Here is a 56,458-nt window from a genome sequence, read left to right on the forward strand (position 1 = left end):
CTTTTCCAAAGGAAAAATTACAGTGGACAGGAAAGGGCAAAATGGAACTTTAGGTGCAAAGCTAACAATCCGAGGCATAAAAACAGCAGTCATACAGGGATCGGAGAGAAGCAAAATTTCACTAAAGAAACAATCACGTTAGAGCACGGTTGCCTCTGGCGTATCTCATGCTTCCAAGTGTCATCGCTCTAAAAGAACTGGAAAAGTATACAGCTGATTTCTGTGAAAAAAAAAAAAAGGAAAAAACAGAAAGGAAAAAAAAAATCCTCATTCCGCAGCCGGTCCAGCTCCCTGGCCACAAAAACCTTGCTGAAGCATTTTGAATATTCTCAAGGTATTACCCTCAATTGCTACCAGCAATAGGATTGCAAACACTCCAATCCAAGAAGCATGTCCACAAAATTTCACGTGCGATCTTCTATGTTTCTGTCTATAATGTTTTCTCTGGAGCCGGAGAAAAGTTTGCTAGTGCTCTGTGCTATTGTGCCTGCATCAATTGATTGTCAAGATTCAATGGCAAATGTAGAAAGCAGGAGGAGCAAGGGATGTACGGCGACAATCAGGTTCTATCTGTACAAGTATTCCTAATCGTCAGGGTCCATATCCTCGCCCTGTTCCCAGGATGGAATTGCATTACTTTGGTCATTTCCTTCCGACTCCGGCTGCCCCTCTGAATCTACCTCATCTTCTTGTGATTCAAACTCTTCACCATTACCCTCTAGCACAACTGATTTTGCAAGACTTTGCTCCATCCACTTTGGACATTCATCCTGCCCTTCGTAGAGCAGATGGAGGCTGCTATCCTTCCCAGACTGCAGAACCTCTGGTGTCCTGAGAGTCGTACAAGAACATTCTGGGATCGGGTGGGATAGAAACGTCTTTGGCTTTGCTAGATGAAGTTCCTGATTAAGGCCCTCCTCAGCAAGGCTTTTGTTAAGATGGGCTTTGACAGCAAGAGTCCAATTATGTGGCGGATAGTAAAGATGAGCACTAGTACTGTTGAAGAGTTCAGCAAGATATGTCCTGCTCGGGCAAGCACACCATAAAAAACCGAAACAAAGAAATAATGACAAATTTGAATCCAGCTTTTGACATTACAAAATAAAGCATCAGCCTCTATTCACGTCAGTGATAAGCCAATGTTACCGAGCGATAGAAGTTTTTGTTTCAAATCTTAATCCATATAATTAGTAATTCACCTCTCAACCCCAAAGAGGTAATTATGCAGCCAATTGCAAGTGTCATGTACTTTAATAGCTGGACAAGTTCCTTCATGCTAGAAAACTAAACCTCCAGCATTTTTTAAATCCCTAATGAACTCACAAAATGATACTGAAATGGAAACCACACCCAAATTTTAAAAGCAAGGACAATCCAATACCTGATAAAAATACTTTTAACACAAGAATGATCAAAATATCACACTATTTAAGTTGAAGAAAGAACCATATGCAGAGAAAAAAGGCATTATTACGACTTCAAAGAATTTCATGAAATGTCCAAAAATTCATTATCTACTAGGATGATCTGAAGTCTATAGCACGTTTTACCTGTTTGGTCGAAACGTTCTTGAAGAAGCCATCTCATAGAGCCGGTGTCCCATGACCAAGCCAGAGAAATCAGGCCATTGACTACCATCATTGTCAAAGCCAGGAAAAAATGCGTCAGCTTCCACTGAAACAATGTAATCAAGAGCATCCCATAACAATCGATGTGCCTGCTCCCTTAAATCAGAAGGCGAAGGGTTTGGCTCTGTATCATTTTCAGCAACCCAGCCATACCAACCTTCTTTCTCGTGCCGATAAATTGGTCGATCAGGAGGGGGGGGAAGCGGCCTGGGGCGAGGACCAGCCTTTTCCCATTCCTCTTTTTGTTGCCTAACACTTTTTGCAGGTAAAGCTTCAAGTGGATCTGGAGGAAGTGGGGTTTCTGGGCCAATTAAATCATCCAGCTCTTGTTTGCTGCACAAAGAGGTCCGATCCACCAAGTAGGTATACATCGCATGTAAAGGAATCAAAACCCTTTGACCACCAAAGGTTTCAGAACCGGCCAGATAGATCGTAGTTGTTGGAGGATAGCCCATTGCTCGAAGCAGAAGCCCTACCTACAAAGGCTAGAAGAATAAGTTCTGCCACCATTATATACAAGAAAATTAGGAAAAAATGATTGACCGCCAACCCCCCTCCCCAAAACAACAAATAAATTTGGTCTTCATTTATTTTAAGACTTTGTCTCAGTCCTCCCTCATTTTCCTCAAACCTTGATCTATTAATGGACTTTGTCGACAATACAATTTCTACCACTAGTTACTAGTAATAAAAGATGTTACTTGCTTTTCTTTATTTTTCTTCATTTTAAGATTTTCATTTCCAAAGCCCAGTGGTGGAAACAAAAGGGTTTGAAAGAAGCAGAGTCCATAAGACTTGTGTGTTCTAGAACAATGCTTGAAGGTGTTTCAGAGTCCACTCAACAAGTGTCCCATTCATTTCATAACAAATAGAGGAAGAAACATTGAGGGAAACCAGGAGAATAAAAAATATCCTTGAAGGACAAAATGTATTTGTTGCTTGCAAGTAATCTTTAAGAAAGGCAAAAAGGGAGTTTTACGTGTAATCAAAGAAAAGACACATACCAAAGTTTACAGACAGGTGCAAAAAATACAAAAGTCTAATAATATATCCGAAACTTGATTAAATTAGCATCAGACCATGATAACTGAATATATACTTCTTCCTTTTTCCAATCTACATGTCCTGCAGGTCTAAACTGACTTAGTCTACTTCAAGAATAATAAATCATCAGTTCTTTAAACCAATATTTCGATTGGTGTTGAACCACAAATTCAGCCATTGGAAGTATCAATGACCGCAAGGAATTGCGTCATTTGAGATGTAATAGATGCACGTGATACACAAGTCAAAAAAGTGCAGACTATGCAGAGTCCTTTTCCAAGTCTTGTTCGCCTTCTTGCAAATAGAGATTTAGGACTTCCTATTTGTCTTTAAACTGATGCTCTATTCCTCTATTCTGGAGGAACTTTGGTAACAATGGGCAAGCATGGACAATTCCTCTAGCTTTCTTCTCTTTCCTTTGGTTTATGTACTAGTCACCTTGTCATATCTTTCTTCCCTTCCCCCACTACCACCCCCCTCCCCCCCCCCCCAAAAAAAAAAACCCTTTTGGCCACAGGTAATTAAAGCCCAATTACTAGATTCACCCCAAGTCATTCAGTACATTACTCATTGTAAAATTATAGTTAACAGTTCTAACATGAAAATTTTGATTGTTAGAGATAGCTTTGTTTAGATAAGGTAAAACATTCTTGAAAAAAATAAAAAAAACTAATGTCAAATAATGTGAGGAATTTCCTGGGAGAGGAGTGCCAAGTTCAATTTGGACACTTAAAGATGTTCTTAGGACATCAATAGGCAGTCAATTTTAGGGGCAGATAATCAAACGACGTGGTATCAAAAAGTCGTCAATTGGTGCTTCAGCAAATGTATTGGAAAAGAATGCTTGAAATCAGATATATGTTAAGTCATAGAAAGAAAAACAGTGACAAACAAGGACAAAATAAACCATATGAAATAGCTGCCTGTACCTCTTCTGGCATAAGTGGGCATGAGCCATTTGCTTTTTGAGCATATGAATCAACACTTAATTCTTGATTAACAATCCCCTGTTTGATTAACTGCTTCCGCCGATACTGTATCAGCTCAGAATGAATGTCCTATACCACAAATGAACATAAAAAGTTAACTCAAAACATTGAAGGAAAGCATAAAATCTGAACTGCAGCAATATTTGGAAGACACTTCAAGATCTAACTGTCAAGCAGGACAATATATCCATGCTTGATTAATAAACAACAAAAATTCGAGGAACACCCTTGGATTATCCTACACATCACATTAAGCATCTTGATCCATCATCCATCGCTGTCATCAACAGGAGTCAAATTACAGCAATCAGAAACAAGAACATGGAAAACAAAGGAAAGGAGATTTATAAAGGACCTGAAAGAGTTCAGCACATCCATGATATGCTAGGGTATCTCTTATAAGCCCAGGGTGATAAGAAAGGTAAGGATGACCTGGATAGCGTAACCTGCACATAAAGAATTCCTCAAGAGCTTAAGAGCATTGCAAAGCACTAATGTCCAGCCACCTCAAACGAACAATTCTTATATTAGGAAAAATTTTGTACTACATGAACAAGACTTGGACTGACGAAATTCATGTTTATCACAAATAGGATATCTGTGGCTAAAACATTTTGACATGTTAAAAAAATCAAGTTAATGAGAAAAGGTCTGTTAGTGTTGAGGAATGTTTTAGCAATATATAAACAAGATAGTTCCAAATCTCTCTCTAAGGTTTGGAACACATTTAATTTTAAATTTGAAGCCACTAAGACCATGACATGAGTACCTAGTATGATATGTATTCAACTTCAATGATTGGTAATTCAGCGAACTCAACTCAAACCCTCAATTTTGGAGCATGATAAATATTCTATCCCAACAAAGAGCAAGCAAAACAAAAAACAACCACAGTCTACAGCATGGACTAGATATTTGGGTTTACATGTTACTGTTCCCAAAAAAAATATAGAATAATAATGTAACCAAAAAAAAAAAGCTTCAACAATTATTATTGAAATCTCATAATCCTTGGAATACAATCACTGACAATTGCAACCAAACCCAATTTCTCCACAAAACTAGTTAGAAGGGTTTGATACCTTTGTACCATCAGGCGCCCAAGTGCAACAATTTCTGAGCGGAACTGAAGAGCATGAAAAGCAACACGACATCTCAGCCTCTGGTATTCACCCAGGCTATTAGGAAGAATGGACTGCAAGTAGTGACAAAGTAAACACCTTTGGCCAGTTAGGGCAATTAGTGAACTTTGCATATGTAAATTACAGTTAATGTTCAGATGATGCATGAATATATCCTTACATTTGAGATGATGAAAAAGTACACCACATGACAAATACAAGGTTAAGCAAATACATATAAATCAAGGAGGAACCACTTCAGACACTACTTTCACACCTTTTTTATTATGTTCCAGATATAACTAAAAGATCACAGAACTGCAAAATAAATTCTAATGTTAAACTGCAAATTAGGTAATGGTAAATATGACATTTATGTCTTTTCTGCACATTCAAGAAAGTTATAAGAATAAACTATATATTCTCTTCAGGGTTCCTTTCTGATGCTGGAGCATTTTAGATCTTAATTTGTTTTCATTAGTATATTATTTGTTATTATTTGCTGCTAAGCATGCAGTAGCATTATTAACTGTTCTGCACAGCTGGTGCACATCTTCTAGGCAGGTGCCTTATTAAGAGTCTCTCTGTTTTTGTCACTCTTAAGACAACAATATGTTTGGATCCCCATACTCATCTTATTGACTGCAGTCACGCAGTTTTGATATCAGTTCACTACCTAAACTTGTATCAGCTCCCTTGGGCTATTTTGTAGCCTAGAAGCTAATCCCCTTCAAACTCTTATGATTTCTCTTCATCTATCCTAGTAGTCTAGTGCTGTTATTGTAAAGGTCCTTTTAGTTTTCTTGCACAACTATTTCGCATTTGATACGCACATTAGAAGTTCTAGTGTGAACTATTTTCAGAAGGTTCCAAGCCTTTAATACCATCCACAAAGTTCACAAATTTGAGAAGGTGCAACTACGAAAATAATGATCTAACATTCTGCAAAATTCATGTTACTCTACCATGTATGAGCTATACAACACTCTGGTGAGCAAGTATTTCAACTCACTGAACAACCTTAAAGAAAAGCAAAGAAGAAACAAAAGCTGATATTAGTAATCCTACATTCTTCCGTAAAACAAGGGCCACATAAGGACCCAGTTTTCAAAACCAACGTTCAAAAAAATTTAAGAACTTATATCAATTAAGAAGAGTACCAAAGATTAAAATATTCTCATTATGAACTGGCCCGGGCTAGCGTTTTTACAAGAAATATCTAGCCAACATTTTACATAGTCCAGCCTTCCCTTCTGTAGTTTTTAAAACACTCCAGTTAGTTAAATACAATTGACCATGTTGCACTTGATATGAAACTGGTAGGCAAGTTTCCTTAGCTTTAGAAAATTCAAGGCCATGGATATTTCAACCATTATGATATCTCAAGGAAAATCAGTATAATTATACCTCAACATTAACATCTGAAAATCAAATCACACAGCTAAAAAGCATATGAATGTTTTATGGCATTACCTACAGCACAGCAATAACATTTTAACTTGAATTGGACTCTGACTGTCCTGAATTTTAGATAGTTGGACCTAAGCACTGCTGAGATTTTCGTTAGGCCAGTGTAACTACAAATTCCCATGAAAGAAGTTTGGATGATGTCACGTTGAAGATCAGACTTGACATATGAGCCCAAATGGGCTAATCGAGGATCACTCTTCAGAACCAGATTTATAAGCTTAACGAAAGGCACAGAGGAAAAAAAAATGAAAGCTTGCCAGAAGCAAACAGGAAAATGGCTTTCCACTCTCAGTTTTGGTCTAGAAGCAGCAGTCTATTGGATTTATTAGCATAACAGCAAATTAAGGTAATATCTTTAATCCCATAGTTATTTCTTTTCAAAATTTTATTAGACACAACCCAAGTTGCATGCATAATACATTCAGTTAGAAAAAATCTGTTCAATAATTGAGTTCATAAAGGAATAGTTGGAACTCTAATTACACTTGAACACCACCAATTGTCTAATTGGACTAAAGAGAGAGATAGAGATAGAGAGAGAGAGAGAGAGAGAGACCTGTAGGCATCCTCCATCAGTAACTATGAGCCCAACGACCTTAGCTTTCTTTAGTTTGGGTAAAACATTGGTCAGGTAAAAGCTTGGAGGAGCTGAATGTTGGGGTCTGAAAGTTGGAAATTGCTTCTGCTTTCTGGCATCCTTGTGATTTGGGGGAAGATCCTTCACAATGATTACATCAGTTGCTAGAGCTGCAATGAACTGCTCCTCATTGTAGATATATGAAAAGCTTTTGAAGTTGGAACTGCAACTTGCAGATAACAGTTTTAAAATTCACTCAAGCATGCAGATAACTCTAGTTTTTATTCGCTCAAAAACAATAACAACCTGATTCCTTTTGAGCGAATACTTTGTTGAATCTCAGGGATAACAAGGGTAGCATTTAGAAGTCTTGCAACAGCGACCAGGTCACAAATCTAAAATGTTTCTCAACGGTTACAAGCTTTGTGAGGGTAAGAAACGAGGGGAAAAAAGGCACAAGAAAATGCAAACCAATAGAAGAGGAATATTTAAGCATACTGAATTCCTGATCTTCTCAAAGCCCCCAAAGATTTTTGCATAAATGAAGCCATTGTTCTGTGTGATTGGAACTGAGACAATAAAGAAAATGATGTCAAATGGAGGCAACAATAGTACAACTCAAAATAAAGGAAGCAACATCAGGTGATGATACAATACAGGATGTCCAGTATGACATTACCATTAATCAAGGTGAAATGTTAACAGGCATTGCCACATTTTTTGTCACCTTTGACTTTCCTATTGTAAATGCGCAAACACCTACCTTTAGATGTCTGGAAGCAAGCAATAACAGAATATGGACCAAAACTTGAAATTTTCAGGATAAATCCTAAGTTTTGTGGAAAAAGGGTTGATAGTAACACAAAACTTATTCAGAAGAATGAAGACCGAAATGCAAAATATAAACACAAAATCAGAAGTGCCACCATAATATAAGAGAGTAGTTTTCATTGAAGATTATAGCTCGTTCTAAAATACAGCTTTCTTAACCTATCTTTTGCTTGAGAAAAACCTTAGATATTGATCATTTCTAAGCACAGACAAGCGGAATAAACTACCAAAATGAATGTTTGCAAACAAGTTAATGATGCTGAACTAACTAATAACTAGTTATACCCTAACTAATAATTAAAATTAAAATTTCACAAAGTAAAATCTCCGCATTTATGACGCACATTACCAGGATATGCACTTCTTGGTTTCGCATATGGATGCAATCCTTCCAATGCCTTGACCTTTCCCCACAACTTCTTATTCACCGGAACCTATTACCAATTATTCAAAACAACACAACACCATCAAAAATACAGTCATATTCAGATGCTCAAGTAACCTCTTATCCCTAATTTACCTTAACATCTTCAGCAGGAATGAATTGACTCCAACTTTTAGTCATGAATGGAATTCCAGCGTAATGAACAATGTTCGCACTCGACTTTGCAAGAAATAAATGCACTAACAAAGATACAAATGATAACACTAGCCCTCCCAATGCCGCCCATTTTATCTTCGATTTCATCTCCCCCCAAAATTACTCCAAAGAGCCAACAAACAATCTGCCAAAAAAATTAACAAAAATTAATCAGAATAAGCAAAAATAATCAATTTCATAAAACAAAATTAATAACTTGAATTAAGCAAAAACAAAAAAAGGAATCGGTAATATACCAGCAAACTTTGGAGGTAACCAATTTCAAAATTATTGTATTAGGCAATGGCAAGCATGAATAGAAGGAAAAAAGGGCAAATTAGGGTTTAAGAAATTGAAATTCTGAGTTCTGAGCGGAATCGCGAAAACCGAAGCTGGATCGAGATGAGCTAAACGACGCCGAATATACATAACATATATATATCTGTATGTAGGAGAAAGTAGAGTTGGGAATCCGTGTATGTAGAAGGTTTAACTGTGTGAAATCAGAGTGTGTATTTTTGTGTTTGAAGACTCTAAGAGTGTGAAAGAAGCGAAGAAGAAGAAAGAAGAAATGGGGAGCTGCCGAGAGAGTTCAATGCCGGGACTTTAGAATTTAGATTTGGCCCTTTTTTCAAGAATTTAATTTTGGATTTTCTTGCTTTCTTGGATAATTAGATTTGGCCGTCTAATATTTCCTTTTTAGGCAAAATCCTGTTTTTGGGTCCCCCTATTTTGGGTTGGTACGGGGCTTTTTTTTTTTGTTTTTTTTTTTTTGTGTGGATACTGTTTGTTTTCAATTTTCATCATACATGCCACCATAAACTATACTATGCCCTTTATGTATTATAGAATTCTGTCTAAAATGATACTAAAATCTTCTCCATGGTTCCTTTTAAGCCTTAAAAATTTCTTGAGCATATAAGCCTTATTGGATGCAAAAAAGGATGATGTTTGAAGTAGAGACATGGGAAAAAAAGAAAAGAAAAAATTTTGGATTATGATTTTTTACAAAAAAAAATTTATATTTTTTGTGAACACATTTTTCAATCACTCTTTTACCTCACATACATTAAATTACTACGGTACATTTTCCTACAAAAACTTCTAAAAATTGCAATCCAATCAAGCTAAAAAGGACTATGCGTTGTTTTCGGAAGCAAGGGAAGATTACCTACACAAAACACTATTCACGTACAAAAATAAAGAAAAACACTGTATATAATGACTACAAGATTCTATAATTGTTTTAACTATAGTATTTGGTGACTAATATGGAAATATTTTAACGAACATTTTGTGATAAATTTGCATGATTCGATGATTGAAATTTTTTGTAGAAATAGATTTATTCATGGTAAAGGTATAAATGACTTGAATTAAACCAAATACTTTTGTTATACTTTTGACAATTGATTGATTTATTTATTAAATTCAACTAAAACGAATTATTAACAAGTTGAGCTCAAATACCTTGAAGTTTTGACATATAAAATTCCAAATTATGCTAATTCAATCAAGATCAAGTCAAGTTTGAAAATTTAATTAACATGGAATGCTCTTTCGTATTTGGGATTTTATGTTGATCCAACCTAGCTCAAATTTTATACTGATATTCGGTTTTGAGATTTTCAACAATTGTTCATTAACACACCTAAGGGTCCATTTGGGATTGCAATAATTTACTGAAAAGTAGTTTATCCAATAGAACTTTTAATGAAGTACTTATTAAATGTTGAAATGCTTTTAAATATATTTTTTGGATACATAATTAAATAAATACTTATTGCATTGAATAATGTATAATTTGAGAATTTTTAAAAGTATTTATCTTTTTTTAGTTCATAATATATGATAAAACGATTAAATTTAATGTTTAAATTATAAAACACAAAAACTATTTTAAAAGCACCAAATTTTAGCTTTTACTAAGAGAGCTTTTAACACCAAAAGTTCCACACTTAATTTTATGGGATGATATTTACTAAACGTCTCAAAACTTAAAAGTAATTTTAGCACTCAAAAATACTTTTTTATCAGAACCATTGCAACCCTCAAACGGCCCTCTGTTTGGATTGCTATTTTATGGAATTTTTATTTAAAAAATGTAATATAGTGATTTGACGTATATAAGGTAAAAAAAAAAAAGATTGAAAAATGTGTTTACGAAAACGTAAAAATGTGTTCAAGGGCAAATATTGGGTCAGTTGTAGCTTGAGGGGAATTTTGCCAATTTAGTCTCTGAATATTTTGACTAAAACTAATTTCGTTCTTGATAAATTGTTTTAACCAATTTAGTCCTTGAATAAGTTTCTTACATCCAATGTAGGACTTTTCACTACATTTTACTCAATCCACGTGGACCTATTGGGGCATAATCATCACACTAGCCTAATCTTTTGCAATTAATCAGCGAAACAGATTAGTAAGATCATTAAAATAAAGGGGTAAGCATCTAGTTTTTGAAGACATTGGGGCTCCTCACAATTTCTCAATTCTCTTTGTGAAGAAGCTCCAATAAGATGCATCCGCGAAGAAACTACCTCAATGATGCATCAAGTTCGAGCAGCTGCCAATAATCAAATCATGAGAATGAAGAAAGTGGAAAATTATCAGAGGTGAAGAGAGGGAAGGTAGATCACTACAATGGAGATGAGGTTGCGTTTTGTGATTGTAATGAATCGTGTCAAATCGCTACTACATGGACATTGTCAAATCTTGGAAGAAGATTCCATGGTTGCAAGAATTATGGGGTATTTTTTTATTTTGTCAATAAATGTGAGGGGAATTTTTTTGGCAATATAATTGGATATGGGTATTTAGTAGTAATTTCTAATTTAGTTCCATTTGCAATAATAAGCAATCTAATTTCTACATCTAATAGGGGTATTAATATTGATTACAACCGCCGAAGGCTTGCAAGTGCTTTTTGTGGTTTGATCCACCAATGTCGAAGATGACGAAAAATATGACGGCAAAATTCTTGAAGGAACCAAGGAAAGCCAAACAAGAGAACCAATTCATAAAAAATTGAACTTGCAAGGTTGGAAGAAGAGAACAAGATGATGAAGGCTGAAATTCAAAAGCTAAAAGATAAGAGCAAATTGATAGTTTTGTTGTCATTTGTTGTGGTTGTTTGTTAACTACTGTGCTTGTTGGCAACGACAAAAGAGGACATGCTGTCTTGGACTTAGGGCTCCAAATGTTAGTCTAGATGAATTAGGGAAGGCTATGTAGTTAGATTTAGCCTTTTGTCCACGAAACTTGCAAAGTTGCTGTGATTGGCCTTAATTTTTTTGGTTATAGTGTGGTTGTAAGGCATTGTAAACCATTTGATGTAGCAATTGTCTAAGTAATATATGCAATGGTTTGACAAATTGAGAAATCTGGATATATGCAAAGGCTATGGCAACTTGGTGTCTAAAAAATATTTGACAGAATTTCACCTTAAAATTTGATATTCCGTTAACATAACTAAACCAAGTATCACTCGACAAATGTCTAGCCAAAAAAAGACAATAGGAAGTTTTCATATAACCAACATGTTCTAGTCGTCCAAAGAGATCAATGCCAAGCTTTTAGTTCATGTCTAGCCAACAAATACAAGCCAAGGTAACATAGGCAGACTTTTACAAAACAGTGACCCGGTTCATTCTCTATGCTTCCCCTACAAGATCAGTACACTATAATTACAATTGCAAGATCTATATTAAGAAAACTTCATTCCCTAAATTCTTTGCTTTCATGAATATCTTGTAGACCTGTAGTACGGTGATGTGTACACTAAGTTCCAAATGCACCTTCTCCTTAAATTCCTTAACAGTCACTTTCTTATTCAACATTAAAAATTTTGCATACTTTCTAGTTAGAAAATCTGAAGTGGCTCTTTCGTGGTAAAATGTCCGGCCATAAGTGCTCAGGTCCCACAGTTTTATATAACTGTGTATAAACGACTGAATAGTAATAGTAATAGTCTATTTAGTCTATTTAGTCTATTTTATTGTATTCCTAAAACTAATCCTTACCTCCAAATGAATTCTATTAAAATCAATTACAAGTTACATTTAAATTAGACTTAACAAAATTAGTCTATTTCTAATAATGCATATAAAAAATGGAAATTAAAAGATGAACAAGTTATAACTTCAATACACCCTCCATTACAAGAAATAAAAATTAATATGGGACAAGGAGAAATTATAGCCTCACCTTTTAAAAAAGGAAGAGAAGCTGAATCAAGTACAAATAATTCAATAAAATAGACCAAATAATAGAAGAAAATTCTACTGAAGAATCAGAAAATTTATCAGAAGAATCAATAGCTTCAGATCTAGAAGAAAATATACTTTCACCAATAGAAAATCAATTTGAAGAAGAAAATAATCAAATAAATCGAATAAAAAGAAAGAATTATAATAACAATAAAAATTGGAAAATAGTAAGTTCAAAAAATTATTATCCTAGACCAAGCCCTCCAGATATTCAATATGAAGAAAGATCACAATTTAGAACTACTAAATATGATGGAGATTCAATCTATGAATGGAATATAGATGGAAAAGCTGAATATGAAGTATTAAATAATTTGCAAGAAATGGGAATGGCAAGACTAGCTTACAAAATTAAAAACATTCAAGAAAGAAATATTGCAACATTATTAGTCTCAGGATTTACTGGACAATTAAAAAATATTTACAAGAAGATTTTGATGATGAAGAAAATACTGAAAAAAGAATTTGGTTTTTTCAATTAGAATCAGATTATAAAGAAAAATTAATTATAGAATGGAAAAATGAAATAGATAAACAAAAGTTTGATTTTCCTTTCTTTACATGGTTATCATTTTATATGTCAAAATTAGGAATAAATGATATATATAATACACCTCAAATAAATGTTCAAACTAATTTATATAAAAAATGGAAATTAAAAGATGAACAAGTTATAACTTCAATACACCCTCCATTACAAGAAATAAAAATTAATATGGGACAAGGAGAAATTATAGCCTCACCTTTTAAGAAAGAAAGAGAAGCTGAATCAAGTACAAATAATTCAATAAATCTAGAAGATCTTAAAAAAGTTTATCAACAAAATAATTATACAAATCAAATTCTACATACAATATCTCAACATATGGTATCATACAAGCAGTTTTAGAATTCCTTTGTAAAATCCTCTCAATCACTCTTACCTACTCCCAACTACTTTCAATCCCTCTTTTCAAACTCTTGTACACAATTGTCAAATATAAAGTCAAGGTTGAAGACTTATATTCTACAAAGCTTCCGTTAGCAACTCAAAGTTATTTGTAAGTCCTAATCTTTATGCTTATTGCACTTTGATTGCAATAAGCATAAAGATTAGGACTTACAAATAACTTTGAGTTGCTAACGGAAGCTTTGTAGAATATAAGTCTTCAACCTTGACTTTATATTTGACAATTGTGTACAAGAGTTTGAAAAGAGGGATTGAAAGTAGTTGGGAGTAGGTAAGAGTGATTGAGAGGATTTTACAAAGGAATTCTAAAACTGCTTGTATGATTTTTGCATTGAATAATCTATTAAGCAAATCTTTTTTATTAGGAATAGGATATCTAATCCATTGTAATACTTTATTTAAAGGTTTATAATTTATTACTAGTCAGTATGGACTTTGATTGCAATAAGCATAAAGATTAGGACTTACAAATAACTTTGAGTTGCTAACGGAAGCTTTGTAGAATATAAGTCTTCAACCTTGACTTTATATTTGACAATTGTGTACAAGAGTTTGAAAAGAGGGATTGAAAGTAGTTGGGAGTAGGTAAGAGTGATTGAGAGGATTTTACAAAGGAATTCTAAAACTGCTTGTATGATTTTTGCTCGATAGATTATTCTAATAAAAAAGATTTGCTTAATAGATTATTCAATGCAAAAATATTTTCCAAATTTGATATGAAATCAGGATATTGGCAAATAATAATAGACCCAAAAGATAGATACAAAACAGCATTTACAACACCTTTTGGACATTATGAATGGAAAGTTATGCCATTTGGATTAAAAAATGCACCATCAGAATTTCAAAATATAATGAATGATATTTTCAATCCTTACAGTTCATTTAGTATAGTCTATATAGATGATGTATTAATATTTTCAGAATCAATAGAACAACATTTCAAACATTTAAGTATATTTTTAAAAGTAGTTAAGAAAAATGGATTAGTTGTTTCTGCTCCAAAAATGAAGTTATTTCAAACTAAAGTAAGATTTTTAGGACATAATATATATCAATGAACAATAAAACCAATTAATAGAGCTTTAGAATTTGCTACTAAATTTCCAAATGAGATAAAAGATAAAAATCAATTGCAAAGATTTTTAGGATGTTTAAATTATATAGCAGACTTCTTTGTGATAAATTAACATAGTTAAGGGTTTACGCACTTAACCCTTATGAGACTGTGCACTTGCAATAAGGAGAAGTAAGATTAATAAACTTCACATTACGAATTCTAATGAATGCCTTGCATCGAACCTATTTACCATATATTTCTTTTATTTTTTTATTAAACAAAGAGACTTTCAATAATTCAAAGAAGGCAATACTAATAAAAAATACAAAAAAAAAGGAAAAGATGCAATATATCCTATAGCTATATAAAAAGGAATTTGTGCATCATTGTTCACAAGCTTTCATCCACCTCCTACATGGCTAATGAAGTAAACACTTCTACCCAGGCATAGCATGTTCCTTTGTAAAATCCTGAGACTATTGAACAAACTAGTGATTGGAAGTATCACTGGCTTTGTGGTAGATTGGTTAAAAAAGGATAATGCTTCAAGTCAAAGAATGAATCAAGACATAAAGAAAACTTAACGAAATGTTTTAAATTTAGAATCAATCAATTAGATTCTTTCATAAGATAAGAAACTAAATCTGGAGTTGACTCTGAAAAGTACTTTTGATCATACAAGATAAAAATGGTTTTATCTTGATTTGCAAGAAATGGGAATGGCAAGACTAGCTTACAAAATTAAAAACATTCAAGAAAGAAATATTGCAACATTATTAGTCTCAGGATTTACTGGACAATTAAAAAATTGGTGGGATAATGCCTTAACATTACAAGATAAATTATCAATACTAGATCATACTCAAGAAATAGAAGATGATCAAGGAAATATTCAAAAACAATCAGATGCTGTAGAATTTCTAATAGTAACAATAGTCATGTATTTTATAGGAAATCCAAAAGAGGAATTAAATTCAAATAAAACATTCTTAACAAATTTAAGATGTCCAACATTATCAGATTTTAGATGGTATAAAGATATGTTTTTAACAAATGTATTAAGAAGACCAGATTGTAATGCTTCATTCTGGAAAGAAAGATTTATAACTGGATTACCAAGCTTATTTTCACAAAGAATAATGGATAATTTACAAAAAGAAATGGGAACAGATGTCATTTCATTCGAGAATATAACTTTTGGACAACTATTTGCTTTTGTGAAAGAAATAACTATACCAAGTGAATTTGAAATTAAAAATCCACAAATAGCTAGAAACATAGAACAAACTACTGCAGAAGTTCCTTTGTCATACAAGCAGTTTTAGAATTCCTTTGTAAAATCCTCTCAATCACTCTTACCTACTCCCAACTACTTTCAATCCCTCTTTTCAAACTCTTGTGTCAATTGTCAAATATAAAGTCAAGGTTGAAGACTTATATTCTACAAAGCTTCCGTTAGCAACTCAAAGTTATTTGTAAGTCCTAATCTTTATGCTTATTGCAATCAAAGTCCATACTGACTTCATGCTTGTTATGATTGCAATAAGCATAAAGATTAGGACTTACAAATAACTTTGAGTTGCTAACGGAAGCTTTGAGAGATACTAGACTAAAAAGATATAAAACTTCTTTACTATCTATGATTCAAACAAATGTATGTAATGGACCAATATATTTTAACTGTGCTCCAAATTCTTTTTTTTTTTCTGGAAACGATAAAAATATTTATTTTTACTAATAGAGAATATTACAATATATGAGCAAGGGGTCAAACTAGATGTGCATTACAAAAATGTACTAAAACACAGGATCAAAGAATTCCTCATCAAATTTGCTTTTGTGAAAAAAGAAGGATTAATATTATGTTCAGAATTAAGATTACAAATAAAATATGGATCTAAAACCAAAGAAGTAGGATCATTTTGTGATGACTTTGGAATCAAAAGAATTAAATCACCATCAGCTTATAAAAAGAAAATTAAAAAATATTCTAAGAAAACAAGATATAAAACTCCCAAGGAAAATGAACCAACTAAAAGGTTATAACTTCAATACAAGACTTATACACAATTGTCAAATATAAAGTCAAGGTTGAAGACTTATATTCCATTCATAGATTGAATCTCCATCATATTTAGTAGTTCTAAATTGTGATCTTTCTTCATATTGAATATCTGGAAGGCTTGGTCTAGGATAATAATTTTTTGAACTTACTAGATTCCAATTATTATCAGATTTTCCAGCATTGACTTATAGTCAAGCTGCTACTCCAATTGCTTCTCAAATTAGACCCAAAACAACTAATCCATTTTTCTTAACTACTTTTAAAAATATACTTAAATGTTTGAAATGTTGTTCTATTGATTCTGAAAATATTAATACATCATCTATATAGACTATACTAAATGAACTGTAAGGATTGAAAATATCATTCATTATATTTTGAAATTCTGATGGTGCATTTTTAATCCAAATGGCATAACTTTCCATTCATAATGTCCAAAAGGTGTTGTAAATGTTGTACTTTAGTAATGGTATTTATTGCTTTATATATTGAAGATGTTTGTAAGGTTTGTAGTTCTTTCTGTCTTATTGGAGTTAAGAATTTGAAGGTAATAATTTTTTCCATTATATTTACTGAAATTCCTTCATGACTTACTACAAATGGATATATTTGAATTAGAAAGGGTGTACCTAATATTACATTTACCTCATTTGAAATACTAAATTGATATGTTAGTCATTTTACCCAATTCCAGACAAAAAGAATCCAAATATTATTAGTCATTCCAATTGTATCATAAAGAAAGTTTGTTCTCCTAATGAATGGACTTCTCTTTATTCCAAAAAATCCTTTTCAGTAAATTTTATTCCAGATGGATTTACATATCAAGATTACAAAATGGCATGGTATCGTGCTATCCTTTTTAGACCATTCAATCATTCCTGGTTCTTTACATTCAAAGAAAGTTGCAGTAAAGAAATTCCAATTTGGTTCAATCATTGGTGGAAATGGTTTGGACCTCAACCCGAAATTCTACCTCCAAATGTTCTCATGGGATTTCAAACCTATCTAAAAAGAGCAAAGGGGGAAGAGTACACAAGACCAATTTTATTTCATATAGAATTCAAAGTACCATGGATATTCTGTTGGAGTTTCAAAATTCATCAAGAACTAGAAAAGCCTCTTCCAATGTCTTTGGTAAGAGAATTCAAAATAAAATGGTGGACCGGATTCAATCAAGAGTTCGGTGATCAGACAAATGTGATAAGATTCCTGACTACTGGAGATAAATTAAAGTGGACAGCTACTACCACTACTCAAAAGGAGTCCTTTTCATAAGGTAATTCTATCATATGTAGTAACTATTACAGTAGAAGATTTCAAAGAAACATTTGTAGCTCTTATAGATAGTGGAGCTGATACAAGTTGTATTAAGGAAGGAATAATTCCCACTAAATATTGTGAAAGAACAAAAGAAAAACTAATGGCAGCAAATGGACAAGATTTAGAAGCAAAATATAAATTTACAAAAGGTTCAATATGTAATAATGAATATTGTATTAAACATAATTTCATAATTGTAAACAATATAAATCATGATGTAATATTAGGTACACCCTTTCTAATTCAAATATATCCATTTGTAGTAAGTCATGAAGGAATTTCAGTAAATATAATGGGAAAAATTATTACCTTCAAATTCTTAACTCCAATAAGACAGAAAGAACTACAAACCTTTTAGAATCAAAGATATGGATTCTTTTTGTAAAAATAATCAAATTCTACATACAATATCTCAACATATGGAAGTATTAAATACAAAAATTGATACTCTAAAGAAACCAGATTTAAAATTCCCAAATGATATATCAGCACCTCATTTTCAACCTAGAAGTTTGACAAGAGAAAAAGAGCAAGATTTAATACAAAATATTAATAGTCAAAAAATAAATACTACAAATAATTTACTAAATAAAATATCTAATGCATTACAAAATCTAACTACAGATTCTAAACCTTCAACTCCAAAAATAAACACATTGAATTCGAAAAACATACAAAGAATTTTGCAATAATATATAGAATATATTACAGACCTTTATCATCTCATTTAAATCCAAAATTTATAATGACTCCAACTCTGAAAGATGAAACAACTTTATTACAAGTAGATGCAGATAAACCTACAACATACACACTGTAGACACCAAATTTTGGTGTAATTTCATTTGCTGTTTATTTTTAATTTTTTCATTTTAGTTTTATTCGATTTTTAGTTTTAGTTTCTAGTTTTATTTTTATTTTTATTTTTATTTTTAAGCTGTTAGCATAGAATCTCTTGGAAAATAAATGAAAATGAGAAAGTGAAAAGAAAAGAGGAGAGAAAAGAAAAAAAAAAAGAAAATTGCCCACAAAATATGTTTTATGTCTTCTAAATTCAATCTTTTGGCATTTTGTTTATTTTTGTTAAGTTATTTTGAAAAAAAAAAAAGAAAAAAAAAAGAGAAAAACGATGAAAATAGGAAATGGAAAAGAAATGGAAATTGCACTTTATTGTTCTAGTTTATTTTTCATCAAATGTTAATTATTTTGTTTTGGTTATTTCTTTTTATTATTATCAATTTTGTTTGTTTCAAAAAAAAAATCAAAAAATCAAAAAATCAAAAAATCACAATTCTATTTCTGCCGAATCCATTTCCATTTTACATTCCAGCACCTTCCATCTCTATGCCGACTTATAACCACTAATGCACTCCACTATATCACACACTAGTATATCAACTACCATCCACCACAATATATTTTTTTTTTCAATGGCTTTTCAGCCGTGAGTGAGCAAGGCTTCCTGGGCCAACTTTAAAACAAAAACATCTCCAATTCTGCCGGATGACATCTGAGTCTCCACTCACACCCCATTTCCCTTCATTCGCGACTTGTTTCCCATTTGAGCAACTCCAACATTCCAGAACACCAGACCATTTCACTTCATCTCCTGCCTTGGTATCATCGAAGAGAGGAAATCAGAGAGAGAGAGTTGCAGGCGGCATTTCTGGATAGCCGAAAGGAAGAAAAGATTGCAGCTGCTAGTCGTGGGTTTTAGGCTTCAAGCTAAGGTAAATTCTGGACTTAGATGAATTGTTTATGGGTTGATGCAGCTGTCTATACGCATGCATGTGGGTTTGTGAGGTTAGATGAGGAATTGAGACTTAAGAAATCTGGTTTGGAAGAATTGGAGCTGCCGAAAGTTTGAGCTGGAATTTGTAACTCTAATTAGCTAATCTGTGATAATCTGAGCCTAGATGCACATTTAATCAACTAAAACCTGGATGATTAAGATTTGCATGAAGTTAGTTAACCTTGATTAAGTCAGAAAATTGAAAAGATACAAAATCAGGTTGCATGCAAGCCAACCGGGAGCAGGATTGTTTGAAATTCTGGTTGAGTAATGTTTTGATGTTGTCCGAATTTGCTTATGGACCAAAATTGATAGATAGTTTCTTATTTGATGTTGCATGTAAGCTACGTGGTCTGAATTTTGGTTGCAAGGCTGGAAATGTTAATGGAAGCTGAAGGATTGCTGAAACAATTTGTCCAGTTTAGCCGTTGAAGTTGTTTTGGAAATTGCATGGGTATTTTAGCATGAAATTTGCTGGAAAGTGGTTGATTTTCACTTGGTTAGGTGTTTGACTAATTAAAATTAGATGATTAAGCTTTGCAGGAAGTTTATTGGTCCGGCTAAGCAAGAAAAAAAAATGAAATAGTGAACGGCTACATGCAAGTTCATCCAAGGATGGCGAACAGAATTTCTGGATTTGTGGATGTTTATAGTTGCTGTCCGAACTTGATCTGAACTAGAAATGATAGTAATTTCATTAAGTAGCCTTGCATGTTAGTTTTGGGTACTTAACACAATGATTCAACCGAGGTAAATTCGGATTTAAGACCAACCAAGTGCTGGAAAATTTATGTGACTTGCCAAGGGAGTGAAACCAGAATTTGCAGTTGTTTCTGGAATTTTTCATTAGCAAATAATGCTTGGAAATGCATGAAAAATGTTGTTTTAAGTCTTGTATGACATTCAGTAGTAAACCATTTGAATTGTGGGCAGATTTGGCCAAAATTGTTGACACATAGCTGCGGCAATGTTGTAATTAGAAAATGCAGAAGTTTGCGACTTGTTTTCCTGATTTGTTTGGGTCAGAGTTTAGTGTGAATGTAGATCATTTCTGATGTATTTTGAAACTGAAAGTTTGTTGGAAACTCATGGTATGAATTGCTGAAGTCACCAAGTTATTTAAAAGTTCCTCCTTTCAAAAACACAGCAAGCAAAAGCTGCTGCATTTTTTCGGTCTTTTCCCTGCCGCATTTCCTTTCCTTTGGTTGCTGGTTAAGTTTTGCCCTTCAGTTTCATGTTTGATCTTGTGTTGGAGGGAATCAATGGAAGGTTGGGTGTTGAGTTTGAGTGTTTAAACATCTAAAATATTTGAGCTGGAAAGTGGATTTCAGATTGCCAAAGTATTCTACATGAATGTCTGTCCAGATTTTCTGTAATGCATTAGCTCCTTCATTGTTCTTGTTTGTTTGGAGTTGAGTTAAGCAGCTTGTTGTTTAGTTAGAGTTAAGATGATGGTTTGAGAAATATCTAATCAAAGCTTTGTATTTGAATTAAAAATCTGGTTTGCATGATGAAAAGAAATGCCGTGGCTGAAAAATTGTAGAATGCTGCAGAGAAAATTTTCCAGATTTGCATGCTCTCTTTCCTTGAATTGTTGTGTTTACACATAAGAGTTTTATGATTAAAAAGTGGAAAGAATGTTTGGTAATCTTGTCCAAACCTTTGTTGCCTAAGTTGTTCCTTGCGTTTGAACTGCATCAGAAACCCTGAAAGTTGCAATAAAAGAAAACGCAGCATAGCTTCAGCCGAGTTGCATGAGTTTTTGGGGGTGTTTTTCTGCCTTTTTTTGTTGCATGTTCAGCTGTGTTGTGTTAATCAAAGTGTTTAGTTGTTAAATGGTGATTGAGTGAGGGTCTTTGGTGGCTTTTGTTTGAAGTTTTCTATGAAACCTGCAGTTGAGAGTTTAAAGTTGCAAAAAGGAAAAATTCTGGATGAATGTTGCAGCAGAAAATTTGCTTCATCATTTTTGCAGGCTCTTTTTGTTTGATTGATTGTTTTGTTGCATTATAAAGTGGGTAGATCAAGTGGTGTTTTGTTATTTTGTGCGAACTGCATTTGTTTTGGTCTAAAAGCCTAAGGAAGTTCACAAATTATGAAGAAGTGCAGCTGGTTTGGCATTGCAGAAATTGTTTGTTGCAGAAATTCTTCTTCTACGTGATTTGCATGCATGGAACTTTCAAAAATTTGCACTTTGGCCCCCAAGTCTCTCCTTGTTCCACTAGAACCCAATCAATTAAATAATTTCATCAATTTGGTCCTTGGCAATTTTAATTTGTGCAACTTCATGGCTTGTTTTGTTTCAATTAACTACCATGTTTTGTCAATTGCACTTAAGTCATGACTTTAGGGGTTTCATGACCGAATGAGCTCGTGTTTGCCTATTTTTTTAATTTCCCTAAAATAAATTGGTTGTTTGACCTTTTCTTGGCTCTTGAGACCTTTGGAGTGCTTAAATGTTTCGATTGAATTCGAATGGTTGACTAAGGTTTGCAATTGGGTCTTTAATTGGTAATTGGGTCCTTGGTGGGTCCTTTTTCTGAAACTTATGCATTATTTGATTTCATTTAAATTGCAATTAGGAGAGATTTGGTGACTTTGTTATACTTTACTATTTGAGGTACCTTGACCTTTTTATTGTTTTGAAGCCATTTTTCTTTCATTTGGACACCATTCAAAGGGGCGGTATAATTTCTTTTATCCCTTTTGTTTCTCTCCTATGTGACCCAACGTGTTAAGTGAATTGCATGCCTACTTTGCTTTCCTAGTTTTTTCTCAATTCCTTTTACTTATGTCATTTACTTTCATTTTCATGAAGTTATTCTTTAATGGGGTATGTGTACACCTCTTGGCTTGTAATAGATAGAGCTTTGGCGAGCAATTTGGTCCATTTTCCCCTTCCCCTTTTGTTTTAATTAGTGAATGTAATAAGTTCATTAGTTTGGTTGCATGCCTATGTGTTACGTGTTACTTGCTTTATTAGGTTTTGCATCTAGTCGAGCATGTTAAGTGTTACGTGCTACGTGTTTATGGGCGTTTGGCATGTCTACTAGCTTTCTGTAGTGTAGATGAATGGAATGGATGAATGTACGTTTCCACTAGTCCAACGCTAGTCGGAATTCATAGAATGGGCTAGTCCAACGTTAGACCCTTAGGGATTTCCCCTCGTTAGTACATGTTTGTATGTTCATTACATGTCATGCATTCTTTTTAGTTTTGTCATTTTTTGCATGCCCCCGATTCCCTTTCCCCTCACTTTAGGACTTGCATCTCATGCTAGTTAGGGTACATTTGCCTGAAGAGTCCCCTTCTGATAAGGGAAACGAGCGAGTGTGGCTACTCGATAGCCTTAGCACGCTAGTTCCGCCTTCTAATCAAAGGGAAAATCGAAGTCGAAAAGTTAGAAGTCAACCCCCGTACCCGACTTGTTGCATTCCCCTAGGGTCATACTTTCATTTTTATCACTTCCATACTCTTTTAATCACATTTTTCTTACATTTCGCAATCCATATTTTTCACTACATCTTTATCATTTATTTACTTTACTTCACAAATGAAATTCAAGTTTCACTTATATATGTACTATTCTATCTTCATTCATTTGCACACACAAACACTTTGATTTTTCATACAAATTCACACATGCACTTTCTTTACACATTCGCACACAAACACTTTGTTTTTACATGAATCTTTTCATACACTTGCACACTTGCACTTGAGTCACCATTTGCATCAATCGACCTCTATGAGGTTTCCCTTTATTGGCCGCCACAATTCATGTGGTTTGGGACCAAAAACCTCACGAGAGACATCATAGAATTTAGGATTGCATTTCTCATTTATTAGTCTTTGTCCAAATTGTAAATACATACTTTGGGTAGGAAAAATTAGGAAAATAAGGGTTAAATCACGCAACTAGCCTTGGCTAGGTCGAAGGGGTGCCTTGGATTTTTATCCTTGCCTTCCCCTTCGTCAAATGTGACTCCCGAACCTTTTTCTTTGTTTGCGTGGACTAGGAGTCGTTCAAAAGGGTTTCTTACTTTTTTCCTTAAAAAATTCACTTTTTGGGTGACTTGGTACACCCTAACTCTATACCAAGTGGCGACTCCATTTTTCATATAAAAAACCCTTTTTGAACTATTTTTCTTGGGTCAAATCGTCGCATTTTCAAAAGTCCCATTTAGACCCATTTTTATTTTTATCAAAAAATTCACTTTTTCCAAACCAATAAAATCACAAAAACAAGTATTTTATTTTTTCCAAAAAAGTGGGGCGTGACACACACCAAAAAGATTAAAATGGAACGAAATAACTATACCAAGTGAATTTGAAATTAAAAATCCACAAATAGCTAGAAACATAGAACAAACTACTGCAGAAGATATTATAGAAAAAGCAGATGGAAGTACACTCATAAGATTCACCTCATTAAGAGAAAGACCAGATATTCTGCTATTCATGGTTACCAGCTTTTCTAGTTATTTGGTCAGATAATTAAATATACAAGGAAATGGTCTATTAGCATTTATCTAATATTACATTTGAGGGTTGCAATACTAACATGATATTGTAATAAAATATTTAGTCTATTTAGTCTATTTAATCTAATAGGAATCTTATGCCACATTCAAATAGTCTATTTTAATTTCTATTTTATTAAAATCCATAGTTTTATGTATATCTAAATTTCAAGATGGTTTATATAATAAGAAATTCTTGATTAGAATAGATTGTAAATCTGCAAAAGAAATTTTACAAAAAGATGTTCAAAATATAGTTTCAAAACAAATATTTGCAAGATGGCAGGCTATTTTATCTGTATTTGATTTCGAGATTGAATTTATCAAAGGAGAAAATAATTCTTTACCAGATTTTCTTACTAGAGAATTTCTACAAGGACATAGATCCAGCAATGATAGCTCAAAGAAATGCTCGTGAATATTCAAATTATTTGAGATCACAACGAGATTCTCCAAAGCTTCAGAACAAAGAAAAAATGATTCAATCCAGAGGATATGTATATTCCATTCAGACCCAGAATGGAAGACAAGTTATTCCAGCCTACCAAATTCCTAAATACGATGAAATTTATGTTCAAAAATAATTCCTTTGTATCGGGCAAAAATCATACAAGCAGTTTTAGAATTCCTTTGTAAAATCCTCTCAATCACTCTTACCTACTCCCAACTACTTTCAATCCCTCTTTTCAAACTCTTGTACACAATTGTCAAATATAAAGTCAAGGTTGAAGACTTATATTCTACAAAGCTTTCGTTAGCAACTCAAAGTTATTTGTAAGTCCTAATCTTTATGCTTATTGCAATCAAAGTCCATACTGACTTCATGCTTGTATATAAATATTATTCAAGTCTAGCAATTATTCAAGTCTAGCAAGTATTCATGCTTGAATACTAAAATATTTCCCATTTAATTATTCAAGAAGATAATTAAGCTTTTTAATCTTTCCAAATATTCTTTTTTAGCTATTGGATCGTCAATTTTTTCTATTATATCTAATAGGAATTCTTTGTCTTCTTTTTTAGTTATAACATTTATATATTTTGGATTACAATTACAATCTCCTTCACTATCTGAACTAGTAATATCATCATAATAGTCTTCTTCTGAACTTTTATCCTTTTCATTTATTAACAAATTTATTAGTTTATTTTTAATTTCTTCTTCGTTTGAACAAATTTCAGTTATTTTTTCTTTTAATCTACATTTGTTGGCTATTTATATTGCAAACCTCATTTGAAATACTTTTTTATCAGAACCATTGCAACCCTCAAACGGCCCTCTGTTTGGATTGCTATTTTATGGAATTTTTATTTAAAAAAATATAATATAGTGATTTGACGTATATAAGGTAAAAAAAAAAAGATTGAAAAATGTGTTTACGAAAACGTAAAAATGTGTTCAAGGGCAAATATTGGGTCAGTTGTAGCTTGAGGGGAATTTTGCCAATCTAGTCTCTGAATATTTTGACTAAAACTAATTTCGTTCTTGATAAATTGTTTTAACCAATTTAGTCCTTGAATAAGTTTCTTACATCCAATGTAGGACTTTTCACTACATTTTACTCAATCCACATGGACCTATTGGGGCATAATCATCACACTAGCCTAATCTTTTGCAATTAATCAGCGAAACAGATTAGTAAGATCATTAAAATAAAGGGGTAAGCATCTAGTTTTTGAAGACATTGGGGCTCCTCACAATTTCTCAATTCTCTTTGTGAAGAAGCTCCAATAAGATGCATCCGCGAAGAAACTACCTCAATGATGCATCAAGTTCGAGCAGCTGCCAATAATCAAATCATGAGAATGAAGAAAGTGGAAAATTATCAGAGGTGAAGAGAGGGAAGGTAGATCACTACAATGGAGATGAGGTTGCGTTTTGTGATTGTAATGAATCGTGTCAAATCGCTACTACATGGACATTGTCGAATCTTGGAAGAAGATTCCATGGTTGCAAGAATTATGGGGTATTTTTTTATTTTGTCAATAAATGTGAGGGGAGTTTTTTTGGCAATATAATTGGATATGGGTATTTAGTAGTAATTTCTAATTTAGTTCCATTTGCAATAATAAGCAATCTAATTTCTACATCTAATAGGGGTATTAATATTGATTACAACCGCCGAAGGCTTGCAAGTGCTTTTTGTGGTTTGATCCACCAATGTCGAAGATGACGAAAAATATGACGGCAAAATTCTTGAAGGAACCAAGGAAAGCCAAACAAGAGAACCAATTCATAAAAAATTGAACTTGCAAGGTTGGAAGAAGAGAACAAGATGATGAAGGCTGAAATTCAAAAGCTAAAAGATAAGAGCAAATTGATAGTTTTGTTGTCATTTGTTGTGGTTGTTTGTTAACTACTGTGCTTGTTGGCAACGACAAAAGAGGACATGCTGTCTTGGACTTAGGGCTCCAAATGTTAGTTTAGATGAATTAGGGAAGGCTATGTAGTTAGATTTAGCCTTTTGTCCACGAAACTTGCAAAGTTGCTGTGATTGGCCTTAATTTTTTTGGTTATAGTGTGGTTGTAAGGCATTGTAAACCATTTGATGTAGCAATTGTCTAAGTAATATATGCAATGGTTTGACAAATTGAGAAATCTGGATATATGCAAAGGCTATGGCAACTTGGTGTCTAAAAAATATTTGACAGAATTTCACCTTAAAATTTGATATTCCGTTAACATAACTAAACCAAGTAACACTCGACAAATGTCTAGCCAAAAAAAGACAATAGGAAGTTTTCATATAACCAACATGTTCTAGTCGTCCAAAGAGATCAATGCCAAGCTTTTAGTTCATGTCTAGCCAACAAATACAAGCCAAGGTAACATAGGCAGACTTTTACAAAACAGTGACCCGGTTCATTCTCTATGCTTCCCCTACAAGATCAGTACACTATAATTACAATTGCAAGATCTATATTAAGAAAACTTCATTCCCTAAATTCTTTGCTTTCATGAATATCTTGTAGACCTGTAGTACGGTGATGTGTACACTAAGTTCCAAATGCACCTTCTCCTTAAATTCCTTAACAGTCACTTTCTTATTCAACATTAAAAATTTTGCATACTTTCTAGTTAGAAAATCTGAAGTGGCTCTTTCGTGGTAAAATGTCCGGCCATAAGTGCTCAGGTCCCACAGTTTTCATCGCAAGGTAGTCATCACTTGATTCAATCTTAAACAGCATCCATTCACAAACTTCTGCCTTGCATTTAACTCTCATCCATGTGGCATCTTATTTTTCCTACTAAATATCTTTGCCCCACTTGACTATGTAGTTGTCCATTGCTAAATTGAACAACTTTTTATCATCAAAGACTTGTCCAACATGGAATTTAGGATCTTCCATGTTAACTTCAGGCCTGAACCTTACTAGACTAGGCTTCTTAGGCTTCCTTTTCTTTCTACTGTCTTCATTTGAGGAAGAGTGGTCACTGTTCAACTCATCTAAGCCAAGTGATTCAAATTCTTCATGGATCGGAATATGATCTCCTTCATCCAAGTGCAGGTCCTTAAAACTAGTAGGTTTGGCCCTAGGTTTTTTCTTCTTAGCTACAGGTGTTGGAATTTTATGGTTTTTACCCTTCTTGCCCCTATTTTTCCCTCTACCACTAGGTTGAATCTTCCAATTCAACCCCCTAACTCTTGCTCAGGAGGAGCAATGCCACTATAGAATATCATATCTTCATCATCATGACTAAAATCGTAATCACTGTGGTGGATGTTTTCACCAAGGGATGAATCCGAATGGGCAGCATCATTGGGCCTGTTTGGAACCTGAGTTTTTTGGGAGTTTGTCTAAAACTTTACTGTAGTGCACTGTAGAAGTTTTTGAAAAAATTTTGTAGAAATTTTTGTAAGGTGAAAAATTTTTGTGTAGAAGTTTTTGAAATGTTACTGTAGACGTTTTTTGGATTATTTTTAGAGGTATTTTTAAAACACATTTTTGAGTATTTTATAATTTATAATTTTTATATTTTTAAACATTTATGCATTTACAATACATTTATAAATATTTATAAATATTTAGAAATAAATATATTTATATATTTATATAAAAATATATAAATGTATTATATTATATATAATACGTAATATACATATATTTATAAATGTATAATTAATATAAATGTATAAATTATAAATGAATATTATATAAATGTATAAATTATAATTTATAAATGTATATGATGATTATGTAAAAATGTATTAATATAATTAATATAAATATATAAATGTATTAATATTATGTATAAATGTATAATTAATATTGTTTATAATTTATAATTTATATTGTTTAAATATTTATATGCATTTATGCATTTATAATACATTTATAAATATTTATAAATAAATATATTTATATAAAAATATATAAATTTATTATATTATATATAATACATAATATACATATATTTATAAATGTATAAATGTATAATTAATATAAATGTATATATTATAAATGAATATTATATAAATGTATAAATTATAATTTATAAATATATATGATGATTATGTATAACTGTAATATAATTAATATAAATGTATTAATGTATTAATATTATGTATAAATGTATAATTAATATTGTTTATAATTTATAATTTTTATTGTTTAAATATTTATATATATTTATGCATTTATAATACATTTATAAATAAATATATTTATATAGTTATATAAAAATATATAAATGTATTATATTATATATAATACATAATACAAATATATTTACAAATGTAATAATTGTGTATTATTATAAATGAATATTATATAAATATATAAATTAATATATTATAAATATATAAATATATATAAATGTATTAATATAATTAATATAAATGTATAAATGTATTAGTATTATGTATAAATGTATAATTAATATTGTGTGTTAATATTATGTATAAATGTATTAATATAAATGTATAAATATATTAGTATTATGTATAAATATATAATTAATATTGTGTGTTAATATTATGTATAAATGTATTATGTTATACATAATACATAATATAATTGTATATAAATATACATAAATATATATACATAAATGTGCAATATATATAATATGTATTATATATATTAAATATATAATATATAATATATATAAATTTATAATTACATATTTATATTAATATTAATTTATATGGTATATAATATTTATATAAATATATTTTAAATAAAATAAAATATTTATAATATGTTTAAATAAATATATAATATATATAATAAATATTTTAGGGTGAAGGACTCAAAAATTCAAAAAAAATTTTTGAGGTTACCGGCGCCGGGAGAGGTGGTGGAGGCGGTGTCTAATGTGGTGGGTTGGGTGAGGGAGGAAGAAAAGTTTTTGAGAAATTTTTTGTGTATAGGGGCTTGTTTGGCACTCTAGTTTTTTACCAAGTTTTTTAGCTACTAGTTTTTTAACAACTTTTGCTACAGGAAGCTCAAAAAACTTTTCAAAGTTTTTTACCTACACACTTCAAAAATTATACACAAAAAATTTCTCAAAAAATTTTCTTCCTCCCTCACCCAACCCACCACACCAGACACCGCCTCCACCACCTCTCCTAGAGCCGATCACCTATTCCGGCGCCGCCGGCAACCTCAAAATTTTTTTTTGAATTTTTGAGTCCCTCACCCTCAAAAATTTATTATATATATTATATATTTATAATATTATATATTTATATATATATTTAAACATATTATAAATATTTTATTTTATTTAAAATATATTTTTATACATTTATATAAATATTATATACCATATAAATTAATATTAATATAAATATGTAATTATACATTTATATAAATATTATATATTATATATTTAATATATATAATACATATTATATATATTACACATTTATGTATATATATTTATGTATATTTATATACAATTATATTATGTATTATGTATAACATAATACATTTATACATAATATTAACACACAATATTAATTATACATTTATACATAATACTAATATATTTATACATTTATATTAATTATATTAATACATTTATACATAATATTATATATTTATACATTTATAACATATTAATTTATATATTTATATAATATTCATTTATAATAATATACAATTATTACATTTGTAAATATATTTATATTATGTATTATATATAATATAATACATTTATATATTTTTATATAACTATATAAATATATTTATTTATAAATGTATTATAAATGCATAAATATATATAAATATTTAAACAATAAAAATTATAACTTATAAACAATATTAATTATACATTTATACATAATATTAATACATTTATACATTTATATTAATTATATTAATACAGTTATACATAATCATCATATACATTTATAAATTATAATTTATACATTTATATAATATTCATTTATAATATATACATTTATATTAATTATACATTTATACATTTATAAATATATGTATATTATGTGTTATATATAATATAATACATTTATATATTTTTATATAAATATATAAATATATTTATTTATAAATATTTATAAATGCATATAAATATTTAAACAATAAAAATTATAAATTATAAACAATATTAATTATACATTTATACATAATATTAATACATTTATACATTTATATTAATTATATTAATACATTTATACATAATCATCATATACATTTATAAATTATAATTTATACATTTATATAATATTCATTTATAATTTATCCATTTATATTAATTATACATTTATACATTTATATTTATTTCTAAATATTTATAAATGCATAAATGTTTAAGAATATAAAAGTATAAAAATTATAAATTATAAAATACTCAAAAATATGTTTTAAAAATACCTCTAAAAATAATCCAAAAAACGTCTACAGTAACATTTCAAAAACTTCTACAAAAAAGTTTTTCACCTTACAAACACTTCTACAAAATTTTTTCAAAAACTTCTACAGTGCACTACAGTAAAGTTTTAGACAAACTCCCAAAAAACTCAGGTTCCAAACAGGCCCTAGATTTTTGAAGTGTGTAGGTAAAAAACTTTGAAAAGTTTTTTGGGGGTTCCTGTAGCAAAAGTTGTTAAAAAACTAGTAGCTAAAAAACTTGGTAAAAAACTAGGGTGCCAAACAGACCCATTATCATTAGAGTTGTTGGTGAGCCGAGTAGCTCGCGAGTAGTTCGATCAACAACTCGACTCGAACTCGGGTTGACCGAGTTCGAGTCGAGTTTCGAGTAACTCGACTCCAAATCAAGTCGAGTATCAAGCTCCATTTTCCGAGCTCGTGGCTCGTCGAGTAGCTCGACGAGCCAGAGTTAATTAAATAAAATATTTATAATTTAAATAATATATATTTATTATAATTATAAAATGACTATTATGGATATAAGTTATATGAAATTTACAATATTACCTTCTTTATAATAAAATCCTATAATGGCAAAAAAGTAATAACATAATTGTAAAAAACACTAAAAAGAAAAAATGTCTAAAAAAAAAAAGGAAGAAAAGACTTTCTTCCTTCTCTGTGCCGACTGTGCGACTTTCTTCTCTGTTCGAAGCCTAGCAAAAAAATTCACTTTACCAATCTACACCCTCACTCCGTTCGTCGCCGACGCCGTTGCTCGCCGCATCTGTGAGACTCCATCGCCATCGCCATCGCCTTAACAAGTCCCAAGTCCCAAATCGAAGCTGCTCTCTGCCTCTCCTGCCTCCGCCAGTCCGCCGCGCTGTACGTCTCCTGTCGGCTGTGTCCTGCCGTGCTGGTTCATCGCTGCCGAGTGTCGAAGACGAAGCACCAAGATCTCACTAGTTCATCGCTGGTTCATCACTGCTCATCTCTGGCTCACTTAGGTAAGTGCTCCTCTGTTTTTGGCTCTGTGTCTCTGGCATTAAAATGGGCCAAGATCGACTAGGAAACTTGTTATCCTGAATTGATAAGGGGACGAAATCTGAGCTTCCAATTGCAAACTCTAACTGTTGTAGTAGTTTAGATTAGGTGTGATATAACATAAGCTTTGTATTTTATACACAAGAAGCTCTCTCCAGTTGTGCAGCCTTTAAAAGTTAAGGCCTTGGTGAAAAATTCCACCTTTTACCCGTTAGAAAGATTGGCCTCATGCTTTTGAATATACATGCCGCATACGTTGATTGAGCTGAATGTCTTGGTTTCTGATCATTTTTGGGCTAGTTATTGCTTTAATTTGAGTGAGAATCCGGCAAAATTTTAATGCCCATTTACTGTTCGACAAAATGCTTGATTGAAAGTTTTAGTTGAAGGGTGATTGGTCTGCATTTTTGCACATGAAAAATACTGGCCAAGTCGGCCAGTTCACTTCCTCGCATCTAAGAATTTTTGGTGTGTTGATGTCTTACATTTTTCTGCTCCTTATGCTTCCGGTCGAGTGAATTCGAATTGATGTTATGAGAGGGAGTGTTGTGAGTCTCATTGTTTGTTGGAATGGTTAGAAATTGAAGCCAGATTTCTGGTTGCTGAATGGTAATTGATATTTGCTCGTTGGAGAAGATGATCACTTGTCCAAAATTGCAATTTCAGTCCCTCCGTTTTCTTTTTGTTTAGTGATTTGGTCCTGTCTTTTCCTGAGCTTCATATTTGCCTCCAACACCATCACAAGTCCCTTAATTAGGTCCCTGCTTTGTTGCATTTTCGTCAAATCGAGTCAAAAAGCTTGATAAGACTCGACTTGATAAGGCTCGATTAAAGATCGAGCCTTATCGAGTCGAGTCTCGAGCCTAAGGAAATTCTTCGAGTCGATCTTCGAGTATCGATTTTCGGGCTCGATCGAGCTCGAGTCGAGCTCGAGTTTCTGTGTGTATGAGTCGAGTCGAGCTCGAGTATAGTGATACTCGAGCTCGACTCGGCTCGATTACATTTATCATCATTTCCTCTGTGTTCAGCAGCCTCTGTTTTTCCATTTTTGGACTTTACATGCTCCATCATTTACTCCACATAAATTGGTATGTTTTTGAGGTCAACTAGTTCAACATCATCAAAGGTTATATCCACATGTAAACCATCTTCTTCTTGTTGAATCTTCTCAGCAATTACTGCGCTTGGACCAGTGTTGCTATTAATATCTCTTATGTGGAATTCATGGACACCATACACATCAGTTTCTGCATATTTTTTACCAATGCAAACAGGATCCTCACCATCTATTAGCCAAAGCTTGAGCACATTAGTTTCACAGGGGATTCTATACATCATCTTTGAATCATTCGAACAGCCCACAAGAGTGCAGAAGTCATGCAAAATTGATGTACTAACTCTCATTGGATTAACTCCTTCAAATGTTTCTATGCAACCCCCTACATATGTCTCTTATGGATCTTTAATATATACACCGCCATAATGCACTGTCAAAGTAAAATAGTCCACATGTTAACTTGCTTTTTTATTTCCAACAAAAAACAAAACACAAAAATTCCTTCATTCTTTAGAAATAAAGAACCTTGGTCCCAACTATGTGTAACTTTTCATGAACATGAAAGTTACGACACACTATAATTTAAAGGCAAAGGGACCGCATCACAGCTCACAAAACAAACAAAAGTTACTTTAAAAACATATTAAAAAATACCAAATTTCGCCGACACAGTCACAAACATACAATTTTATTTAATAATTATCAAAATTTCACCATCACAAATCATAAGCAAACAAAGTAAAATTTCAGAAGTATACCATAACCAAAGTAAATACTTTCTTTTCCATGTGGAAATCTATATGTAATTTAACAAAAAATTTCACCATTTCCGAATCCGTTCATGCCCCACCACAACTATACGATACTGGAAAATTAAACCCCCTCCCTCAAATCCTTCCATTATATATTATTTCACCAATTCAACACACTAGTGGCACTAAAATCGACCAACTAATACATACGGGTAGAGAGAGTTAGATTTGAAATTACGGCTTACTTGATCTTGTTGATGACTTTGATTGATTTTTGCCATCCTTGTCACCATCGCCAATGTCCACTGCAGAACTTGCGATGTTCTCGATTCGATTCTAGCCTCCATTGTGATTTTATCGAAACCCTAGTTCGTCCCCCAATTTCTCCCAATTACATTCTATTTTTTTTAGATTAATCCCATGGGTGAGGTGTTCGTTGATTAATTGCAAAAGATTAGACTAGTGTGATGATTATGCCCCTGTAGGTCCACATCAGTGAAAAATCCTACGTTGGATGTAAGAAACTTCTTCACCAACTAAATTGGTTAAAATAATTTATCAAGGACAAAATTAATTTTAATGAAAATGTTTGGAAACCAAATTGGCGAAATTCCCTAACTTTAGTTATTGCGTCAGCAGCATCCAATCCCGCCCAAAATGAAACATTATCCCCTCTGAGACAGCACACAATTGACACAAATATCCCAAACAAAAATCATTCCCTTTCCCTCTCCCAAAACCACCATGATCACCACGCAACTCCTCCTCGCACCACCGCCACGGCCACTGCTCCCCATTTTCTCTCCTAAACCGTCACTACCCCCAATCACCACCTCAGTTAAGTCCCCCACTATTCACCTGCCAATTACAAAGCCCATAATCTCCAGCAGACGAGACTTTCGGGTCTGGGCCGACGACGGAGACGGGGACAGCGGCAGCCCCGACGACTACGACATGGACGACGAAGAAGCCGAGGAAGTAGACAACAAGAAAGACTTCGACGTTGACTACGACACCACCACCGCCATTTCCGCAGCCGCGGCCGGAGGAGAGGATGACATTCTGATAGTTCAGAGCAAGAGCTTTATTTCTACTCAGGGTTGGGATTCCGAGAAGATTGTGGAATATAGGATTAATGAAGAGGAGTTTCATAAAATTTGTTTGCTCGACTGTGATTTCTTTATTCGGAAACCTCCTGACCTCGACGACGACGTTTACGACTTCCGGGAGGTAGGAGAGTTTTCTCTTTCAGCATTGTTCACTCTTCTAGGGTAGTGGTACCTTTTGGCTACATTGTGTTGTACATTATGCTGCAAAGTTGTACCCTGTGAATTTTTTTTGGGCTGAATAGTAGTAAGGTACCTTCTGGCTTAAATATTGCATAGTATGTTGTAAAAGTTTTAGCACGTTGTGATGTAGATTCTGTTGTACATTATTCTGTAACAGTTGTATTATGTGATTTCTTTGTTGATATTGCCCATGGGCGTTGTTAGTTTCAGTGTGAGCTTCTTAGTGCTAAAAAAATAAGGGACGAAAATCATTTTTCCAAAGTGTTGTACGCTTTGCAGTAAAGATTGTAGATTTCTTTCTTGACTAATGAGTATGGTTAAAGGATGTATGAGGTTTCATTTTGCAATGTGCAGATGTATGTCACGCCTCCTGACACAGATGTATATGCGATCCCAAAGGTTCTTGCTCCAATGCCTCAAAAGGTATGCAATGGTTTTCAGGATCTTTTATGTGTACGTAGACAATGTACTATAGGTTGTATGCTTATTCCACCTTTGGTACAATATGGTAATGATAGATTTGAGGATCTTCAGCTTTTAATGTAGAATATGATCATATTAGTTACTTTTGTATAGCCATGCCAAAATTTGATTGATTTGCTCACTTCAATGGTTTCTCTTTGTTTTGTAGTACATTCGATGTGCACAGACTGATTATGGATGCTACAATGTAACAGAGCCACCTATTGATGCACCCAGAGATCCCATGTATAAATCCGAGAGGGAGGTCTTGAAGGTATGTGTGGGATACAGTTTGCATTATGCAGCTTTTCCTGTAGATTTTGATGCAGCTTTGCTTCCAAACTTTATCAAAAATTTGAATTTTGTATAGTTCGATATTTCCATTTTGTTAGGCAGTGAGTAGTATTTGAGTTTGTGCGAGGCCCAAATTGTTTAAGAGTGGCAGAGAACATTTATGTAAATATTGCTTATTTCTGTAGTATTTTTCTGTGCTTATCAATTGTTATTGCCCTTTTTAGAGGATACTTTCTATCGTTGTTGATGTCAGTATATTTGAGTTTGTGCGAGGCCCAAATTGTTTAAGAGTGGCAGAGAACATTTATGTAAAAATTGCTTATTTCTGTAGTATTTTTCTGTGCTTATCAATTGTTATTCCCCTTTTTAGAGGATACTTTCTATCGTTGTTGATGTCAGTTGATGATCAACAAATGTGGTACTAGGTGTATAGTTTTGTAGCTCAGTTCTAGGTTTTGAGGCCATTAGACCTTCAATTGTAGCTCATGAAGGGTAAGCCAAAGTTGTTGGAAAGAAAGAGCTCATGATGTGTCGAGTTCTCGTAAAATGCAAAGAACTTGGTAGTGCCATAACTAGGAATACATGTGAAGTTCTTGCTCCTAAAATTCTACTCTGTTGGAAGCTCTCATTAATATATTTAAGCCAACATTTCTGAGCAAACTAGGGAAGGAAGTTGTAATTCGAAGTCCAGAAATGTGGAGGTACTGCAGTATCCTAGCCTGGACCTAAAGTGTTGCTTTAGTCTGTGTACACAGTAATTTCGTTTTCAACTAAAAGTCATCCCGTGTCAATTCTCATCAAGTTGGAAAAATCATCCTCAAACTCAAATTTGATATGGGGATCAATAGGATTTCCAAATAAGCTGTTCCATATTCTCCTTTGTTTATCTTTGCTTCTGTTTCTTGATCCTTCACCACGAAACTTGACTTGTAAAGATATCCTAGAGTGTGCCTAACCTAAATTGGTTGAAATGTTATTTGCGGATTTCTACCTGCTGGTACGCTAAAAATATTATCTGATTTATTGATATAAACATCTACGTCATATTGTTGTTTCCTTAATAAGCCACCATTTTGCTTTGCTTGTTTCGCTTCAATGTATTATCTCCTTTAGAATTTTTAGTGAAAGATATGCACTTGTCTCTCTCAATTTGTTTTTGTCTATGGAATTGTTGGTTAAATAAATCTGTCTTTCTATTTCCTATATTTGACCAATTCTTTTGGTTTATTGTGCAGTTAAGTAAATGTTATTCCCTGTCAACTCTGAAGGGTTGTTTGAGCAATTTTGAATACAAAATCATCAAAACTACCCCTTTTTTTGTTTTCCTATTATTTTGTATTTTACAACCTATTTAAACAAGTCTGGTGTTCCTTTTATGCTGTGACAAGGTTGAGCCATGATTAAAATATCTTCCTTCCTGAATAGCATGATTGTGTTTTATTGCAGATTTTCCTGACGAAGCATTATAGAAACCGCAGATCTGGTGATCCTGATTTCATGCTTGATTTTGAGGAGATTTATGTAATTGATTCAAAGACAAAATCAATAACAAGAGCTAAAGTTGTGGTAAGGAATCGTATGGGCTTTGAACTAATGGTTTAAGTCTTGCTTTTGAGTTTACCTTCTCAGAATGCCTTCATCGAAATTCTGTGCTTCTTAGGCTGGAGTATGAAGACAAATTTTTACACTAAAGCTTATACTATTGTACTGGTAAAAAAGGGATGTCCGGTACAATAGGTGCTTTGTCCTGACATATAGGCTTGACAAATCAACATAATATGGTTTTTTCCTCCGGACTAGGTGACTGTACCAGACGGGAAAAACAGGGACAGGAGGAATGATCTGCTTGTTATACGTGACAATGGAAATTCCTTCAGAATAATTCCTCCGGTAACTGTTCTTTTTATCTCGGATTTATACTTATTTATGGTGGCTTTTACTTCAGCTGCTAGACTTACATATCTTGTTTGTCCTAGAATGAAAGAGATACTCCAACAGATGTGATAGAGAAGGAAGAATGGAGCAAAACTAGGCAAGACATGGAAAGACACCTGAGTAAGCTGAGAGATTTCAGTGTGTCAAATTGGTTCTAGCCAACTAGTATTGTGATTAAGAAAGTTCTGGGCGTTGCTTTCCAATGAATGTCGTGCTGCCAATTGGAACTGTTCAGAGTATGATCCATAATCGTGAACATTTCCGTACACGGCCAGCAGCTACCCGTGACCTTATCTAGGACGCATTGCAAACCCCAAAGAGCTGCTGCTCTAAGGATGATCATACTTGTTAGCTTCAATGTATTGCCAGCGGTGACAAGTCGGCTCGTCACTTCGCATTCACCAAGTGGAAGAAACTTGTTAGTTTAATTCACCTGTTTCTTCTGTAGCTTTCTTGTGTAGCTGCATGCCTATTTCCCAGGAACTTGGAAGCTTTGGTAGAAGTTTTATGCAGCAAAATCAGCACTAGTAGGCGCAGAAAGGTTGTTTAGCCCATGAAAATATGCTTATACAGTGTTCTTCTTGTAAGGCAATCATGTGAGTCATGCCTGCAATGGATTTCTACCATGATGCTATCGATTGTGCCTTAATATAAGAGTCTTGTGCATCGTTGGGTGCTTGACGCCCCACCCCTTTCTCATCCCTGTGTTATGATCCTGCTCATTTGCATTCATGAAAGGGTACATAGTTTCGGTCCACTTAGCAAAAGGAGAAAACATAGAGAAAATGAAAATGGTCTGCTGGCATTTGTATCGTTGTAATTGCGCCTTTCTTTCTGACAGGCCACAAATTTCCTTACATGCTAACAAAACCCAAAAAACAAAAAGTCATTTTGGGGAAAAAGAGAAATGATACAGCAAATCAAATTCAATCGTGAAGCATAGAGTCTGCAAGTTCAAATTAATATGCGAAACTTTGAAATTAAAAACCTCAACAAACGTGCAACATAGAACCCTGGAAATCTGATCCAAGCAGGATAGGAACTTTGAGAGTGCCATTTCTTCTTGATCATCTTCAGGAGGAAAGACGGTAACGATAAGCAGCGGAAGAATAAAGTAACGTCGGAAATGCAGCCAAGAAAAGCAGAGGGAAAATAGTCTAATCTGGAACCTGCCTTCAGCTAAAAATTTTCTCCATTGCTGTCAGCCTGTCACAAATCAGAAAGCACAGCATTAACGTCGATTAAATTGAAGTGAAAATTATTCACGAATGGTAAATTCAGATTCAACTAAATTTCAACACAGTGGGCATTAAATGTTTCAAGAAATGTATTCTTTCTGCTTTCCTTTTTTGGAATTCATTTCATGAGCGGTTAATTTTATCTCAGAATTTGTGTTAATAGATCAACATATTACCATTGTTTTTAAACTCGGACCATTAAATGAATCAGATGAGCTTCTGGATTACTATTCAACTCGGTTCAAATACCTTTTTATTGTTTTATTTATTATGTAAATTAGATGACTTTAAAATTAAAAAAAATAGTATGAACTGGTTTAAAGATATGATTTTTACCGGTTTTTGATTGGTTCAGTCCATTCTTGATTGGATTTGACTAGTTCAATTGATCTTTTAGATTGACCAGTGAATTGAACTAGTACCATGATTGATTTGCAGTTCGACCTGTTATCACAAATTTGTTTTTCCATAGTTATCCTCTATAGCACCATCTTTTTATTTCTTTTGTCATCAACAAAAAGAAATTAATTAGTTTATCAATAACATAACATACATAAATTTTGCCAAGCAAAACAAACTTATAGAGCATATTTTGCATAAAGATGACTAATAGGATTTTTCAAAAAGGATCATTATTAGATGAAAATCTAAAATTTTTGGCTTTAGTAATCAATTTCAATGCATAAAAAAGAAAAAATTTTTTTAGCATTCTCCGAGACTATTGGTTGGAGTTCTTAAGTGTTCCAAAGCCTATGCACTTTCTTCTTCATCACAACAATCCCTGATGTTCGAAGAATCAGTAGTCCTATAGTCCTCACACCCCGTCATGAATTTTGAAATCCTTAAAATTAGGGAATAAATATTTTCCATATATATATATATTTACCCCCTACTCCTATACACACTTTTGCCATCTCCCAACTGACAAACTCAAGATTCGAACTCTGAATCAGCACAGTGCACAGAGCGAACTATTCTTTTGCCTTTTCCATGTATAGCTGCTTGTATTGAAGATGACTCTTTTGAATGCGGTTAAAACTATTTGAAATTACCATATTTTGACATAAGTTTCAATTCAAGAAACCAACCCGATTAGGACACAACCTTATCAATTTCATCTGTTAGAGGTGCTACACGAGAAAGAGAAAAAGTAACAAGACTAGTGAAGTTTATGATTGAGATGATGAAGTTACCTGTCGACATGAGAAAGAAACTACAGAAAGGGCTTCTATATCTCCAGTCCGGAAATAAGGACCTTGAGCTCCTCATTTCCGGAGTCCCTTTGTTCTTCCTCGATTTTCTTGACAGAAACAGCAGCAGCTTCGGCACACCAATGCACCTCAATTATCTGTAATGTGGGGATCTCCCCAAAACTTAATGGCACCTCCTCAAGCTGCGTACATCTTTGCAAGACTAGCTGCTCAAGGGAGGGAAAGTGATCATTGGAAGCTTCCCACTGAGCAATGTCCAGCTTGTCCAATTTCAGGTATTTGAGATTCTGGAATTCTCCTTCCCTTGTTTCCCATACCCGTCCCTCAAAAGCTTTAAACAGTAATTTCAAGCTCTCAAGGTTTGGTAGTCTCCCGATTGTTGATATTTCAGTCCATGGTAGGCGAAACTTTGACAGTGTCAACTTCTTGAGATTTGCAGGGAAGCTAAATTGACAAGGATAAGCAACTCTACCATGATAAAATATCTTGAGTGACTCGAGGGAAGTCAGAACATCCAGCACCGGAAAATTCCATGACTCCATAAAAATGCATCTTAGTTTCCGAAGTTTAGGTAGCCTTCTCATTATTTTCTCTGTAGCTCTGCCAGGACGAAGAACTGGTGTAGAAAGGGTATCCAGATTGCCCAATACACATCGGGTTTCAAGCTTATTGTCATCCAAAATGAATGCAGCACGGTCATTTATGTGGACATGCCTTAAGCTTTCCATTTCCCAAAATGCGTCCGGAATTTCAACTTCGCCAGATAGTCCCTTCAGAAGAAAAGTTTCTAACTTCCTGAGCTTAGCTATTGATGTCGGAACAGAATTTACAGCTCCTCTGAGAGCTAAGTATCTCAACTGAACAAGTAGTTCCAGTCCAGTGGGAAAAGAACTACCCATGTTGATGCTCTCCAAATCCAGCACTCTTAGAAGTTTAAAGTTTTTAGAAATGAATGAAATGTCATAAGGGCACCTTGGGAACCAATCATTATAGGCCAGAAATAGTAGACTATGTACACGAGGACCACAAGGCCTCAACATGGTAAAATGCTCCCTTTCGGAACAAATGCACAGCCGACGTTGTTTGTATTTCAGAGGATTTGTGGAAAAAGAGCACCTAGAATCAGCAAGGTTGTAAACTTTACCATCAGGAGTAGTGGCGAAATGTTCATCATACCCGTGGACAAGCTGGAAAAAGTTCTCCTCTTGAGCTTTTCTCTGGCATAGCTTCCGCAGTAGATCATGAATGCGGCATGATCTCACCCTACCGTCTGATCTTGTTTTGGCCACGATAACTAGGCTTCTATGTATCAAATCTAGTAAGCAGTCCTCTGCAGCATCCTCCAATCTCTTAACACCAGTTTCTTGCAAAAACCCTTCTGCAATCCATAGCCTTGACAACTTTGATACTGGAATCTCATGGTCCTCCGGAAAGGCTGCAAAGTAAAGAAAGCATCTCTTCAAATAATCTGGCAAGTGCAGGTAACTCAACTCCAGTACACGCAGGCACCCCATTTGTGGATCCGTAACAATGTGAGAGCTCAAATTTCTCGAAACTTGTTCCCAACTAAGAGGTGTCTTTTCTGTTGTTGCAAGCAAACCCGCTATCACAACAACTGACAGAGGTAGTCCGTCACACTTCCGTGCAATTTCCATCCCGACTTGCAGCAGCGATGGAGGGCAACCTTCTTGTCCAAACAACTTTAATTCCAATAACTCCCAACTTTGAATGCCAGAAAGTAGATGAAGGAAGTAAGGTTTGCAACCTGACTTAGCTTTAAAAGCTACATCTTCCAATCGGCTGGTAAACAAAACTCTACTTCCATTGTTATCATTGGGAAATGAATCTCTCAAGTCGTTCCATGCTTCGATATCCCACAAATCATCCATGACGATGAGATATCTTCTCCTCTTTAGCCTTTTGCGCAATTCTAGGGCCACATCTTCGGCATCCTTTTTCTGGATTTGGTCAGTGGTCTCACTGATTTGGCTCAAGATATCAAGTAGTAACTGTCTCTTGTTATATACTTGAGAGATGCAGCACCATGCACGAACATAGAAGTGGCTGGTAACAGTAGGGTTATTGAACACTTCCTTGGCCAGAGTTGTCTTGCCAAGCCCAGCCATGCCTACAATTGGGATGATATCCCTTTCCATTGTTCCTCTTGTTAGTCGATCGACAACCCCCCTTTCTGCATCTTCGAAACCTATCACAACCTCATCAACTGTTGGGCTACTAGCTTGTGATTGTGCCTCACTGGAGGTCTCGGCACCTCTATCCGCTTCAGAGTCAAACCTTTTCTCGTCAGAAATCTCAATCATGTTTGCTTTTAAAAGTTTAATCTCTTCTATGACAGCAGAAAGCCATAGCATACGAATGCATAGGGGGCCATCTCCAACCACAAACGAGTCAACAGCATATTCTAGTTCATATGCAATTTTTGTAATTCTAGTCCGAAGAACTTTCAGTTCCTCATGGTCATGATGTTGCTTTACACTTTTTATGAGGAAAGATATGAGGAAGTCCAAGTCCATATTTACCATGTCAAGCTGATGCTTTGCAGAAGCAATTGAAATAGCATTGCAGTCAAGTAGCTCCCTCAGATTTCCCAAGAACGAGCTTAGAAAGCCAAGATCATCAGTCTTGGGATATGGCTGCGGAATTTGGAGATAAATTTGCCCGATCTCAGCCTTCAAAAGCACTATTTTATCTATCAAATCGGAAAGCGAACGGTTCATTTCCTTGGACATGTCTTCTTTCGTTAAATTATCACCGAGCAAGAAAACTAGACATGTGGCTTCCTTGGCCAGAGCTTCGAGTTTCATCCAGATCTGTTCGCCAAATTCCTTGAACTCCTTAGGAGACTCCAAGAGAACGATCCTGAGAAATCTTACCCCCTCTTGAACCTTTTGAAGAGTTTGAACCGGATCCTTCATATCGATCATCCAGCTAGCATCGTGGCTTTGTAGTTCTGCTAAAAAGATCTCTGCCTTGACAAGATTAATCTTGTCGAGTAACTTGAGCAACTGAAAGTTGGCTTCATCAATTGCCTCATTTGCATTTTCATCGGACCAAAATGAGAGTATGAAGGAAGATGACTCTTTAGTCACAGCTTCAAAATGTTTCAAGAATAATTTTCCATCCTCCGTATCTTCCTCCATTTTTGAGGGATCCATGAGAAATTCTCTAAAATATTTAAGCCCCTCATGAAGGGTTATAATTTGATCATTAATAGGGGCTATGAATTCAGCCTTCTGGTCTTTTAGCCTCATCAAATATAACTCTCCCTCAATGAGCTTAATCTTTTCCAGCAGCAAAAAAATTTCAAGATTCACTTCCCTTACCGTCTCTTTGGTCACCTTCTTTTCGTGCATCAAGTGAATGAGGGCCGTAATCTCACGAGCCATTGTTGCTGCATCTTTACTGATCTGCTTTATATCCTCCTCCTCCTTCTCAAGTGGATCACTGAGGAACGATCTCAGGAATCCCAGACTCTGGTGAAGGCCTATCATTCTATCCTTCGAAGTTGCAATGAAACTTTCCTGAGAGTCCTGTAGCTGTATCAGAAATATCTCTGCTTTGATCAGCTTCATCTTTTCCAGCAAGCTAGCAAACATACGATTCATATCCCTCAGTTGGTCCTCTGTTGCTTTGTTGACAAGAAAATTGTACTCGAAACATCCTACCTCCTTGGCCGTTGCTTTAATATCTGCTGAGATTTGGTAATAATCTCTTGTGATCGGATAAGTTTGGGGCTTGATCACAAACTCCATCAGGAAAACCATCTCTTCAAAGATGATAACATTTTGGCCATTCATGAAGCTGACTGAGTTTTCCATGAGGAAATTGACAAAATTCAGAGCTTCTCTTTTACCATCAACCGATTTTTCCTTTGCCGAAGCGCTGAGAAGCGTAACATGCATCTCAATGAGCTCTGCAGTATCAGTCTTAAACTTCTGTAGCAGATCAGAAAGCTTAATCTCCACTTCACGTGCTTTGTATCTATAATTCGTTTCACCAACCCAACACAGATAGGACAAACATGCTGCTACCTTGGTCACAGACGGAACATACTGCATAAAAGATCCCATTACCTGCCTTGCATCATCTCTCCAAGAAGTATCAGATATGAGATTCTTAAGAAACTTGAGCTTCTTTACAAGAACTTCCATTTGTTTCTTCAATGACAAGATCAGATTTTTCGACTCAAGAAGATCATCTAAGTTATTTATAACAAAATCACACAAATCCGTAAGGCGTGCAGGATGCAATGATGAGTAGTTGGATGATGATGAATCCCATGAATGCTGATTCAACAATAATGTGTAATCTTGCTGTAGTTTTGGCTCAAAACACTTGACCTCATTTGCTATAAAAGAAACCGCACTGGCAAGGTCCTGGATTGTTCTCGCACCTGTAAGAGCATTGTAAAGGCACCGGGCTGCCTCGGAGGAGGCAGCTTCTATGCTGGAAATAAGCGGCTTTGATCTGCTAAAACTGATAAGAGAAACCTTCTTCAACAACTCCATGCATAACAGATACGTCCTCAGAAATCTCAGATCCTGTCTAAGGATCAACATTTGATTCTTCAAACCATTAGTCAAACACCAGTGTTCCTCTGCAAACTCCAAATACCACAAGGCAGCATCATAGAAGAAAGGAAAGACCATGTTTCACTTGTTAGTTTTCTACCTTAGATTCTAAGCAGAATTATAATTCTGTCTCTCACTGGAGAGAACGCAAGTGATTAGTGTAAACTCTCACTGTTTCAAATAGCAGACTGCAAATTATGCAATGCAGTCGGCTGTGTCTCGAGGGCAGGAACAGTTACTAATCATATCTCTGATGCAACTGATGTGCAATTTTTGTTACAAACTAGGTGAGTTTTAACATCGTCACTGTTACAAAGTTGTACTACAAGTTATTTGAGACGAAGCATTTACACCCTCCCCCCCCCCCCCCCCCTCCCCATAAAAAAGAAAAGAAAGAAAAACTTGTGATAAGGATTGTATGGATCTGTTTCCGCCCCATGTGTTTTTCAAAGCATCTAGGGCAGGTTCCTTCAATGGCTGAAAAGCTAGATAATTGATTAAGATTTTTTTTTGGTGTGATTTTTAAGTTCTAAAAAGGGTGTTATGCATCATATCTTGCCCAATGATACGAGTCAAATAGGAATTTTTTTTTTTTTTTTTGGCTTTGGATTGTGTATGACCTGAAATTGATAAGGGTTCGGAGGGTTTCAGATGTTAATTTTTTGAAAAAGATTAAGGGTGTGTTTGGAAAATTACAAAAATTAAGGCTATGTTTTTCATGATTTTTTTTCAATCACCTTTTTATCTCACATTTATTAAATCATTATAGTAATTTTTGTACAAAAAGTTCACAAAAATACAATCCAAACAGAGCCTAATTATTCCAAGAAACTACAAGAATACAAACATAAATATGTGCATTCACTTGTTAGCTGCTAAGTATATGTACTAATCAGTCCAATAAATCAACTCCGCATTATCCACAATCTTATATAAATCGTTTTTATTGGCTAAAAATTTCTCCTCAAACTGTAGGTGTGCTATGAGCTATCTGCATCATTGGCGTGGATGCAATAAATTACATGTACTAGACCACCAACCTTAATATACATTCATAAATGATTGGGACTTAAAAATAGTTATGACTAATCTTTTCATTTTAGAAAATACATTTTAGTTTGGTTTCTGTCAAAATCATTTGATGTGAGAGACAGTTTTATCAAATTATACACTTTTTTTTTTAATCAAAGAGGAATAATAGCATCAAAGATATTGTAACTTTGAGAATTTGCAAACGCATACATAAATTTAAATCCAAATTGTCACTCTAAATAATTTGAAAGGGCCAATTTTTGCCAAATCCAATCATGAGAAGATCCAAAACTACATATATAATCTAAAAGAATGGAATAAACAATTTTTTAGTTGAAATGTTTAACGAGATAATTGAAAAGGGAAGATGAAATTTGTTTTAATTTATAGTAATAATTCTTAAATAGTACATGCATGATGTTATTTTGTTTAAATTTCTATATCTAGAGTGATTGACAGGTGTATATTTAGTGAACTCTGAAAAAATTAGACTCACAAAGACGCATCTAATACAAATTCTAGCAGTACCAAGAAACATATTTACACGCTACTGTGTTTCATCATGTATAATAATTTGGAAAATATACTTCCCTTTGTTTTTCTTTTTTGGGGAAGGGAAATAATTCACATCAATCGTGAACATTGACGAAATAATTTTCACAAATTAATTATAAAAGCTTATCACCCTAATGTCATTTTCCCAAAATTAAGTCGCTGCAACTATACCATTGGCAGATAACTAATATAATCTTGCATTTACACTCTCCTCCCACAAACTTTGTCACCTCATCCAAACCACCTCACCTAAACTTATTGGATTCAATTAGCAGCTTTCTTTTAACTGTTCTTTTTTGAGATTTTAAGTTTTCATTTAATAACTATTTCATTAAAAAGCTAAATAAATTATTATAAATTATCAATAGTTAGGTAAGTTTCTTATACAAGCAATCGGTGTTGTGGATGATAAGTGCATGTTTTGAGTGTTTTAAATGTGTTTTATTATTTAGTTTTGGTGTGTTTTAGTTATGTTTATACCTAATTAGCTAGGATTCCAATGAAGTTTTGCATTTTTATGGTTAAAGTATAAAAATTACATTTCTATAAATTTTAATGGTGAAAACTTCATGTTTTTGTAGGTTTAATGATTCAATCATCAAATTGAATAATTTGAGAAGAAATATTTGGGTGATATTTGATGTTTTGAAGTGATTACAAGAGAATATGAAGTGCAAATATGAAATGCAATTAAACTCAAAAGGCAAAAAAAAAGGGAAGAGAATCTAAATTCGGATTTGTACTGAAACCTGAAGATCCAACCTAGGATAAACTTCAGTAGCCAGATTCTTTATCCAAAAGGAGGATCTAAGCTCAGATCCCCTTGCTACATGTCTCGGATTCTAATGTGTAGTGAAAATAAAAAAGGAGAAAAATGAGATCCGAGGGATATTTTGAAGCGATTTGACCTCGGATCTTGCCCTTGGATCCCAAATTGCGGCTCTGCAACTTGTACATCAATTTGTTCTACATTCACACAGTTTTTTCAGCCATTCCAAACTCAAAATTTTGGCTGCATCTATAAAAACAAATGCGTGGAGACTTGTAGAAGCATCTTTTGGAAATCTCAAGGAGCATTTCACATTAACTTTAACATTTTATTTGTACTTTGGATTCCTCTATAAATAGAAGTCTTGGAGAACATTTTTACAATTTTAGAAGGATAGAGAAACTTCACAAAAATGGAGTTTTCACTAGAATTTTCTTAGTTCATTAGTTAGGTTAGATTAGTATAGTCAGTGTAGCTTATCTTTTTTATACTTGTAAACTTGGATGAAGATTAAGGAGGAAAAAGGAGAGTTTGATCTCATGTGACAAGGGTGATATCTCTTCTACTACTTTCTCTCTTGTATTTGATTTCATGTTTAGTTATTATATAAATTTGGATTTGTGTTTAAATATGCGTTTCTAAAGTTTATGCCTTGAATTTTGGTTGAACTTTCTATAATTGTTTAGTGTTAATTTCTTGGCTAATTGATTGCTATTATGTTGATTGAGTTATTTTGCACTTTTGCTCTTATAATCATGATTAACTAGTCATTAATTATGATCATTTAAAAGTGTTATATTTGCAATGAGAATTGAAATTTGACACTAATTCATGGAAGTGTTAAACCGAGGGAGTACACTCACGAAAGTAGAGATACACTTTTGTGATTTTTGTGATTTTATTCCATGTAATTTCTTAGAAGTTAATGAACTCATAGTTGATTTCATAACCATGAAAGTAGGTATGGATTAATTATAAGTATAGTTGGTATACCAACGAAATCGCGTATCACGTATCTTAGAAAATTATGCCATAATTTAGTCGAGATTTTGGTACTCATTTGGTTAGAGAGTTGCACTAGTATGAATAGGTAGGGATTCCATTACCCAATGAGTTTTTATTTGCATTTATCTATTTATTTATAGTTTAGTTTATTTGTTTTAATTCATTGAATGTCTAAATAATAATGGAGTTTTAGTAGTACCGGTAATTGTCCATTCTTCCCTGTAGATTTGACTTTTAATATCCTATACTCGCTCTCAGCTTGTATATTTGCGAAAAATCGCGTGTGGGGTATTTAGAATGTTATAAATGTAAAACTTAACTGTGGAATGAGGTTAATAGTTATATAAATATATACCCCACGCTCGTCAGTGAATCTTAAAATTAAATATAAATCAAGTTACCTTATTTGCCTCAACCTTGTCTGTCACGACCCAAGCTAGTACTTTGCCGAAAATGCAACCGTCGTCGTACCCTAAAGAATATAACTCTCCAAAATACAAGGTATCAATAATCATTACATCTTATTTGCAGAAGCAATAGATGATCTAGTGCGGAACTTATTCTTAATAATACAACAAATGAAAATAAAATGATTAAGTAATTAGTCTATTGAACCATACATGCTCATTATTAACATAACAAATCCAAACATAACATTTATTCAATCACTATTTCATTATTCTAACAGCAATTCAACTCTAGCAATCCCAATCACCATAGCCTTAACAAACTCGTATATGCACTCATCCTCTACATAAAATATTAAAATATTTAGATGAGCATCATCTTGCTCAATGAGTAAAACATACCGTCCTTGTTGAACTAAATATGTTATATATATATATATATATACACAGTTATACATTTGCAATAGGTATACACATAAGCATACAATTTCATGAAGAGTAAATATTCTTTTCACATTGGTATCACATATAAATATTTATTAAATATTTATCGACTCTTAATAGTTACATACCTTCATCGGCATTGAGTTCTTAATCTAATGATTGACCTCACTAAAACGGGGACCTCGAAATACTCTTTAACCAATATTGCACTTTACTATAGCCCTTACCGATTATGCTGTAGCCATTAGAGCCGTCATATCAACATTCACATTTATTTAATCAAATAAGATCAGGTAAAATTGTATGAACATGAACATTTCATATACACATAGCGTTCATAACAAGAAAACATTTTGATGTGTCAAAATAAATATAGCCATACAAGGTACATTTTCATACGTTCCTTAGTCCCTAGGCAGATACGTATAGACTAGTCATGTAACATGCAATTGAAATCCGACATGATCTATTTGGTATCATTAAATATTAGAAGTCTTGATCACCCTTACTACTAATCTATACTAGTCCGAAGAGACTTACCAAACATTCTGTAGATTATTAGGTGCATGACTAAAATTCTGAGTTTTTTATATTTCATTAATCAACATAATATGAATTATAACTTGCTCACAGAAATCTATGACTAATACTTGAATAACAAATCATGCTTGGAAATCTAGAGAGATTTAATAAACTAGCCGTCAATAACCCAAATTGATTTTAAGTTCAACTAGTGAGAAGTGCGTCGTAAGCAAGGAATCATGCGCACCCTATATGATCAATCACATATGGATTACTAATCTAAATACTCTCACTGACAACCCAAGAACGATCTATTAATTAAGAGATCTCTACGCTTTGTTAATAACTACTAATAGATTAGTCATAATACAATTCAAATGGGTCAACAATTTCTTAAGTTTTGATGTCCAGATAGCTTTAGTACAATTCATATAGTTAAAATCTTGCTTGACTTTACAAGATGAATAAAAATAAAAAAAAAATGAAAATCTTAGAGCCCTACTTGTGTTGCAGCCACGAGTTATTATCCGATTTCGAAGTTTATTCTCCTCCCTTTTTATCTTTTCCAAAAGCTTGCTCACCTCTCCCTCAAACTCACCTTTGTATTTATCAATTTGTCAGAGAAAGAGATATGATTTAGTTTGTGTGTAGGGTATACATATCTCTTACTTACGCTAGTAGTGTTACTTTGGGGAAATGAAAGCTTGATTGAAGAGGTAATACCCTAATTGGTAGTTGGTAATGTCATGTAACTAGGCTTGATTGATATGGTACTAAATGCAATTAGGTACTTACCATGGGAATTAAAGAAAATGGATTGACTATATTCATCGAATCTTAAGACTAGTGTATAGTAGTATGACTAGGTTCATTTGCCTAAGTAATGGTCTTTAAGGAATGATTTACCTGGGCAATGACTTTTAGGGAATGATTTGCCTAAATGATATGGTAAGGGCGTGATTTTAGGGATATTACATTGACCGGTGTCGCGCCCCTTTTTTTTTTGAAAAATAATTTTAAGTGTTTGAAAAAATGAACTTTTATTAAAAATGAGTTTTTTATTTTAGAAAATAAATAAAAAAAAGGGGCCTAAAATAGGATTTAAAGTATGCGACAGTTTGGGCCAAAATAATAGTCTAAAAAGAGTTTTTAGGAAAAATAAGAGTTGTCACTTGGTATTGAGTTTAGATGTACTAAGTCACCCAAAATAGATTTTAAATAAATAATAAATGAATAAAAAAAACAAAACCCCTTTTAGACGACTACAGGTCTATGAAGACAAGAGAAAAATGTTCGGGAGTCGTGGTTGAAGAAAAGGAAGGCAAAGGTTTGATAGGTTCAAACCTAAGGCACCCTTTCAACCTAACCAAGGTTAGTTGCGAGATTTAATCAAAAATTTTCCTAATCTAACTTATAAAATTTATCACATTAGAATGTTTCTACATGGATGCGAATTTAGATCTAGGAGGTATTGAGAGAGTCGGAATGTCTCTTCAAAAGTTTAATTGGTGCTAATCACATTAACTTGGCGTTTGGTAAAAGGGTTTCGGAATGGGGAATTGGAATAAACCGTTTGATTCATGTTTGGTTCACTACTATCGGAATTGAAATTTTGGAATGATGTCTAAAAATTTAGCATTCCACCATTCCTTAGTAAGTTGGTGGGTTTTGTCCAAAACTCAAGTGTGATTCCCAAATCTTATAATTACATAATATTTAGTATAATTAATATATATATTATATATTATATATTTATATATTTAAATTTATAGTTATATTATAATATATACATATATAATATATACATGTATAATATTTTATTATAATTATATATTTTATTATAATATTAGTGTATTATATAAATATATATTATAATTATTTAGTTAAATATAATTATATTTATATAATATATATTATAAATTTATTAATATTATATAATAATATATTTATAATATATATGTATATTTATAAATGTATATTATATGTGCATATAATTATAATATATACATGTAAATAATATTAATAAATTATATATTTATATTTATTATTTTAAATATAATAATATATAATAATAACTATATTTAATATGTAATATACATTATATTTATATAAAATATTAGTATAATTAATATTTTTATATATTATATAATTATAATTATATATTTATATTATAACATTTGTGTATTTATATTTAATTATATATATAATATTTAATTTAATTAGTTACAAACTTATAATAATAATATTATTAGTTATATGTATTATAGAATGTATATTAATCTATGTAATATAATTGATATTATCAATTATCCTAATAATTATACATGTTTACTAATAGAAATTATTAATTAGTTATACTAAATTTACTAATACATTTATACTAATATATTTAATTAGTGAAAATTTTTTATATCCCATTTAAAAAGAGTTAACGAACTAAACATTAACTATAGTAATGATATACATTCCTGGCACTGAACTAAACAAATGTATTGTAATGATTGATTCCATTCCAAATCTAGGATGAATGATTCCGATTCCGAATCCAATTCCAACATGCAAACCAAATGCCACTTAGCGCCCAAAATGATTTTTAGAAGAGGTCACGAATATGCAAAAGATGTGACTCGAAAAAGAAGTTATAATATATAGATAATATATACATGACTTAGAAAAGGGAAATGCAACATAATGGTATGAGATACTAAAATTCGTAACTCAATTTTCTTTTTTATAGAGGGGATACGAGCGTGCTAAATTTAAGAAGCCATACTCGTTCATTTCCTATATTTGAAGGGTGACTCTCCTAATCCTAGTCAAGCAAATGGACTATCATACTTCTAATTTCCTAAATGGAATGCATGTCTAAATGTCATGTTTCGTGCACATAAAGATAAGGGAGATAATATATAGGGGAAAATCATGTAAGATGAGAAAAGAATCCTAAAATAAAAAATATGCATGAAATGTAACGAATGTCATGCAAACATGTGATTCTAGCGCGTAGGCAGCCTCTAAGGGTCTAGTATTGGACTATCTCATTTCTACACACTCCCACTAACGTTAGACTAATGAGAAATCGAGAAAAAAAGCCACGACTAGCATTGGACTAGTGTGATGATGTCATGCATTTATTATAAATAAATAAATTATATAAACACAATTAAACCGAATAAACACATAAAGCACATAGAGCATATAACACATAAGCATAATATCTAGATATAAAAACTCTAAAAAAACCGAATAAACAAGTAAGCTCACAAGCAAAGAAACGCGCATAAAGACCTAACTATTACATATAGGGTCCTAACTACAATCTAAGGGGGAAATTTAAAAAATAATAATCTAACCATTACATCTATCTAACTAATTACATATTTGGCAAAATTAAAACCTATCTATTACATAACTTAGCTAAATACATGTTTTGAACATCTATCTATTACAATTTGGCATTTAAATGCCTCTCAAATAATCATCAAAATTAAATAGAATAAATGAAACTTAAAATGAATAAAATGAGTAATTAAAAGAAAAAGAACTCAAAACATGCAATTACACATTAAAAAAACACATAAGAGGATTTAAAATAATAAAAGAAGTTACCTCCCTTGAAGTAGTGGTTAAATGAGTTTGAATTTGTTCTATTTATACTCCAAAATCAACAAAATGGTTAAGGTACCAATTTAATTAATAAATAAGTTATAAAGAAATGGAAATAACCATGAAATCTATCAATTAAAAGCATTTAAATGAAGTATAATTAACAATCAAAGAAGATCGACAAATTATATTTAAGAAATCAAAGCTATTAGGGACCTAAATGCAAAAATAAAGAAAGTTTAAGAGGTCAAATTAAATTATTATAAAGATAAGGGTCAACATTATAAAAAAATAAAGTTTAGGGACCAAATTGAAATTAAATTAGTAACCTAATTGAAATGAATTTAAAGTTTTTAGAGTCACAATGATATTACACAAAAGTATAGGGACCGGATTGCAATTTCTATCGTCAGATTTCTTAAGTAATTGGGCCATTGGGCCAATTTTATTTCCTTTATGGGCTAAAGACCCTTGACCCAAAGAAAAATCCAAGGAAAAGGATGGGCCAGCCCGTCATTTTGACCAAATAAATCCAACCAAAAGGGGTGGGTTTTAATCTCCCAAGTCCATGCCAAACCCAGAAAAATAAACCAAAACCCACTCCCAAAAACCTAACCAAAATGACACTGATCCAAATTCTAACTATTTTACTAAAACCCAACAAGATAATAAATCAACTAAAAATTATTAAATCCTAATTATATCCTAAAATCCAGAAATAATTCATTGAAAAACATGCTTAAAAGATGCAAAAGAAGATTAAAGCTTAAAAGGGGAAAAGCATTTATTTGCAAACGTTTTGGGCTACAATGTAATTAGGAAACAATAGAGGGGTTGAAATGAAATTTTCTAAAATTTCATGCAACTGCTCGAAGCTTTCTTCTACAAAATCAAAATCTCAATTCATCAAAACACAACAAAATGGCCCAAACATCTGCTAAAATTTCAAACACAAATCTACATGACAATGGCCTAGGATGCAATGTTAACATAAGATTGTGCAGCAAGAACAAACAAAACAATAAGAAAAAGACACAAATTCCATGGCTCACATCCCTTCATATTCACGGATGAAAGAAAGCTGATAACTTTTGTTCATAAGTTCCAACAAGAAATCCACAAACACGGCTTTGATTATAAGCTACAAGACTTGAAAAAGCAACAAAGACAAACACTCACGATAGATAATTTTCTGATCAACTTCTAAACCTTGTCATCTTCTAGTCAAACAAGATACATCAGATCCAGCAAAAATCATAGAACCAGCATCATAAACTCATGAAGCCATACAGGGACGGAGCCAGAAATTTATTTTTGAGGGGGCTGAAGTGTATTAAAATTTTTTTTGTGATGAAATAAATATATTTAATAAGTAAAATTTAGAATCAATAATTATAAAAATAATAAAAACATATAATTATACATACCCAAAAATTTGTTATTGATTAACATTTGAAGTATTGGTAGTTATTGCACCCGAATAACGAAGAGGAGGCAATTGCATTCTGCGAGTCTTCATCCGTTGAAAACGCTGCAATATTTGCTCATTTTCAATTGTTGCAAAAATATCCTTCTCGATGTATACAACCAGACAGTCATTCAACTTGCGTGTTGTATTACAATGGATCAAGAAAAGTACTACTCATTCAACCGTCGCCACAAACAATTGCTTGTTCATTTGTTCCTTCAGATTTTATTTTTAGCACGTTACCATCAAGTCCAAGAATTCAACTAGAAAATATTTGGGCCTGCAAGTGAAGCTGGTGGATCAATAATAATATGTATATTGCACAAACCCAATGGAAAAGCTACAAGAAGCAAAGTCAAAAGTTGCTACGAAGCTAAGTCCCATCATGCCCAAATTGATTCCTGCTGCTTCTGCTAAGATCCGGGTCGTGCCCCGTGACATAAGTTTTTGCGTTAGAAGATCGTAACAGAGAAGGATATCTTTTTTGTCTCGTTCATAAGGCGAAATGGTTAAAAATCTAGGAGTGTGCAGCAAAAGATTCTTCTGACGGTTTGCGCAACATATAGAGCCTATCCAATCCAAAACCATCCGCTGATTTTTGAAGGAGGTTTACAGAGAGCAAAGCTGGCCTGGGGCTCCATTCTAAATTAATGGGGCCCGGCGGCCTTCAATGCTGTAACTAATTGTTTAGAGTTCAATGTTGATGGTCCAGAGGTACAGCGCTCTCTCTGGGACTGGGACTGGGAGATCGAGGGTTACCAATCCAGAGACTTCTTCAAAATGAAACTGGACTTCCTCTGTGTCAACTGTGATTCTTTTGGGTCTAACTGATGAATAGGCTCCAAAAGTACCACATCCCCGTGCTTTGACGCATATGTTCTTTCCATAACCCACTTCTTTGACCGCTCCACCTGAATTGAACATCCTGATGAGGCCTATAGGAGCGAATCGAGAACCATTTGATGTTTCCTTGACAGGAACAACCGTGAAAACCTCGTACTCCCGTGCCATCAGTGTAATTGGCAGAGCAGCATTGCTTGGAAGGTAGACTAGATGTAGGGGGTTTTCCGGCGGCTTGGGGGGGGCTTAAGCCCCCACCAGCCCCCCCTTAAATCCGTGGCTGAAGCCATAATCTAATAAGGTTCCTTTTTGATGGATTTAATTTTTGCATGTGAACTGGAATGAGCAAGGAAAATGATTAAGAGTTACCTTTGATGTTTGAAGATACCAAACAAACGTGGGAAATCCGAGGAGAGTGGGATTCAAAGATGAAATCTGAAAGTCAAGATCTTTGCTGCGGAAATTTTAAGGGTGACGAAGGCAGCAAGTTCAAGCCCAAATTTGGAGATGTTGCAGCAGTTTTTTCAGAAAAATTTTAACACAAAACTTCCTTTCCAACCAACATAGTTTGTGAAAAAATCAAAATCTTCCCAGGAAAAGCCCTAGGAAGATCGGACTCAGGTGATGAATGTGACTGAATCACCAACCCTGTTTCACATTTTTTCCGGAAAAAAATTCTGCTTTTTCTCCTCCGTTCACTCTCTTTTCTCTTTGTTTTTCTTTTTTCCGCCTCATTCCCTTCTTCCTTCTTTTCTCTGATGCCCTAATGGCTCCATTTGTTCCATTTATATGAGAGAAGGGTTGTTAAACCCTCATCTCAAGGGTTCATGTGAAAGCTGGTTTTTGTTGGAGGTTTTGGAGCCCTTGATCTTCTTGTTT

General features: G+C 33.2%; 3 protein-coding genes across 3 annotated transcripts; 1 reads left to right on the plus strand and 2 right to left on the minus strand.

Moving 5' to 3' along the window:
• Positions 1-102: 102 nt before the first annotated feature.
• Positions 103-8,841, minus strand: LOC113714181 (protein EMBRYO SAC DEVELOPMENT ARREST 30-like). Its single transcript, XM_072069122.1, has 11 exons — positions 8,498-8,841; positions 8,181-8,385; positions 8,010-8,094; positions 7,328-7,398; positions 7,136-7,224; positions 6,809-7,052; positions 4,744-4,856; positions 4,017-4,107; positions 3,602-3,730; positions 1,551-2,104; positions 103-1,023 (listed from the first exon to the last, which is right to left on the minus strand). Exons 2-11 carry the CDS (start codon positions 8,346-8,348, stop codon positions 585-587), a joined length of 1,983 nt encoding a protein of 660 aa, XP_071925223.1. The 5' UTR covers positions 8,349-8,385; positions 8,498-8,841; the 3' UTR covers positions 103-584.
• Positions 8,842-31,758: 22,917 nt separating this feature from the next.
• Positions 31,759-38,589, plus strand: LOC113715130 (PLASTID TRANSCRIPTIONALLY ACTIVE protein 6, chloroplastic). Its single transcript, XM_027239327.2, has 7 exons — positions 31,759-32,064; positions 34,550-35,140; positions 35,554-35,622; positions 35,831-35,935; positions 37,402-37,521; positions 37,756-37,845; positions 37,932-38,589. Exons 2-7 carry the CDS (start codon positions 34,655-34,657, stop codon positions 38,046-38,048), a joined length of 987 nt encoding a protein of 328 aa, XP_027095128.1. The 5' UTR covers positions 31,759-32,064; positions 34,550-34,654; the 3' UTR covers positions 38,049-38,589.
• Positions 38,590-38,779: 190 nt separating this feature from the next.
• LOC113715129 (putative late blight resistance protein homolog R1B-23) lies at positions 38,780-45,143 on the minus strand. The gene is made up of 2 exons (XM_027239326.2): positions 40,322-45,143; positions 38,780-39,096 (listed from the first exon to the last, which is right to left on the minus strand). Exon 1 carries the CDS (start codon positions 45,007-45,009, stop codon positions 40,357-40,359), a length of 4,653 nt encoding a protein of 1,550 aa, XP_027095127.1. The 5' UTR covers positions 45,010-45,143; the 3' UTR covers positions 38,780-39,096; positions 40,322-40,356.
• Between the last annotated feature and the right edge of the window lie 11,315 nt (positions 45,144-56,458).

This window comes from Coffea arabica, chromosome 10c, assembly GCF_036785885.1.
Source record: "Coffea arabica cultivar ET-39 chromosome 10c, Coffea Arabica ET-39 HiFi, whole genome shotgun sequence".
Taxonomy (NCBI): Eukaryota; Viridiplantae; Streptophyta; class Magnoliopsida; order Gentianales; family Rubiaceae; genus Coffea; species Coffea arabica.

Excerpts from the sequence above, each read along its gene's own strand:
- LOC113715129 (XM_027239326.2), bottom strand. The coding sequence starts at position 45,009 with ATGGTCTTTCCTTTCTTCTATGATGCTGCCTTGTGGTATTTGGAGTTT.
- LOC113714181 (XM_072069122.1), bottom strand. The coding sequence starts at position 8,348 with ATGAAATCGAAGATAAAATGGGCGGCATTGGGAGGGCTAGTGTTATCA. Across the intron at positions 3,731-4,016 it reads GATGTGCTGAACTCTTTCAG|GACATTCATTCTGAGCTGAT; the intron begins GTCCTTTATAAA and ends TTTGTGGTATAG. Across the intron at positions 1,024-1,550 it reads AGAACGTTTCGACCAAACAG|GACATATCTTGCTGAACTCT; the intron begins GTAAAACGTGCT and ends TTGCCCGAGCAG.
- LOC113715130 (XM_027239327.2), top strand. The coding sequence starts at position 34,655 with ATGATCACCACGCAACTCCTCCTCGCACCACCGCCACGGCCACTGCTC. Across the intron at positions 35,936-37,401 it reads CCGAGAGGGAGGTCTTGAAG|ATTTTCCTGACGAAGCATTA; the intron begins GTATGTGTGGGA and ends GTTTTATTGCAG. Across the intron at positions 37,522-37,755 it reads TAACAAGAGCTAAAGTTGTG|GTGACTGTACCAGACGGGAA; the intron begins GTAAGGAATCGT and ends CCTCCGGACTAG.